The following is a 72,089-nucleotide window of genomic DNA, read 5'->3' as shown; positions in this document are numbered from 1 at the left end:
TGGAGATTATAGGACCAGAACATTGCTGCTTTTCTATTTTTTCTTGTGTTGTTCCATGTGGGACTAAGGAAAGCGAATCATTATCGGGAAACCAAGAACATTACGTTTCTAAAGATTCAAGTGCAGGAATCCAATCAGTTAATTGTTCTGAGATGTACAAAAAAAGGAGGATCACGAAACCCGAGTGTTAGTGAATTCGAGCTTCAGACTACCATTACTGAAATAGTAATTGTCCTCTATCAGTGTGACTTTATCAAAATAAAGGCTGCCACATTCATTGTAAACGGTCTGACCACAGACACTGCAGACACACCCAAGTCACAGAAACCACCCCTGTGTGGGGATACAAACAGAGTGGTATGGCAGCCTGTCTGCAATTTCGTTCGTTTCACTTGCATTGTCACTTTTCTCTCGCTTTAGAAACACGAACTGACTGAGCGAAATACAGTCTTTCTCAGCCGTAATCATACGGTGCTTTTATAGCACTATCACCTCTTAAGTATTGGTCGAGTAATTCGGGAACGAGGTTTAGAAGCCGATGGCTCTCACCGTGTTCAAACTTTACCAAATGTCTGCAGAAATCATTAGCCAACATCGGGAAAAAGTGCTTCCAGACATACCTGTGGAATTTCGGGGTTTGATAGGTCTTGAACTTCAGTGGAAGGAAGGGAAGCCCCGATGCAGGGCTGCCTGACCCTCTTTAAAAAACTGTCACCAGAAATTCCAGGCGCAACACGACGTCATAGGACATGCGCAGTGATGGCCTGCAGATACTGTGACGCAATAATGATACTGGCCCCAGGAACATGAATATGTATTCGGCATGGGTCACGTGGTATTGAATAAAAAAAAATTAGTTTCAGAACATCTGCTTCTCATTCTGTCTCCCAGGACCCGGGCGGGTATTCACTGGCGGATAATTACACCATTCCGTTTTTAAATTTGGCTCGAACACCCGAGTGGCCAGGGACAAGCATTACCCTCCTCAACAAAGAGGACAGAGAACAGAAGAACACCACCCTGAACTCCACAAGTGTGTAACCTCAACTTTCTACATTGGGCCAGTATATCACTGTGATGATATTTAGTTCACATTTACAAATATTTGTAGGGGTAGTGGATGAGGAGGAAAAGCTGCAAAAGATGACACTGAGTGGATAACTTCGATCCATTAATTTCCGTGTTAAGGGCTGACAATGCGCCCGCTGCACCACTCTGCTATGCCAAGCGGCAGCCTTTCCAGACAAGTTTTCAGCTTTTCATCTGGCGTGTGACATACACGTTCGAGATTGATATCAAAAGATCTTCACTACTCTCGTGAAATATGCTGTTGCGAAGATGTATCGCTGTTGTGCAAATATTAACGTTGTCTACATTCGAACTGTGATTTCGCTCAGAATTACACACTTTCAAAAATCACCATGTTGAAACGTAAACACAGTGCCCACAGAAAGAATTAGCCATCCCAATGCTTCCCGATGCAGGGCTGCCTGACCCTCAGGGAGGTTTCTTTGATAAACTGTGTCCAAGCGTTCCAGCCGCACGTCATTGGGCATGCACGATGATGGCCTGCAGCTATTGTGACACAATAATGATGCAGGCCCGCGGAACATGAATATGAATTAGCCGTGGGTCACGTGGTAGTGAATCATTCAAACGAATGTTATTCCATGTCCAGGGATTTATTTGAGGGATGAGGGAAATGGGCAAGAGTTACACTTGGGGTTCACTCTTCCTTCACTCCCATCACCCGCCCATAGCCCCATGGCACTTTGTCCTGCAACGGCCGAAATTGGAACACCTGCCCGTTTCCCCCACCCTCCTCAGGGTTCAAGGGCCCGAACATACCTTCGAGGTGAAGCAGCACTTTCCCTGCACTTTCCACAGCCAATACTGCATTCGCTGGTCACAATGTGGTCTCGTCAACATTGGAGAAACGAAGCGGAGACTGGGTGACTGCTTCGCAGAGCATCTAGAATCTGCCCGCAAAAAGGCCCTGAGCTTCCAGTTGCCTGCTACTGCAGCACACCACCCTGTTCGCTGTCCAGCATCTCTGTCTCAGGCTTGTTGCAGTGTTCCAGCAGAACAATTTTACACTTGGGGACACTACAGTCGTCCTCAATATTGAATTCAATAATTTTAGAGCCTGAACTTCCCCACATCTTAGCTCCCGACCACGCACACCAGGCCTTGTTATCACGGAGTCTGCCAGTACACACCACCTATTCTTAGCCACTAACAGTTTCATTTAACAGGTATGCACCCTCCCAGTTAGATCGCTATCAACTCCTTTGTCTGTCCAATCATTCTTGTCTCACTTTGGGCTCTATCCCTATCTATCATTGACTCCGTCCGCCTTCCTCCCACCCTCCTATCTGCATATTAACCGACATTTTCCTAATCATCATATGCTCTGTGGAAGGGTCACCGGATTCTTCTTCACAGAAGCTGCCAGACCTGCTGAGCTTTTCCAGCAACTACTGTTTTTGATTCTGAAATACAGCATCCGCAGTTTTTATTCAGAAAGAGTTGCAAATTGGTTCGAGAGACAGAGTGAGAGAGTGAGTGAGACAGAACAGCCATGAACCGTTGGCCTCCGTTCTCAATCATAATGTAAAATCATTGCAGTACGATCACTTCCCTCAACCCCGCGTCGTGTGGGCTTGTGACGCAACGGGAGCGCGTCGACCTGCTGCTTACAAGATTGCGCGTTCAAATCACATCAGGCTCAGTGGGGCGCAATTTCTGCTGCTTCAAATCAAGAAGTTAGATCTCAAGCTGCTGGTGTGAAGGCTGTGTAAACATAACCTTTGACTAAATTGCCACCTTATGTTGGTCCAACTGTCAGTTCACTCAGAATCACAGAATGTGTCACAGCCCACCTTTGCTCTGCTGCTTCTCCAAAATGAGCAATGTCCCTTTATTCGTATCGTAATCTTGCCTTCTCCCTGTAAATCTCTGCATTGTTACTTTGACCATGACCACCCCGAAATCCCTTTTGTGTCCATTGAATCTGCCTCTCTGTCACTGTCAGGCAGCCTTTCCTGATCCCAACCACTCCCTCTGCGAAAACGTTCTACTTCATATCCGTTCTCCCCGTGTCTGCGTGGGTTTCCTCCGGGTGCTCCGGTTTCCTCCCACAGTCCAAAGATGTGCAGGACAGATGAATTGGCCATGCTAAATTGCCTGTAGTGTTAGCTAAGGGGTAAATGTAGGGGTATGGGTGGGTAGCGCTTTGGCGGGTCAGTCTGGACTTGTTGGGCCGAAGGGCCTGTTTCCACACTGTAATGTAATCTAATCTAATCTTAATATCACTTCTCCTACTCTTCCCAATGACTTTTAGTCTCTGCCTATTCACTTTCGATCCTTTCAGGCGTGAGAGCATTTTCACCAAAGCGGAAATCATATGCCGAGCCCACCATACCATACACGGTGGGCACTCTCACCTCCCGAAGCAGCTGGGACTTGCTCACTGTGGAATACATTCTACATTCCTCCAAGAATTGCATGCAGCAATAGTTTCTAAAACATCTGCTTCTCATTCTGTCTCCCAGGACCCGGGCTATCTCCATTGGTGGATAATTACACCATTCTCTTTCTGAATTGTTCTCTCACACCCGAGCGGACAGGTACAAGCATTATCCTCCACAACAAAGGGAACAGAGAACAGGAGAGCACCACATGTGCGTCACCTCTACTTCCTATGTTGGGCCAATATATCAGTGTGAGATATTTAGTTCGCATCTTCAAAGGCAAGATACAGAACATAGCACCAGTGTAGGGGAAAGCTGCTGAAGGAAACGTCGAGAGGAGAGTCGAGGATGGCTTCGACCCATCGACTCCAAGATTAGTTGTGAATTTCAGTGTTTGTTAATATTCCCAGATGCACTCCGATGTCCAGCGATACACGAATTCAAACAGCAAAGGCGGTAACTGTGCAGGTTCTCTCTCCCTCTCTCTGTCTCCTGCACTGTCCTCACCATGTGCTTCCTTTGTCTGCTCTTCTCCCCTTTAAAACAGCTGTTGTTTTGTCTTTTTTTTCCAAAGTTCCAAAACAATGAAACAGCATATAAAACAGCAATAGCTGCTTCTGGAATTCGAGGAAATTACCTCCAACACCTAAAATACCTAAAAAAAGAAACGGAGCAGCTCTTACAGCCAGAAATGTTTCCCATCCTCCATCTTGGATTACCCAGAATCCGGTTCCCCATGGGAGACTGATTAGCAAGGTTAGGTCTCATGGCAGACAGGGAGAACTAGCCATTTGGATACAGAACTGGCTCAAAGGTAGAAGACAGAGGGTGGTGGCGGAAGCATGTTTTTCAGAATGGAGGCCTGTGACCAGTGGAATGCCACAAGGATCGGTGCTGGGCCCTCTACTTTTTGTCATTTACATAAATGATTTGGATGCGAGCATAAGAGGTACAGTTAGTAAGCTTGCAGATGACACAAAAATTAGAGGTGTAGTGGACAGCAAAGAAGGTTACTTCATATTACAACAGGATCTGGACCAGATGGGCCAATGGGCTGAGAAGTGGCAGATGGAGTTTAATTTAGATAAATGCGAGGTGCTGCATTTTGGAAAGCAAATCTTAGCAGGACTTATACACTGAATGGTAAGGTCCTAGGGAGTGTTGTTGAACAAAGAGACCTTGGAGTGCAGGTTCGTAGCTCCTTCAAAGTGGAGTCACAGGGAGGTCGGATAGTGAAGAAGGCGTTTGGTATGCTTTCCTTTATTGGTCAGAGTACTGAGTACAGGAGTTGGGAGGTCATGTTGCGGCTGTATAGGACATTGGTTAGGCCACTGTTGGAATATTGTATGCAATTCTGGTCTCCTTCCTATCGGAAAGATGTTGTGACATTTGAAAGGGTTCGGAAAAGATTTATAAGGATGGTGCGAGGGTTGGAGGATCTAAGCTATAGGAAGAGGCTGAACAGGCTGGGGCTGTTTTCCCTGGAGCGTTGGAGGTTGAGGGGTGACCTTATAGTGGTTTACAAATTTATGAGGGGCATAGATAGGATAAATAGACAAAGTCTTTTCCCTGGGGTCGGAGAGTTCAGAATTAGAGGGCATAGGTTTAGGGTGAGAGGGGAAGACATAAAAAAGACCTTAGGGGCAACGTTTTCACGCAGAGGTTGGTATGTGTATAGAATGAGCTGCCAGAGGATGTGGTGGAGGCTGGCACAATTGCAACATGTAATAGGCATTTGGATGGCTATATGAATAAGAAGGGTTTAGAGGGATGTGGGCCGGGTGCTGGCAGGTGGGACTAGATTGGGTTGGGATATCTGGTCGGCATGGACAGGTTGGACTGAAGGGTCAGTTTCCATGCTGTACATATCTATGACTCTATTATTTCTGGGTTATGGGCCCAGCACGCTCCCGCTATGCCACTCTGCTGTGCTGCATGGCAGATCTTTCAGAGATGTATTCAGCTTTTCATCTGGACTGTGGCATGCACGTTCGAGATTGATGTCAAAAGATCTTCACTGTTGTCGTGTAATATGTTGTTGCGCAGATAAATCGACGTTTTGCAAATTTAACTTTGTCTAAATTTCCACATTCTGCTTTTCAAACTGTGATTTCGCTCAGAATCACACAATTTCAAAAATCACCGTTTTCAAACGTAAACACAGTGCTCATAGAAAGAATTAGCCAACATCTGGAAGAGATTCTTCCAAACCTACCTGGGGAAATTCGGTTTGATGAGTTTCGAAATTTACGTGAAGGACGGGAAGTTTGTCTCGAGGTTGTTTAATGTGGAGATGTGTCCCCCATGTAAACTGATAGTGGTTGGCCATCCCATGTTTCCCGATACAGGGCTGCCTGACCCACAGGGAGGTTTCTTTGATAGAAGAAAGGATTGCGAGGATGATTCAGGAGAAGAGCGTAAGGAATAGGGTGGTTGTTTTGGGGGACTTAACTTTCCTGATATTGATTGGGAAAGCTATAGCTCGAGTTCGTTAGATGGGTCGGTGTTTGTCCAATGTATGCAGGAGGGTTTCTTGACACACTACGTAGACAGGCCAACAAGAGATGAGGCCATACTGGATTTGGTTCTTGGTAACGAACCAGGCCAGGTGTTAGAATTAGAGGTAGGTGAGCACTTTGGGGACAGTGACCACAATTCGGTGACTTTTACTCTCGTGATGGACAGGGATAAGTGTGCACTGCAGGGCAAGAGTTATAGCTGGGGGCAGAGAAATTATGATGCGGTGAGGCATGACTTAGGATGCGTGGATTGGAAAAGTAGGCTTCAAGGCAAGGGCGTAATTGATATGTGGAGCTTGTTCAAGGAGCAACTACTGAGTGTCCTAGGTAAGTATATACCTGTCAGGCAGGAAGGAAAGGGTCGTGTTAGTGAGCCGTGTTTGAATAAAGAATTGGAATCCCTTGTTAAATGGAAGAGTGCGGCCTATGTAAAGATGAGGTGTGAAGGTTCAGTTGGGGCGATTGAGTGTTATAAGGTATCCAGGAAGGTTCTGAAGGGAGAGCTAAGAGCAGCAAGGAGGGGACATGAAAAGTCCTTGATTGGTAGGATTAGGGAAAACCCTAAGGCTTTCTATAGGTATGTCGGGAATAAAAGAATGACGAGGGTAGGAATAGTTCCAGTCAAGGATAGTAGTGGGAAGTTGTGTGTGGAGGCTGAAGACATTGGGGAGATACTGAATGAATACTTTTCGTCAGTATTCACTCAGGAACAGGACATTATTGCCGATGTGAATACTGAGTCACAATTAACTAGAATGGACTGCTTTGAGGTATATAGGGAAGAGGTGTTGGAAATTCTGGAAAGTGTGAAAATAGATAAGTCCCCTGGGCCTGATAGCATTTATCCCAGGATTCTCTGGGAAGCAAGGGAGGAGATTGCAGAGCCATTGGTCTTGATTTTTATGTCCTCGCTGTCTACAGGAATAGTGCCAGAAGACTGGAGGATAGCAAATGTGGTTCCCTTGTTCAAGAAGGGGAGTAGGGATAACCCTAGAAACTATAGGCTGGTGAGTCTCACTTCTGTTGTGGGCAAAGTCTTCGAGAGAATTGTCAGGGATAGGATTTATGAAAAATCTAGATTGGAATAATGTGATCAGAGATAGTCAGCATGGTTTTGTGAAGGGCAGGTCGTGCCTCACAAACCTTATTGAATTCTTCGATAAGGAGACTAAGAAGGTGGACGAGGGGAAAGCGGTAGATGTGGTGTATATGGATTTTAGTAAGGCGTTTGATAAGTTCCCCATGGTAGACTACTGCAAAAAATACGAAGGTATGGCATTGAGGGTGAGTTGGAGGTTTGGATTAGGAATTGGCTGGCTGGAAGAAGACAGCGGGAAGTAGTTGATGGTAAAGGTTCATCTTGGAGTAAAGTTACTAGCAGCGTTCCGCAAGGATCTGTTTTGGGACCATTGCTGTTTGTCACTTTTATGAATGACCTGGAGGAGGGGCTAGAAGGTTGGGTGAGCAAGTTTGCGGATGATACAAAAGTCGGTGGAGTTGTTGACAGTGAGGAAGGATGTGTCAGGTTGCAGTGGGATACAGATAAGCTGCAGAGCTGGGCAGAAAGGTGGCAAATGAAGTTCAATGTAGCTAAGTGTGAGGTGATTCACTTTGGTAAGAGTAACAAAAAGATGGGGTACTGGGCTAATAGTCGGATACTTGGTAGTGTGGATGAGTAGAGGGATCTTGGTGTCCATGTACACATATCTTTGAAAGGTGCCACCCAGGTAAATAGTGTGGTGAAGAAGGCATATGGCGTACTGGCTTTGATTGGTAGAGGAATTGAGTTCCGGAGTCCTGAGGTCATGTTACAGTTGTATCAGATTCTGGTGCGGCCGCATCTGGAGTATTGTGCAGTTTTGGTCGTCATACCATAGGAAGGATGTGGAGGCACTGGAACGGGTGCAGAGGAGGTTTACCAGGATGTTGCCTGGTATGGTAGGAAGATCGTATGAGGAAAGTCTGAGGCACTTGGGACTGTTTTCATTGGAGAAAAGAAGGTTTAGGGGTGACTTGATAGAGGTGTACAAGATGATTAGTTGTTCAGATAGGGTTGACCGTGAGAACCTTTTTCCACGTATGGAGTCAACTATTACGAGGGGGCATAGCTTTACATTAAGGGGTGCTAGGTATAGGACAGATGTTAGGGGTAGATTCCTTACTCAGCGAGTCGTGAGTTCATGGAATGCCCTGCCAGTAGCAGTGGTGGACTCTCCCTCTTTATGGGCATTTAAACGGGCATTGGATAGGCATATGGAGGGTAATATCCAATCCCTCTACACCTCCATCCGACATGACCAGGGCCTCCAAGTCCTCCGTTTTTTCCTCTCCAGACGTCCCCAACAGTACCCTTCCACTGACACTGTCATTCGTTTGGCCGAACTGGTCCTCACCCTTAACAATTTCACCTTTGAATCCTCCCACTTCCTCCAAACCAAAGGCGTAGCCATGGGCACACGTATGGGCCCCAGCTATGCCTGTCTCTTTGTTGGCTATATAGAACAGTTGATCATCCGTAATTACACCGGCACCAGTCCCCACCTCTTCCTCCGCTACATTGATGACTGCATTGGCGCCACCGCGAGGAGGTTGAGCAATTCATCAACTTCACCAACACATTCCACCCTGACCTTAAATTTACCTGGACCATCTCTGACACCTCGCTCCCTTTCCTGGACCTCTCCATGTCCATTAGTGACGACCGACTTGACACTGACATTTTTTACAAACCCACCGACTTCCAAAGCTACCTGGATTACACCTCTTCCCACCCGATCTCTTGCAAAAATACCATCCTGTATTCCCAATTTCTCCGCCTCTGCCGTATCTGCTCCCAGGAGGACCAGTTCCACAATAGAACACACCAGATGGCCTCCTTCTTTAAAGACCGCAATTTCCCTTCCCACGTGGTTAAAGATGCACTCCAACGCATCTCGTCCACATCCCGCACCTCTGCCCTCAAACCCCACCCCTCCAACCGTAACAAGGACAGAACGCCCCTGGTGCTCACCTTCCACCCTACAAACCTTCGCATAAACCAAATCATCCGCCGACATTTCCGCCACCTCCAAAAAGACCCCACCACCAGGGATATATTTCCCTCCCCACCCCTTTCCGCCTTCCACAAAGACCGTTCCCTCCGTAACTACCTGGTCAGGTCCACACCCCCCTACGACCCACCCTCCCATTCTGGCACTTTCCCATGCCACCGCAGGAACTGTAAAACCTGTGCCCACACCTCCTCCCTCACCTCTATCCAAGGCCCTAAAGGAGCCTTCCACATCCATCAAAGTTTTACCTTCACATCCACTAATATCATTTATTGTATCCGTTGCTCCCGATGTGGTCTCCTCTACATTGGTGAGACTGGACGCCTCTTAGCAGAGCGCTTTAGGGAAAATCTCCGAAACACCCGCACCAATCAACTAAACCGAACCCGTGGCCCAACATTTCAACTCCCCCTCCCACTCTGCCGAGGACATGGAGGTCCTGGGCCTCCTTCATCGCCGCTCCCTCACCACCAGACGCCTGGAGGAAGAACGCCTCATCTTCCGCCTCGGAACACTTCAACCCCAGGGCATCAATGTGGACTTCAACAGCTTCCTCATTTCCCCTTCCCCCACCCCATCCTCGTTTCAAACTTCCAGCTCAGCACATTCTCGTTGACTGGTCCGGACTTATCGAACCTGCCTATCTCCTTTTCCACCTATCCACTCCACCCTCTTCTCCTTGACCTATCACCTTCATCTCCTCCCCCAATCACCCATTACCTTATGCTACTCTCTCCCCACCCCCACCCTCCTCCAGCTTATCTCTCCATGCTTCAGGCTCACTGCCTTTATTCCTGATGAAGGGCTTTTGCCCGAAACGTCGATTTCGTTGCTCGTTGGATGCTGCCTGAACTGCTGTGCTCTTCCAGCACCACTAATCCAGTATATGGAGGATAGTGGGCTAGTGTAGGTTAGGTGGGTTAGGTTAGGTGGGCTTGGATCGGCACAACATCGAGGGCCAAAAAGCCTGTACTGCGCTGTATTCTTCTATGTTCTATGTTCTATAACTGTCCCGAAGACTTCCAGCCGCATCGTCACGTCATGGCACACGAGAGTGAGAAGGCAAAATTGCGGGAGATGGATCGGACCCGGTTGAAACGAAGTGCAGACTGGGTGACAGCTTCACAGAGCATCCATATTCTGTTCGCAAGAAAGATGCATTGTTATTCCCAATCGGTGATAACAAGTAGACAACAATTCCATCAGGCAGCACTTGCTTTGCAATATCGTGCTCATAGATCTCACTTCCAGTTGAGCAATTCCGGATCTCTTTATGTTCTTAGTACAAACATGGGGCAAACAGCGGAATTCCAGAGCTCTGAGCGATTATCCTCTGCATTTCCGTTCTATTTGACAGACTACTTTCTCAAGGAATCATAAACCTCGAGTCAATGGGCATCAGAAAATAGTTTTATCTCTGCGATAGTGGGTATTTACAAATATCAAGTCTTCTGACCTGAGTAGATCAGAACAAGGTGACTTTATTTAAGCTCTTCTAAAGTGTTTCTAAAGGTTCACAAAGCTGGAGACTGGGATTTCTGTTTTGCTTCATGAACATTTGAACATTTTTCCATTTCCTAACTGACAAAATTTTGCCAAAACCTCTTCCCAATTGTACGCCTTGCCTCATGTCCAGGGATGAGGAATTTCCATTTTGGGGAGACATTCCCAAGGTGGAGAATGTTCGCTTTGGAGCTAAGAAGGATAACTGGAGATTTCCTGGGGCTGTTGGTCATGATGGGAGAAGAAGCGGTGGGAATGGGCAGATTAATGATCAGAAGAACCAATTGCCACTGACCAGAGTCAGTTACCAGAGGACAGGGATTGAAGTTCTTGAATGAAAAGCAGCACTTGTGCCTAATAAACACAGAGAATACTGCAGAAAGCCAACAGGTCGAGCAGCATCTGTGGAAAGGGAAACAGAGCTGACGTTGTGAGTCTGGTACGTTGTTTGTTCAGAACCCGAGTTTCCTGCATGGCAATCAATTCCCAGACATGAGAAAACGGGTCTTTATTGAGACGGGTTTTGTGAAGTTTGAGCGATAATGCAACCAACAGGAAGTCATTTAAAATCGCCAGCGAAGAAAGCATAGCCAGCAGGTTAGCACCCTGGGCGGGGAGCCCCAAAGGATCTCTACGCCAACACCTTAAGTGTTCGACCACAACTACACGCCCAAAGTTGTGCTCTAAACTTTCTCATGGAATAGTCCTAACAGGAAAGGTGAGTATTGGGCTTGTCCTGTCCGCGCCATAGCCCCAACGTTTCCTGTTCCCCTGGATTTGACCAGGACAGAGGAGGCTGAGGGGAGATCGAATTGAACTACACACATTGATGAGAGATAGAGCGGGTGGGAAGGATCCATTCCCATGCGTAGAGAGATTAATAATCAGGACCGAAAATAAGGAGCCACTTCAAGAAATTTGGGGTTCATTCAGCAAAGCTAATGTAGAACTGTTCACAGAAACTTGTGATGAAAGTCTCTCGAGTTATTTTGATGAGAAGTGTTGATGATGCTAATACAATCGATAGGATGAACGTAGATTGGTAAATGTATTTGGTGACAGTTCTGTTCTAGCCCTGTGAGCGAAACCTGGATCTGAAGGAGTATAAGGGACATTAACAACATCGATCTGAAATTGGACACGTGACAAGAAACAGAGCCATCATTAGCAGTTGGCTTTTGAACTGCACAAGGTTTCTCGTGAAATTAGCTTGAGGCTTGAGGTATGCAAGGTCAAGATAATTTAGGTAAAACACGGAAACGCTATCCTCATTAGCAGACAGTGAAAGGATTATAAGACACAAATTAAACATTTTCGACAAGTGATACAGGGGACTGGGAAGATAAGTATTATAAACTGTGAACAGCAAAGTTCTGGAGCACAACACTTACATTCAAAGACGGAAAACATCCAGGTCCTGTTTAATCAGATTGCATTGTGGTGCTTTTTTTGCAAAACATCCACTTGCAATGTCCTAAAAAAGAGTGACAAAACCCATCCCTGTCAGCCCAGGATAGAAAATCCGAAGGGATGAACGTTTGCTGATTTTCTGAAGATTCACAGAGCTTAGACTGGGTTTTGGTGTTTGTTTCTTTTCCACTGCCAGGAGACACAGTGGTTGAGGCGTTGAGTTGGGGAGAATAAAATGTGCCCGTGAGCAGCATGTGGGGCTATTTCAGCTTCCCCTCATCTGACTGCGCTGTGAGTTGACTCAGATGTTCTCAGGGACATTTACTGACGCGAGACAGTGAAAGGATTCTCATTCCCGCAGATCGGGAATTCAAACCGTATGCCGGCTTCAGGACAATGAGAAAGATTAATTGGGGTGTGTGAAGAAGCTGTGAGCTGCATTTCAAACAGGTAGGTGGAGACAGATGCATCATCCATTGCGCCCCGGCCCTGTGCGTATCTCACACCACCATGCTGCAGAGTTCTGACGTTAACACGGACATGCGCAGCAATGTGTTCATTCACAAGGTGAACAACCAAAGATAATCACCGTCACTGATTCCCTTCCACAGGCCCAACTTTGTGAAGCAGTATCTTTCACTGGCAAAGGAAACACCCTTGTCCTCAGGTGCCTGCTTCATTTCGATCACGATTTCAAGCACCTCACTGTTCTAGTCTCATTTCCAAACACTTTGCTCATCGCCTCAAAAGACGCTCTGCGGGTAGCTGCTTGTTCCACCCGAACAGGCAGTGGGTTGCAGATTCCCACCAGTCCCAATTTGAGTGAAATATTATTCCCCCTCCACTGATTTGAATCTTAAAGAAGACGCCGGGGAGCAAGCTCCCTTTCTTTTCGATGACATTTCTCATTTTGTACTCGGAAGGGTTCACACCTGCGTGGGGAAACCGCAATGGATTTCAAGTCCATCGCATTCACCACTCGGCCCACGAATACAGAACCACACTGACAGCTTGACTTCCCAGGTCTGTCTGCCTGTGGAGCTCAGAAAGAGTGAATCATCGCAGAGTTTGTTTGAATCCAATCACTTCACAGTGATTCGAAAGGGTTAAGTATCGGCACATGTTGTTTGCAGATATTTAGGTGTTTCACCCGAAAAGATGAAATGAACTTTCAGTTAGAAATTGCAGGAGGAACTCAGCAGGTCAGGCAACATCTATGGAGAGAGACTCAGAGGCAACATTTCAAAATTCTGTTTTCTCCGACAGGTCCTGTCAAACCTGCCGAGTTTCTCTTTTGGTCTCGTCTTCTCAGCATCCGCAGTCCCTGACGTTAGACATTCATTCAATTCGGAAACCCCTTTGTGGAGAAGATTTCCGTTTGGGGAACATTTTTCTGACCCCATTAAAAGTGCACAGCGTCGAAGCCAAAGAAGGGCAGCGAACACTCCGCCCCTGGGTGGGCTCGAACCACCAACCTTTCGATTAACAGCCGAATGCGCTGACCAATTGCGCCACAGAGACAGGCGCTGACAAGGGCTGCACCATCGCTTAATGATTTAACAATTCAGCCTCCCCGCCAGGAATTACAATTGTCGTCTATCAGTTTTACTTTTCCATAATCAATCCTGGGAGAACTGTTGTGGAGATACCGGGGACAGTCTGCAGACACATCCATGTCACGAGGAACTAGCTTTCTTACTGCGGGCCGTCGCCCTTCCAGCCTTTCAGTGTTTTGCCTATTCCCGAGTTCTCTCATTGGCTCGCAGGGGAGAAGGGGTTTGAATTCCTGATGTGCAGGAACGACAATTCTTTCAATGTCTCAGATCAGTTCCTGTGCCGAGAACATCAGAGTCAACCTCCCGGCCTCTTCAACAAGGGGACGGTGTCTGGACTGTCTCTGCTCAATCGGACCGGTGATCTTTCATTCTCCTCTAAATCCGCTTCCCAAAGTGTTTCTAAAGGTTCACAAAGCTGGAGACTGGGATTTCTGTTTTGCTTCATGAACATTTGCACATTTTTTCCATTTCCGAACTGACAATATTTTGCCAAATTCTCTTCCCTTGCCTCATGTCCAGGGATGAGGAATTTCCATTCTGGGGAGACATTCCCAAGGTTGAGAATGTTCGCTTTGGAGCAAAGAAGGATAACTGGAGATTTCCTGGGGCTGTTGGTCATGATGGGAGAAGAAGCGGTGGGAATGGTCAGGTTAATGATCAAAAGAATCAATTGCCACTGACCAGAGTCAGTTACCTGAGGACAGGGATTGAAGTTCTTGAATGAAAAGCAGCACTTGTGCCTAATAAACACAGAGAATACTGCAGAAAGCCAACAGGTCGAGCAGCATCTGTGGAAAGGGAAAGAGAGCTGACGTTGTGAGTCTGGTACGTTGTTTGTTCAGAACCCGAGTTTCCTGCATGGCAATCAATTCCCAGACATGAGAAAACGGGTCTTTATTGAGACGGGTTTTGTGAAGTTTGAGCGATAATGCAACCAACAGGAAGTCATTTAAAATCGCCAGCGAAGAAAGCATAGCCAGCAGGTTACCACCCTGGGCGGGGAGCCCCAAAGCATCTCTACGCCAACACATTAAGTGTTCGGCCACAACTACACGCCCAAAATTGTGCTCTAAACTTTCTCATGGAATAGTTCTAACAGGAAAGGTGAGTATTGGGCTTGTCCTGTCCGCGCCATAGCCCCAACGTTTCCTGTTCCCCTGGATTTGATCAGGACAGAGGAGGCTGATGGGAGATCGAATTGAACTAAACACATTGATGAGAGATAGAGCGGGTGGGAAGGATCCATTCCCATGAGTAGAGAGATTAATAATCAGGGCCGAAAATAAGGAGCCACTTCAAGAAATGTGGGGTTCATTCAGCAAAGCTAATGTCGAACTGTTCACAGAAAATTGTGATGAAAGTCTCTTGAGTTATTTTGATGAGAAGTGTAGGTGATGTTAATACAATCGATAGGATGAACGTAGACTGGTAAATGTATTTGGTAACAGTCCTCGTTATCGCATCGCCCTCTTGTTTTATTGATTCGACCCTCCTCATCTCTATGTACAGGAATTGCTCCCCAGCCTATGTCGCAACTCTGTAACAAAATGCATCAAAATCACTTCGCAAAGCCTGAGTACCAGATCAGGTCACAATCCAGTGGTTCCATGAGCTTTGAAAGTAACATAAAACGTACCATAGCCAACGATTTCTTTGAGATAATCTGGGCGTCGAAGTTTCTTAATTTCTTTCCTCGAAATGAATCCCATCTTACTCATTTCAGTGTCCTTTAATATGGACAGGTATTAATTCCCATCGCACTTGACCGTTCTAATTCTGTGATTGAGCCATTTATTGGCCTCGAGACATGAGTAGAATCTGTCAATTTTCAAGTGCCACCGTTAAGCCACACCTACAAACGTCTCTCCCGTTCACTCTCAGGTTTCCCTCATAACCGAGCATCGGGGAAATAAGAAATCGAATGGGAGTAAAACTCAGTTTGACTATGATTAGATTGCCAGTTGAAGAAAGAGCGAATGTTCCGCTCAAAAAGCAAAGTTTCACGGGAATATTGCACAATATGGATGTCAAACTCACGACGTCAGAATAAAAATCTCTTGTTCTACTACTGAGGTGTTCGAACATATAGTCAGGGTGAGACCAGTTCTTTTATCAAGGCAAAATAAATTTTTAAAATTTACGAAAATAAATACATTTATCAGCAGAAGTCCACAGTTTCAATGCTTTCTGCTCAAAACTCAGCAAAATCATTAAGATTCCACTTCCTTTTTGCTTCTTTCTCAACGCTAACATCCAGTTTCTTCAGTTTCTCTTCTTGAATGTAAAGTTGTTTGTCTTTTTTTTGCCATTTTTTGAAAGCAAATTCGCTTCAATATCAACAAAACTGACAGGCAAACCTGACACACAAACAGCCACTCGCTGCCACATATCCCCAATTCTCAATTTTAGATTTGCAAAGGTCTATAAAATAAAGTAAGCAGTTGAGCCCGTTTAGAAAGTAGATGACTGACTTTTATGGGTGACTCGCTTGGGCCTTTGCCAACGCTGCTCGCAGGTTTCGTGATCAGGACATAATCTCCCTCAGTTTGGCTGAGCCTGTGCTCGGTTCATTGGGAGATTAGGACCGGGTTGCAGTCGACCCCGACTTCAGTTGCATTGTTGTTTTTCACTGGCAGCAGAAGATTGGAGATTATAGGACCAGAACATTGCTGCTTTTCTACTTTTTCTTGTGTCGTTCCATCTGGGACTGAGGAAAGCGAATCATTATCAGGAAACCAAGAACATTACGTTTCTAAAGATTCAAGTGCAGGAATTCAATCCGATTTTTGTTCTGTGACTGTGTTTGTCCGAATATTGGTATAAGATGCCTGGGTGTGTCTGTATTCGATATTTCAAGAACAAATAACTGGAGAATAGTTTCTTGCAGATTGTATCCCCAATAACAGGCCGGAAATGTGCAACAAGGAAACGGTTAAGATTATAGGAACATAGGAATATGAGTAGGCCATTTAGCCCCTCAAGTGTGTTCTAACGTTCAAAGAAATCATGGCTGATCAGAGGCCTAACTCCATTTATCTGTCTTTGGCCCATGTCCCTTAATACCTTTCCTGAACAAAAAAAATCTGTTTCGGATTTAAAGCTGACAAATGATCCTGTACCCACTGCCGTTTATGTAGGATATTTCCAAACATCTGACAAACTCAATGTGTAGAAGTGCTTCTGAACATGTACCCTGAAAAGTCTGGCCCTAATTCTATAATTTTGCTCCATTTCGACTTACAACTATTTTGGTGAACAGCCGGACTTGCTGACTAAATGCACCAAAGAGTCTGAGATGTAAAAAGTCAGTAAGATCACGAAACCCGAGTGTTAGCGAATTCCAGCTTCAGACTACAATTACTGAAATAGCAATTGTCCTTTATCAGTGTGACTTTAACAAAATAAAGGCTGGGGCATTCATTGTAAACGGTCTGACCACAGACACTGCAGACACACCCAATTCACAGAAACCACCCTTGTGTGGGGATACAAACATAGTGGTATGGCAGCCTGTCTGCAATTTCGTTCGTTTCACTTGCATTGTCACTTTTGTCTCTCTTTAGAAACACGAACTGACTGAGCGGAATACAATCTTTCTCAGCCGTAATCATACGGTGCTTTTATAGCACTATCACTGCTTTAAGTATTGGTCGAGTAATTCGGGAACGAGGTTTAGAAGTCGATGGCTCTCACCGTGTTCAAACTTCACCAAATGTCTGCAGAAATCATTTGCCAACATCGGGAAAAAGTGCTTCCAGACATTCCTGAGGAATTTCGGTTTGATAGGCCTTGAACTTAAGTGGAAGGAAGGGAAGCCCCGATGCAGGGGCTGCCTGACCCTCTTTAAAAAACTGTCACCAGAAATTCCAGCCGCAACCCGACGTCATCGGACATGCCCAGTGATGGCCTGCAGATATTGTGACGCAATAATGATGCTGGCCCCAGGAACATGAATATGTATTCGGCATGGGTCACGTGGTACTGAATCCAAAAAATAGTTTTCAGAACATCTGCTTCTCATTCTGTCTCCCAGGACCCGGGCGGGTCTCCACTGGCGGATAATTACGCCATTCTGTTTTTAAGTTTGGCTCGAACACCCGAGTGGCCATGGACAAGCATTACCTTCCTCAACAAAGGGGACAGAGATCAGAAGAACACCACCCTAAACTCCACAACTGTGTAACCTCAACTTTCGACGTTGGGCCAGTGTATCATTGTGATGATATTTAGCTCACATCTTCAAACATTTGTTGGGGTAGCGGGTGAGGAGGGAAAGCTGCAAAAGATGATACTGAGCGGATAGCAGAGGATGGCTTCTATCCATCAACCTCCGGTTCTGGGCCCAACACGGTCCCGATGCACCACTCTGCTATGCTACGCTACAGCCTTTCCAGACAAATTTTCAGCTTTTCATCTGGCGTGTGACATGCGCGTTCGAGATTGATGCCAAAAGATCTTCACTCCTCTCGTGAAATATGCTGTTGCGAAGATGTATCGCTGTTGTGCAAATATTAACGTTGTCTAAATTCCAACATTCTGCTTTTCGAAGTGTGATTTCGCTCAGAACTACACACTTTCAAAAATCACCAAGTTCAAACGGAAACACAGTGCCCACAGAAAGAATTAGCCATCCGAATGCTTCCCGATGCAGGGCTGCCTGACCCTCAGGGAGGTTTCTTTGATAAACTGTGTCCAAGCATTCCGGCCGCGCGTCATTGGGCATGCACGATGATGGCATGCAGGTATTGTGACACAATAATGATGCAGGCCCCCGGAACATGAATATGAATTAGCCGTGGGTCACGTGGTAGTGAATCATTCAACGAATGTTATTCCATATCCAGGGATTTATTTGAGGGATGAGGTAAATGGGCAAGCGTTACACCCGGGGTTCACTCTTCCTTCACTCCCATCACCCGCCCATCGCCCCATTTCACTTTGTCCTGCAACGGCCGAAATTGGAACCCCTGCCCGTTTCCCCCACCCTCCTCAGTATTCAAGGGCCCGAACATACCTTCGACGTGAAGAAACACTTTACCTGCACTTACCACAGCCAATACTGCAGTCGATGCTCACAATGTGGTGTCGTCAACATTGGAGAAACGAAGCGGGTGACTGCTTCGCAGAACACCTAGGTTCTGCCCACACAAAGACCCTGAGCTTCCAGTTGCCTGCCACTTCAGCACATCACCCTGTTCCCTGTCCAGCATCTCTGTCTCAGGCTTGTTGCAGTGTTTCAGCAGAACAAATTTGCACTTGGGGACCCTACAGTCGTCCTCAATATTGAATTCAATAATTTTAGAGCCTGAACTTCCCCATATCGTAGCCCCCGACCACGCACACAAGGCCTTGTTATCACGTAGTCTGCCAGTACACACCACCTATTATTAGCCCTTAACAATTTCCTTTAACACCTATTCACCCTCCCAGACAGATCGCTATCAACTCCTTTGTCTGTCCAACCATTCTTGTCTCACTTTGGTCTCTATCCCTATCTACCATTTACTCCGCCGCCTTCCTCCCACCCTCCCATCTGCATAGTAACCGACATTTTCCTAATCATCACCAGCTCTGTGGAAGGGTCACCGGATTCTTCTTCACAGAAGCTGCCAGACCTGCTGAGCTTTTCCAGCAATTACTGTTTTTGTTTCTGAAATACAGCATCCGCAGTTTTTATTCAGAAAGAGTTGCAAATTGGTTCGAGAGACAGAGTGAGAGAGTGAGTGAGACAGAACAGCCATGAACCGTTGGCCTCCGTTCTCAATCATAACATAAAATCATTGCAGTACGATCACTTCCCTCAACCCCGCGTCGTGTGGGCTTATGACGCAACGGGAGCGCGTCTACCTGCTGCTTTCAAGATTGCGCATTCAAATCCCATCAGGCTCAGTGGGGTGCAATGTCTGCTGCTTCAAATCAAGTTAAATCTCAAGCTGCTGGTGTTGAGGCTGTGTAAGCATAACCTTTGGATAAATTGCCACCTTCTGTTGGTCCAACTGTCAGTTCACTCAGAATCACAGAATGTGTCACAGCCCACCTTTGCTCTGCTGATGCTCCAAAATGAGCAATGTACCTTTATTCGTATCGTAATCTTGCCTTCTCCCTGTAAATCTCTGCATTGTTACTTTGACCATGACCACCCCGAAATCCCTTTTGTGTCCATTGAATCTGCCTCTCTGTCACTGTCAGGCAGCCTTTCCTGATCCCAACCACTCCCTTGGCGAAAACGTTCTACTTCATATCCGTTCTCCCCGTGTCTGCGTGGGTTTCCTCCGGGCGCTCCGGTTTCCTCCCACAGTCCAAAGATGTGCAGGTCAGGTGAATTGGTCATGCTAAATTGCCTGTCGTGTTAGGTAAGTGGTAAATGTAGGTGTATGGGTTGGTTGCGCTTCGGCGGGTCGGTGTGGACTTGTTGGGCCGAAGGGCCTGTTTCCACGCTGTAATCTAATCTTAACATCACTTTTCCTACTCTTCCCAATGACTTTTAGTCTCTTCCTATTCGCTTTCGATCCTTTCAGGCGTGAGAGCATTTTCACCAAAGCGGGAATCATACGCCTAGACCACCATACCATACACGATGGGCCCTCTCACCTCCCGAAGCAGCTGGGACTTGCTCACTGTGGAATACATTCTAGATTCCTCGAGGAATTATATGCAGCGAGACTTTCCAGAACATCTGCTTCTCATTCCATCTCCCAGGACCCGAGCTATCTCCATTGGTGGATAATTACACCATTCTGTTTCTGAATTGTTCTCTCACACCCGAGCGGACAGGTACAAGCATTATCCTCTACAACAATGGGAACAGAGAACAGGAGAGCACCGCATGTGCATCACCTCAACTTCCTATGTTGGGCCAGTATATCAGTGTGAGACATTTAGTTCGCATCTTCAAAGGCAAGATACAGAACATTGCACCAGTGTAGGGGAAAGCTGCTAAAGGAAACATCGAGAGGAGAGTCGAGGATGGCTTCGACCCATCGACTTCAAGATTAGTTGTGAATTTCACTGTTTGTTAATATTCCCAGATGCACTCCGATGTCCAGTGATACACGAATTCAAACAGCAAAGGCGGTAACTGTGCAGGTTCTCTCTCCCTCTCTCTGTCTCCTGCACTGTCCTCACCATGTGCTTCCTTTGTCTGCTCTTCTCCCCTTTAAAACAGCTGTTGTTTTGTCTTTTTTTTTCCAAAGTTCCAAAACAATGCAACAGCATATAAAATAGGAATTGCTGCTTCTGGAATTCGAGGAAATCACCTCCAACACCTAAAATACCTCAAAAAAAAGAGCAGCTCTTACAGCCAGATATTTTTCCAATTCTCCATCTTGGATTACCCAGAATCCGGTTCCCCATGGGAGAATGATTAGCAAGGTTAGATCTCATGGAATACAGGGAGAACTAGCCATTTGGATACAGAACTGTTTCAAAGGTAGAAGACAGAGGGTGGTGGTGGAAGCTTATTTTTCAGACTGGAGGCCTGTGACCAGTGGAGTGCCACAAGGATCGGTGCTGGGCCCTCTACTTTTTGTCATTTAAATAAATGATTTGGATGCGAGCATAAGAGGTAGAGTTCGTAAGTTTGCAGATGACACCAAAATTAGAGGTGTAGTGGACAGCGAAGGGGGTAACCTCAGATTACAACAGGATCTGGACCAGATGCGTCAATGGGCTGAGGAGTGGCAGGTGGAGTTTAATTCAGATAAATGCGAGGTGCTGCATTTTGGGAAAGCAAATCTTAGCAGGACTTATACACTTAATGGTAAGGTCCTAGGGAGTGTTGCTGAACAAAGAGACCTTGGAGTGCAGGTTCATAGCTCCTTGAAAGTGGAGTCACAGGTAGATAGGATAGTGAAGAAGGCGTTTGATATGCTTTCCTTTATTGGTCAGAGTACTGAGTACAGCAGTTGGGAGGTCATGTTGCGGCTGTACAGGGCATTGGTTAAGCCACTGTTGGAATATTTTATGCAATTCTAGTCTTCTTCCTATCGGAAAGATGTTGTGAAACTTGAAAGGGTTCAGAAAAGATTTACAAGGATGTTGCCAGGGTTGGAGAATCTAAGCTATAGGGAGAAGATGAACAGGCTGGGGCTGTTTTCCCTGGAGCGTCGGAGGCTGAGGGGTGACCTTATAGAGGTTTACAAAATTATGAGGGGCATAGATAGGATAAATAGACAGTCTTTTCCCTGGGGTCGGGGAGTCCAGAACTAGAGGGCAAAGGTTGAGGGTGAGAGGGGAAGGACATAAAAGAAACCTAAGGGGCAACATTTTCACACAGGGGGTGGTACGTGTATGGAATGAGCTGCCACAGGATGTGGTGGAGGCTGGTACAATTGCAACATTTAAGAGGCATTTGGATTGGTATGTGAATAGGAAGGGTTTGGAGGGATTTGGACCGGGTGCTGGCAGGTGGGACTAGATTGAGTTGGGATATCTGGTCGGCATGGACGGTTTGGACCAAAAGGTCTGTTTCCATGCTGTACATCACTATGACTCTATGACTTCTGCGTTATGGGCCCAGCACGCTCCCGCTATGCCACTCTGTTATGCTACATGGCAGTTTTTCCAGAGAAGTATTCAGCTTTTCATCTGGACTGTAGCATGCACGTTCGAGATTGATGTCAAAAGATCTTCGCTGTTGTCGTGTAATATGTTGTTGCGTAGACATATCGACGTTGTGAAAATTTAACTTTGTTTAAATTCCCACATTCTGCTTTTCGAACTGTGATTTCGCTCAGAATCACACAATTTCAAAAATCACCATGTTCAATCGTAAACACAGTGCCCACAGAAAGAATTAGCCAACATCCGGAAGAAATTCTTCCAAACGTACCAGGGGAATTTCGGTTTGATGAGTTTCGAAAGTTAAGTAGAAGGACGGGAAGTTTGCCTCGAGGTTGTTTAATGTGGAGATGTGTCCCACATGTAAACTGATAGGGGTTGGTCATCCCATGTTTCCCGATGCAGGGCTGCCTGACCCACAGGGAGGTTTCTTTGATAAACTGTCCCTAAGACTTCCAGCCGCTTCATGACTTCATGGCATACGAGATTGGGAAGGCAGAATTGCGGGAGAAGGATCGGACCCGGTTGAAACAAAGTGCAGACTGGGTGACTGCTTCACGGAGCATCCATATTGTGTTCGCCAGAAAGATGGATTGTTATTCCCAATCGGTGATAACAAGTAGACAACAATTACATCAGGCAGCACTTGCTTTGCAATATCGTGCTCATAGACCTCACTTCCAGTTGAGCAAAGATCACTCAACTCCGGATCTCTTTATGTTGCTGGTACAAACATGGGGCAACCAGCTGAATTCCAGAGCTCTGAGCGATTATCCTCTGCATTTACGTCCTATTTGACAGACTACTTTCTCAAGGAATCATAAACCTCGAGTCAATGGGCATCATAAAATATTTTTATCTCTGCCATGGTGGGTATTTACAAATATCAAGCCTTCTGACCTGAGTAGATCATAACAAGGTGACTTTATTTAAGCTTGTACCACATATGTGTGGAACAATTCCGTCAGTCTAGCTTGGAGACGCTCTGCCATTTTCAGTGCAGACTGCATATTAGTGCACATTCTGTCTCAATAGTTACATGCAATATTGGTGTAAAATAAAGTTTTCGTTCAAAGTTTGTGAGAAGATTTGTAGCTCGGGTACTCGTTGTTGTGGTTCTGTTCGCCGACCTGGGAACTTGTGTTGCAGACGTTTCGTCCCCTGTCTAGGTGACATCCTCAGCGCTTGGGAGCCTCCTGGGAAGCGCTTCTGTGATGTTTCCTCCGGCATTTATAGTGGTTTGTCTCTGCCACTTCTGGTTGTCAGTTCCAGCTGTCCGCTACAGTGGCCAATATATAGGGTCCAGGTCGATGTGTTTGTTGACTGAATCTGTGGATGAATGCCATGCCTCGAGGCATTCCCTGACTGTTCTCTGTTTGGCTTGTCCTATAATAGTAGTGTTGTCCCAGTCGAACAATGTTGCTTTTCATCTGCGTGTGTGGCGACTAAGGATAGCTGGTCGTGTCGTGTCGTGACTAGTTGGCGTTCATGGATACGGATCGTTAGTTGTCTTCCTGTTTGTTCTATGTAGTGATTTGTGCAGTCCTTCCATGGGAATTTGTACACTACGTTGGTTTTGCTCATGCAGGATATCGGGTCCTTTGTCCTGGTGAGATGTTGTCTGAGAATGGCTGTTGGTTTGTGTGCTGTTATGAGTCCGAGTGGTCGCAGTAGTCTGGCTGTCAGTTCAGAAATGTTCTTGATGTATGGTAGTGTGGCTAGTCCTTTGGGTTGTGGCATGTCCCTCATTCCATTATCTTTCCCTTAGGCATCTGTTGATGAACTTGTGGGGGTATACCGTTTTTGGCGAATACATTGTAGAGGTGTTCTTCTTCCTCTTTTTGCAGTTCTGGGGTCCTGCAGTGTGTTGTGGCCCTTTTGAACAGGGTCTTGATGCAACTTCTTTGTGTGCGTTGGGGTGGTTGCTTTCGTAGTTCAGGACTTGGTCTGTGTGTATGGTTTTCCTGTATGCCTTTGTGGTGAATTCTCCGTTCGGTGTTCTCTGTACCATCACGTCTAGGAATGGGAAATGGTTGGATGACACCTTTGTAATAATTAAAAACACAGAAATAGAAAACACACACCGGATCATCAACGCCACACTCACAGGAATCAGATTCACTGGAGAGGAAGAAAAGGACAACATACATTTATGCATTTCAAGACCTCCTCCTCTGTAATGTGGACCTTTTCCAACATGTCACCATCTATTTCCCCACATTCTATCTCTTCCATGCCCTTCTCCACGGTAAAAACTGATGCATCTCCTCCATTTACTGCAGCTCCACACAAAAGCCGCCTTGCTGATCTTTGAGGGGCCCTATTTTCTCCCTTTTTACCTTTTGTCCTTAATGTATTTATAAAAAACCTTTGGATTCTCCTTAACACTATTTGCCAAAGCTATCTCACGTCAGCTTTTTTCCCTCATGATTTCTCTCTTAAGTATGCTCGTACTGCTTTCATACTCTAAGGATTCATTTGATCTCTCTGTCTATACCTGACATATGCTTCATTGTTTTTCTTAACCAAAATCTCATTTTCTCAAGTCATCCAGCATTCCCTGCACCTACTAGCCTTTCTTTTCACCCTAACTGGAATATACTGTGTCTGGACTCTTGTTATCTCATATTTGAAGGCTTCCCATTTTCCAGCAACCTGTGAACATCTGCTGCCAATCAGCTTTTGAAAGATCTTGCCGAATACCTGATTCTTCCACCAATTTAGAACAACTTTTAGATCTGATATATTATTTTCAATCACTATTTTAATGTTAATAGAATTGGGGTTGTTGGCCCTTAGGTTTTGCACCCTCTCCAGTAGGTACATTCACATTGTGAATTAGAAAATTTCCTTAACACACTTAACAAATTCCTCTATTTGGCAGATAGGTAAATGGGCAGAAGTTATGCCTTGGGTCCACTCTTCCTTCATTCTCATCAACCCTAACCCCATTCCTACCCCAATAGTCCAACGGCACTTTCCCCTGCAACTACCGAATGTGTGACACCAGCCCATTTACTTAATCCCTCCTCACTATCTAAGGGACCAAACATACCTTCCAGGTGAAGCAGCACTTTACCTGCATGACCAACAACCCAGTCTACTGCATTTGCTGCTCACAATGTGGGCTCATCTACAATGGGGAAAACGAAGCATAAACTGGGTGACTGCTGCACAGAACATCTACGTTCTGCCCGCAAGAAAGACCCTGAGCTTCCAGTTGCCTGCCAATTCCATACCCCACCCTGTTCCCTGGCCAACATCTCTGTCTCAGGTTTGCTGTAGTGTTCCAGCGAAGCTCAGCACCAGCAGAACGAAGAGCACAGAATGTTTCATTTGGGGACCGTACACCCCTCCGCTCCCCATATCGAATTCAATAATTCTAGGGCCTGAACCCCATGGTATTCTCGTCCCTGTCACACACACCAAGCCTTGTAATCGCATAGTCTGTCATTCCACGAACCACTACTTAGCCACGAACGGTCTCCATTAACAGTAATTCACCCTCCCACGCAGGTCGTTCTCAACTCCCTTTTCTATCCAGCAGTATTTCCCTCGCTTTGGGCTCTGTCCTGATCTATCATTTACTGCATGCACCTTCCTCCCACAATATCTTTCCCATATAAACCGACAATTTCCCAATCACCATCAGTTCTGTAGAAGGGTCACCGGCAACTCCTGTCTTTTTGTTTCTGATGTACAGCATCCGCAATTCTTTCAGATTTTTATTGAGGTCGAGTTGGAAATTACTTCGAGAGACCGAATGAGACAGAACAGACATGAACTGTTGATCTCCGTTGTTACTCATAATGTAAAATAATTGTAGTGCGATCACTTCCTTTAATCATGAATGGAGAAACTTAACTCACTCCGAGCTCGTGGCGTAATGGTAGCGCGTCTAACTCCAGATCTGACGGTTCGGCGTTTAAATCACGTCAGGCTCACGGCAGGTTTCTTCTTATGTTTCAAATCAAGAAATCTGTTGAGCCAAATCTTCGTTCCGGAAACTTTTGATCACACGTGAAGCTTTGCTGTCAGTTTGATTTGTGAACACTGTGTCAGGGAGGTGGTGTGCCCATTGTTTGGGTAAATGCTAAGCTCCCCGCAATGTGAGAAGTAAAACACAAGTTGTTCATCACGGGATTTAAACACACAGCCGCTTCGTTCAGTTGGTGACAGCGCGGTGTGAATAACATTATACCGATATTTTTACAACATAATCTAGAGATTACCAGCTTTGTGTTTCAATCTATCAGGAGGTCCCAGCTCCTTCTGTCATAGCAGAGTGACAGCGAGTTCAGATAGAAATGTTTCTCACCAACAGCAAATCCTTTCCTCTCAGTCGACACAGTTAAATTTATCTTTATTCAACAGAAATTAAAGTCTGACGGCCCATCTCCACATTAACTGTGAGCCTGAATTTTATAAACGGTGTCAGTAAAATCCAATGGTGGACACTGATTTGGTTCAATCGTTTTTTTTTTGCCGAGCGTAATTCACCGAGAGGATGCTGCTGTGTGAAACAGCGTGGGGAATTACTGCAGGGCCTCCTGCACATGGGACACACCGTAACTGATGTTTTTCACCTTCACCAGTTTATTCCTATCTCGGAGAAGAGAGGTTTGATGATTCGGATCATAGCAGCCAGACAGAGAACAGGAGAAGAGCACTCAGACCTTCACAAGCTTGTCACCACAGCTGGGTCATCGTGGGCCGTGTATCAGTATGGGATAGTAATCTGCATCTACTGACTGCAAGCACAGCAAATTGGAGTGCTGGTGGGACTATCACACAGGAGAAAACGGCTTCGACCTATCAACTGGAGTGGTTCCCAATGCGCAACTCCGCTCACCTCAACTGAATAACTGTAAACAAATTACTCAGTGATTCAAAGGAATACTCCGTTTTGAATCTGCATTGTGTCATGTACCTTCGAGAATGATGTCAAAACACCTTCATTGCTGTGATGGAGTATCCTGTTGGGCAGAATAAAGCCGTTGTCAAATTTCCCACGTTCTGTTGGTCCAACTCCGATTTCACTCAGAATCACGAAATGTGTGACAGCGCAGACTGAGGCCATGCAGCCCACCTAAGCTCTGCTGGCTCAACACAATATGAAAATAAGTGTCTCATTCTGTCGCCTTCTCCCTGTAAATCTGCACATTGTTACATTGAACATGCCCACCGAATTCCCTTTTGTGTCCATTGAATCTGCCTCTTTGTCACTGTCAGACAGCGACTTACTGACCCCACTCCCTGTGCGAAAACGGTCTTCCTAATGTCACTTTTACTTATTTTCCTGATGACTTTCAATCTCTGCCAAATCGTTCTCGATCCTTTCAGGCCTGGGAGCATTTTCACTGCATTATTTCCTCTGTCTAAAACTCTCATGACGTGGAAACCTTCAGTCAGACCAGCTTTAAGCCCTCTTTTCACCAAAGAGAGCTGCCTCAAACTTTCCAATCTCCCTTCATTGCTGACATTCCTCAGGACGGTACCATTCACGTTAACCTGTTCAGCGCCGTCTGCAATCACTTCACTTCCCCGCTTCCTGAAGTATCACCCTCAGAATTGAGCGTAATACAGGTGGAGGATTCATTCAGACTCGGATTGCGCGGGCGAAAAATCTGCAATACTTGTTCTCACTTTGAACAAGTGTTTCCCTTCGCCGTGTTCACTGCAATGGCAGCTCTGCACCGTCCCTAATTCAGGCAGTCCGATCTTATTTAACAAAGCGGCTTTTTGAGAAAGTTGATCGGGCATTTTTGCTCAGTTCAATTTAAGGAATGATGGTTCGCCTGGGATTGGAACTCGTGAACTCTCACATGGCTGCATATGCTCGAAGACCCAAAGCTAGAATCATATCCCAGACTAACGAGCCACCAGCCATGGGAGCAGCCACCTCCTGAAGCAGCTGAGACTTGCTCAGTACAAAATTCATTGTGCATTTCTCCCAGAAACACAAGCAGCGAAGAGTTTCCAGAACAGCTGCTTCTCATTCTGTCTCCCTGCTGCTGTTTGTCCAGGCCCCAGGAACCGAGCCCTCTCGACTGGCAGAAAGTTGAACCGTTTTGTTTCTAAACTTGTCTCTGACACCGGAGTGACCAGTGACAAGCATTACCCTCCTCAACATAGGGTACAGAGAACAACAGAAGACCACTTAGACCTCCACGAGGGTGTCATCTCAACTGTGCACATTGGGCCAGTATATCAATATGAAATATTTATGTCGAAGTTTTTTTGGGAAAGAGATGAGAAGGCGAGGTGCAGAACAGTGCGCCGTCGTGCGGGAAAGCTGCAAAAACGACATTGACTGAATAGGAGAGATGGTTTCCCCTCTGGATGATGCTCCCATCACGCACTAGCAGACATATCGCCGTCGTGCACATATAAACTCTGTCTAAATTCCCACATTCTGGTTTTTCGAACTGTGATTTCTCCAAAAGCACAAAATTTCAACACTCGCAAAATTCAAACTTTAACAAAGTGCTCATAGATATATTTAGCGAACACCTGGAAGAAATTTGAGAGCTCTTGAACTTGAAGTGGAACGAAGGGAAGCTTGCCTCGATGCTGAGTAATGTGGAGATGTGTTCCCCATGTCAACTGGTATTGGTTGACCATCTCAGTGCTTCCCGATGCAGGGTTGCCCTGACCCACAGGACAGTTTGATAAACTGTCCCGGGGGATTCCAGCCGTACCGTGACGTCATAGGGCGAGCCCCCGGTGATGGCCTGCAGCTGCTGTGACACAATAATGATGCTGGCCCCGGAACATGATTACAAATTACTTCGTGAGTCACGTGGTACTGAATCATTGCATGGAAAGTTCGTTGAACTTTACGGATTTATATATGAGAGGAGGTAAATGGGCAGGGCTTACACCTCGGGTCCACTCTTCCTTCACTCGCAACACCCCACACCCACCTCCCATTGTCCCAAGGCACTTTCCCCTGCAATCACCGAATGTGTAACACCTGCCCATTTACCTGCTCCCTCCTGAATATCCAAGGGCTCGAACATACCTTCCAGGTAAAGCAGCACTTTACCTGCACATTTGCAACAATCGAGTCTACTGCAGTCGTTGCTCACAGTGTGGTTTCCCCAACGTAGCATGAAGCATAAACTGGGTGACTGCTTCGCAGAACATCTCGGTTCTGCCCGCAAAAAAAGGCCTTGCGCTTCTGGTTGCCTGTCACTTTAACACTCCACCCTGTTCCCTGGCCAACATCTCTGTCTCAGGCATGCAGCAGTGTTCCAGCAAAGCTCAGCTCCAGATGGAAGACCAACGCCTCATTTTCCACTTGGAGATCCTATAGCTCTCCGTCTTCAACATCGAGTTCAATATTGTTTGGACCCGAACTGCACCATGCACTTGAACCTTACCTCACCCACACGAGGCCTTGTTATCACATAGTCTGCTGTTGCACACGACTTATTGTTCGCCAGGAATAGTCTCCATTAACAGTTAGTCACCCTCCGACACAGATTGTTATTCACTCCTTTGTCCCTCCAATGTTCTCCCTCTGAACTTGCAGCAAAGAGAGCAATGTGGACTGATATCCCTGAGCCAGCTGTTTGTCCCATCTCCAGGAACAGGGCTCTCTCCACTGGTGGATAATTAAACTAATTTGCTGTTGCGCTGACGTGAGGAGACTGTGTAAATATAAACTTTTTCTCAACACCCACCCTCCGTTGGTCGAACTGTGAGTTCACTCTGAATCACAACACGTGTCACAGCGCATTTGGAGGCCCACCTTAGCTCTGCTGGTTCTACACAGCAAGTTAATGAGAGTCTCTATTCGCATCATTCCCTTGCCTTCTCCCTGTAAATCTCCACATTGATACTTTGAACATGTCCACCGAATTCCCTTTTGTGTTCTTGAATCTGCCTCCTTGTCACGGTCAGACAGGGATTTACGGATCCGAAGCACTCCCTGTGCGAAAATGTTCTTCCTAATGTTACTTCTTTTCCAAATTCCGTGAAATCTCTGCTAATGTTTTGGGAAATTGAAAGGATTCTCATTCCTGCACATGAGGCTGAATTGATTTAATTTCTAACGTAAAGGACTGCGGATGCTGAGAATCTGAGACAGAAAGAGGAACTGCTGGAGAAATTCAGCAGGTGTGGCAGTACCTGTGGGAGAAAACAGAGTTCTGAAATATTGTCTCTGATTCTCTTTCCACCGATGGCGCCTGACCTGCTGAGTTGCTCCTGCAATTTCTGTTTTTGCTTTTAACTGAAAGTTCATTCCATCTTTCGGGATGAAACACCCAGACTCGCCATTTGCAGATATTTAACCCTTTCGAAACCTGTGAAGTGATTGGATTCAAACAAACCCAGAAATAATTCACTCTTTCTCAGCTCCACAGGCAGAGGGACCTGGGAAATGAAGCTGTCAGTGTGGTTCTTTATTCGTGGGCCGAGTGGTTTATGCGATGGATTTGACATCGATTGTGGTTACCCCACGCAGGTGTGAACCTTGCCGACTCGAGTTGAGAAATGTCGTCAAAACGAAAGGGAGACTGTTCCCCGGTTTCGTATTTAAGATTCAAATCAGTGTAGGGGTCAGAAATCTGCAACCCACTGCCTGTTCGGGTGGAACAAGCAGATACCCGCAGAGCTTCTTTTGAGGCTATGAGCAAAGTGTTTGGAAATGAGACTAGAACAGTGAGGGGCTTGAAGTCGTGATCGAAATGAAGCAGGTACCTGAGGACAAAGGTGTTTCCTTTGCCAGTGAAAGATACTGCTTCACAAAGTTGGGCCTGTGGAAGGGAATCAGTGACGGTGATTATCTTTGGTTGTTCACATTGTGAATGTTCCTATTGCTGCACATGTCCGTGTTAACGTCAAAACTCTGACCAATGGCGGCGTCAGGTCCGCACAGGGCCGGGGGCGCAATGGATGACGCATCTGACTCCAGCGACCTGTTTGAACTACACGTCACAGCTTCTTCACACATCCCAATTAATCTTTCTCATTGTCCTGAAGCCGGCATACGGTTTGAATTCCTGATCTGCAGGAACGAGACTCTTTTCACTGTCTCGCGTCAGTAAGTGTCGCTGAGAACATCAGAGTCCCGTCACAGCGCTGTCAGAGGAGGGGAAGCTGAAATAGCCCCACACACTGCTCACGGGCACATTTCACTTTCCCCAACACACCGCCCCAACCACTGCGGCTACTGGGAGTGGAAAGGGAACAAACTCCAAAACCCAGTCTCAGCTTTGTAAATCTTTAGGAAATAAGAAATCAGTTCATCCCTTCGGGTCTTCCATCCTGGACAGACAGCGTTGATTTTAAATGGCTGTGCAGTCAGTGCCGATTCGTTTTGGCTGAAAAAATCTTCCTTATCTCATCCCAGCATTTCTTGCCACAGAGAACTGTGCGGCAGAGTTCATGCATATATTTCCTTGTATGGTATTTTGTAAATAACATTCTTTGCTGGTTGGTTGTATCGGGTATTTTAGGTTCATTAGCCGCTGTTAAAGTCAGTTGGTCGGTTTGTGGGCGACCAGGATGCTGAGAGGGTTGAGTTGCCCGGACATCATTTCCCAGATGTCTTAAATGTAAAGTAATGTGGCTAGGGTTTCTGCAGACGTTGTGTCTGCTTGTGTCAGTTTGGTGATGTGAAATTGGCACATTGGGTTTATTGGTAAGGCAAAAGTGGGGACTGCAGATGCTGGAAACCAGAGGTTAGATCAGAGTGGTGCTGGAAAAGGACCTGCATGTCCTCGGCAGAGTGGCGCGGGGTTGGGGTGGGGGGGGGGGGTTTGAAATTTTGGGCCATAGGTTGATTGGTGCGGGTGTCCTGGAGATGTTCCCTCAAGCGCTGTGACTTGACTTTGCGAGGAGTCTCCAGTCTCCCCAATGTAGAGGAGACCGCATCGGGAGCAATGGATGCATGAAATGACAATGTTGGATGCAGAGGTGAAAGTCTGCTCACGACCGCGGCCCAGGTTAAATTTCCGGCCAGGAACGTAATTTTCAGTAGAGCTGACAGCTTTTGACCGCGTCTCCCTGGTGGTCTAGTGGTTAGCGTTCGGCGCTTTCACCGCCGCGGCCCGGGTTCGATTCCCGGTCAGGGAAGCCGTTTTCTAAGAGTTCATAGGAAACCTGTTCTTCTTAAATGCGCTTTTCAGTTTTTTATTGATCTTCGTCGTTCCTGGGTGCTGCAGTGTGTCGTGGCCCGTTGAAATAGTGTCCTGATTCAGATTTGTTTGTGTGTGAAGTGGTGATTGCTTCTGTAGTTATGTTCTTGGTTCGGGTGCGTTGTTTTCCTGTAGACGCTGTTTTGAATTTACCATTGACTGTTCGCTCTACTGTGACATCTAGAAATGGCACTTTGTTGTTGTTCTCCTCTTTTGTGACTTTTATGCCAGAAAGGATATTGTCGATGGTGTTGTAGGTTTCCTCTAATTTGTTTCATTTTCTGATGACAAAAGTGTCATCGTTGTAGCGGAACCAAAGTTTGGGTTGGATCGTTGGAAGGGCTGTTGATTCGAGTCGCTGCATTATTGCTTCTGCGAGGAATCCTGATATTGGTGGTTTCATGGGTGTTCCTATGATTTGTTTGTAGGGCTTGTTACTGAATATGAAGTGGATGGTAAGGCACAGTTCCACGAGCTTGACAGCGCTATCTTTGCTGATGAAGTTGTCGCTGTGTTTTTGTCTTTGTTTCTTCCAGTAGTGTCTTCAGTTTTCTTTGGCCATGTTGATGCTAATGGATGTGAACAAGGCTGTTATTTCAAAGGATAGCATTATTCCATCCTCTTCTATCTTAGTGTCTTTGACGTTCAGGAATTCTTGGATGGAGTAAATGGAGTGGCGTGAATCTTCGACTTGGTGTTTTAGTCTTCAGTGGAGGCCTTTGACTAGTCTGTATATTGGTGTTCCAAGTAGTGAGACGATGGCCTGGGGGCGGGGGTGGGGGGGGCACCTGGTTTGAAGAGGAGGAGAACAACAACAAAACGCCATTCCTAGATGTCACAGTAGAGCGAACAGTCAATGGGGAATTTCAAACTAGCGTCGACAGAGAAACAACACCCACAAACCAAATACTTAACCACAGAAGCAATCATCCCAACACCCACAAACGAAGCTGCATCAGGACATTATTTCAACGAGCCACGACACACTGCAGCACAGAGAAACTACGAAGAGCACAAGAGAAATACGTATATAGTGGATTTAAGGAGAACAGGTACCCAATAAACGCAGTTGGCCGATTTCACATTGATGCTTCCAAGCTGACTGTCAAAAATTCGGTTTGTCTCTCCATTCTTTCCTGTTTGTTTTTTGTGGGTTTTGAAAGCTTTCGCAATCCTCTGACTGAGTATTGGAGTTGGGAAGTTATGTTGTGGCTGTGCAGGACATTGGTTTTTGGAATACACTTTTGGAATATTGTGTGCAATTCTGGTCTCCATCCTATCAGAAGGATATTGTGAAATGTGAAAGGGTTCTGAAGCACCAATGGGTCCACAGAGGGTAAGAGACCCTTCTGCTGTCCTGAGTGCAGCAAGGGCTTTGCTCTTTCCTCCGAACTGATGGCCCACTTTTGTGTCCACATGGGGGAGAGGTCGTTCATTGCCCGAAGTGTAGGAAGGCCTTCAGCAGTTACTCAGCCCTGCTGAGGCACCAGTCCATTCACACCAGGGAGAAGCCATTCTCCTGCCACGAGTGCGGGAAGGCCTTCAGCAATTCGTCCGCCCTGCTGAAGCACCAGTGTGTCCACACTGGGGAGAGGCCCTTCAGCTGGCCCGAGGGTGGGAAGAGGTTTATGTTTTCTTGCAACTTGCGGAAGCACTAGCGCGGCACTGCTACTCATTCAGCCAGGGACTGCACATTGTCAATGAAATTATCCAAAAAAACCTAAGACTGCAAGACCATCGGAGCAGAAGTTAGGCCATTCGGCCCGTCGAGTCTACTCTGCCATTCGTTAGTGACAAAAGTAGTGCAGATGAGATTAGCTACAGTGTGGAAACAGGACATTTGTCCCAACAAGTCTACACCAACCCTCCGAAGAGTAACCTACCCAGTCCCGTTTCCCTCTGACTAATGTACCTAACTCTATGGGCAGTTATGCATGGCCAATCCACATGACCTGAACATCTTTGGACTATGGAAGAAAACAGGACCACCCAGAGAAAACCCACGCAGACACTGGGAGAATGTGCAAACTCCTCACAGACAGCCACACAAGGCTGGAATCAAATCTGGGTCCCTGGCGCTGTGCGGCTGTTATGGTAACCACTGAGCCACGACATATTGCAACCCGAAGCTGCAAGCAGGAGTTTGGGAGAATACAGCAAGCCAGGCAGCACCAGGATGTGGAGTCGTCAGCGTTTTGGGTATTAACCTTTCTTCAGGACTGAAACGGTGACTTCTCCTTGATAAAAGATTTACAGGAATGTTGCTGGGGGTTGGAGGGCTTGAGCTCCAGGGAGAGGCTGAATAGGCTGGAGCTGTTTTCACTGGAGCATCGGAGGCAGAGGAGTGACCTAATAGAGGTTACAAAATCATGAGGGGCATGGACAGGGTAATAGACAAGGTATTTTCCCTGGGCTGGGGGTGTCCAGAACTAGAGGGCATAGGTTTAGGGTGAGAAATATATTAAAAGGACAACTCCTTCATGCAGAGGGTGGCACATATATGAAATGAGCTGCCAGAGTATATTGGTCAGGTGCTGTCAAATGGGGCTAGATTAATTTAGGATATCAGGTCAGCATGGACAAGTTGGACTGAAGGGTCTGTTTCCATGTTGTACGTGTCTCTTATTTACTGGTCCTGATGTAACTTTAAAATAGTGTCCAAGTAACTTTGAATAGTTCAATCTTGTGGCGCTCACCTCCTGAAAAGTTTCAGATGAATCCCTCTGAGAGATACTGTTTAAACATGCTGAGTTGGACAAAGTATCCCATCAAGTTCAACACAAACCCAGAGTTGAAGAAGTCAGAAGTCAGAACACCAAAGGGACCAAAACTGATATCAATATTCCAGGTGCAACCTCATCAACGTCCTGTATAACTACAACATAACTTGCCAACATCTATACTCAATTCCCTAATTGATGAAGGCCTGAGTGCTGAAACCTTGCTTCACTGCCTTGTGTACCGATGTTGTCATAGATATAACACCTTCTCTAAACTGATCCACAATCCAGCTGCTGGGAGCCCAAAAGCAGAGTTGTGCTGCCTGAGTGTGCTGGGTAGATAACCCAGACGTCGATGGGTCAAAACCATGCGATGTTATTGCTCAATGTCTCCTCATTTCCTCTCCCCAACCTTGACCCAAATCAAACCTTCCAATTCGACACCAACCTCTTGACCTGTCATACCTGTCCACCTTGCTTCTCACCTATTTGCTCCATCCTCATCTCTGACCTATCACCATCAATCCCTACCTCCATCTACCTATTGACTCCCAGCTGCCTTCCCTCCAGCCCCACTTCCTTCCCATTTATCTCTCAGCCCCCTTGGGCCACCCTTTATTCCTGATGAAGAGCTTATGCTCGAAACCAAGACTGTGATGAAGCAACATCCTCAACAAATAGAAAATAGCTCCCAAGTCAGATTTCATTCCTTCTTCTGTTTCCCAGTTCCTTCAGAAATAAGAAATGTCTTTTTCTTCCACTACAAAGTGGTCTTCACTTTGCGCTTTCCGAAGTGTTATGCCACACCACTACTTCAGCCACTTTTAAGAATTCTTTCAACCTGTTTTTCTAACAATTGTGGAGGTGACCAAAACATTTCACTCCTCCTCAATGCCCCATTTCTCTTCCTATGAGTTATTTTACCATGTCTTTGTTACAAGCAACCGAGTGCACTTGGTTTCTCAATTGAAATTTCGCCATTGAAGTGAACAGGATTAATAATTATCGATGTCTAGCTGTGATTGCACTAACTGTAATTATCCACCAATACAACGCCTTTTATTCCACCAAGTCTGGAAATAGTGTTCTGTGTTTATATTGCAGTCGGATGTAGAATATCATCCCAGCGATCTTCACGTTATTCTCGTTTACTGAGGCCATAACAGCATTGCGTGGCAGTTTGATGTGACTAAAACTTGGATGGAAATAATATAGATTGATGAGAAGTCAAAATGGCAGCGTGTCTGGCCACAATCGATCTGTCTGGCTTGATTAAATGAGTGGCGGCTCTTCAAGAGCAACTTCCACTCCATCACTTCAACCAGGAAGAGGAGATCAGTGTGAACACAACATTCCAACTGTGACATATACGCATTGCTTCGATGTAATTGATCAAAATCCTGGAACTCCTGAGTCTTTATTATAGACCACATCATATTTGTGAAGCACTTTAAGAGGCAGCTCACCACCACTTTTTTAAGGACAGTTTGGGAGGACTTGCTGGCAGTGCCAATGATATTCACATGATATTGGAGACGCTCTGGTCATATGGATAGATGATTGGCTAACCAATGATATAGGAGGAGTAAGGGTTATGTTCAGGATTGCAAATTGTAACTAGAAATGTACCACAGGGATCAGTGCTGGGGCCAAAATTATTTACAATATGGATATGAATTACTTGGATAAGTGACGTGAATGTACTATTGCCAAGACTGCAGTAGAGACAGTTGATTGGAATGCAGGTGGTGAGAATGACATGGAGATGGGTACCGACAGGTTAAGGAAATGAGCAAAGCCTTGGCCGATGGAATAGAATGTGGGAAAATGAGGTTGTGCACTTTGCCAGGAGGAAAAGTGCTGAATGTTAAATGGAGAAAGCTGCTGAATCGGAGGATTTGCAAGCTCACATCCATGAACACTTCATCCAAGTTCAGTGAGTAATAGGGAAGACAAATGGGAGGTTGGATTTTAAATGGAGTATCAAAGTGGGGAGTTTATAGTGAACCGAAATCAGACACCAATTAGGCCACAACTGAACACTGGGAACAATTTTGGGCCTTTTAGCGAAGGAAAGATATACTGGCATTGGAGGCAGTCCGGAGAAGGTTGACCAGGATGATATCAGGGATGGAAATAATGTCTTATGTGGAGAAATGAGTAGGTTGGGCCTGTGGTTAATAGAAGTTAGAAGATTTCGAGGTAACATTATTGTCACAAACAAGATTCTGAGGAGACGTGACAGGCTAGATGTGGGAAAGTTTATCATTGTGGGTGAGTTTAGAACCAGAGGGAATAACCTGCAAATAAGGGATTGGATGTTTAGGACAGCTGTTGAGCCTGGATTGCTAAGTGCATTCAAAACTAAGATATATATTTTTTAAAATCAGAAAGGGAATTGAGGATTATGGGGAAACAGCGGGAAAGTGAGGTTTATATTTACCAGAACAACAGTGTGAGGCAAAGTGCGATATCCCATGAATGAATAAAGGAAAATAGTCAGGAGAAAATTGTCATTGAAGGGAAAATTGGGATCCAGTGATCATGGTTGAGCAACCCACAGATCTTCTGAGAACACAAATTCAAATCTCATCATGGCTGCTGGTGGACTTTATGTTCAACTCATAAAAAAACCTGGAAGTGAAAGTTTCTCTCGGTCCTGGAAACCAGGAAACAGTTATTCACTAAAATAATGAATTGCAGATGTTGGAGATCAGCATCAAAAGGCAAAATTGCTGGGGAAACGCAGCAGGTCTGGCAGCATCTGTGGAGAGAAACCAGTTAATCTTTTGAATCCAACCAAGTTTTGAAGGACCACTGGACTCAAAGCAGTAACACTGTTGTCTCTTTATAGATGCTCCCAGAATTGTAGTGTTTCTGAAGAAACTGTCCTTTTAAGGGCAGGAAATCTCCCATTCATGAACCCTGCATGATTGTATGCACGTGCGTGCGCGCCCACACACACACACACACACACGCACACGCACACACACCCCTTGTGACTTCAGACCTACTATAATGTGGTTGACTCTCAACTGCCTTCTAGCATGTAGTCACAATTACTCTGTCCACGGGCCATGAGGGACAATGAGCAAATGTTGGATGTGCTCGCAATCATCACATCCCACAAAATATTTTCTCATAACTGAAAAAAAAAATAGATTAATGAAAGACAGCCAAAACAAACTGCTATGGGAAAGTCATGCCCAAGTAACCTGATTTGCTTGTAGTTATATTTTTTAAAGTCCTCTTCAGAGAGGACATTGATTACACCACTGTTGGAATACTGCAGGCAATTCTGGGCTCGCTGCTACAGGAAGGAGGTTATGAAACTTAAAGGTGTTCAGAAAACATTTACAAGGATGCTGCCAGGGTTGGAGGGTTTGAGCTACAGGAAGACGCTGAATCGACTAGATTGTTAAGTGCATTTCAAAACTAATTTTTTTTATAATCAGAAAGGGAATTTAGGATTATGGGAAAACAGCGGGAAAGTAGAGTTGATGTTTACCAGAACAATAGTGAGAGACAAAATGCGACATCCCGTGAATGAATAAAGGAAAATAGTTAGGAGAAAGTTGTCATTGAAGGGAAGATTGGTTGAGCAACCTAGAGAACTAGGTCTTCTGAGAACGCAAATTCAAATCCCATCATGGCTGCTGGTGGAATTTATGTTCAACTATTAAAAAGATCTGGAAGTGAAAGTTTCTCTCTGTCCTGGCAACCAGGAAACAGTTATTCACTAAAATAATGAATTGCAGATGTTGGAGATCAGCACCAAAAGGCAAAATTGCTGGGGAAACGCAGCAGGTCTGGCAGCATCTGTGGGGAGAAACCAGTTAATGTTTTGAATCCAGCCAAGTTTTGAAGGTTCACTGGACTCAAAGCAGTAACACTTGTCTCTTCATAGATGCTACCAGAACTGTTGTGTTTCTCCAGAAACTGTCCTTTTTAGGTCAGGAAATCTACCATTCATGAACCCTGCATGCATGTATGCACGTGCGTGCGCATCCAGACACACACACACACACACACACACACACACACACACACACACACACACACACACACACACACACACACACACACACACACACACATCTTGTGAAGGGCTCGGGAACCATAAGAAATAGGAATTGGAAAATGCTATTCAACACCTTGAGCCTGCTTTTCCATTGAATAGAATTGTATCCGATCTGACATTCCCCACATTCACTTTCCTGCCTTTTTCCTGTGAATTCCCCACATTCATCCCCCGACTCTTCACGAATCTATTGATCCTCGTTTTAAATGTGACATGAAGGCTGTCAACAGAGTTACTGGGATGGGGGAGGGGGTGCTCAGGTCGAACTTGGGGACGAAAACAATGGCTTCACACTTCACAATATTTAACTAAGGGAATGTTTATAGCTTATAGATAAAAATTCATGAAGAAGGGCTCATGCCCGAAACGTCGATTCTCCTGCTCCTTGGATGCTGCCTGACCTGCTGCGCTTTTCCAGCAACACATTTTCAGCTCTGATCTCCAGCATCTTCAGTCCTCACTTTCTCCTAGAGAGGCCCATGGAGTCTCACAGAGTGACACAGATGTACAGCACGGAAGCAGACCCTTCGGTCCAACTCGTCCATGCAGCCCAGATATTCTAACCGAATCTCGTCCCATTTGCCAGCACTTGACCCAAATCCCCATAAAACCTTCCTATTCATATACACATCCAGATGCATTTTAAATGCTGTAATTATACAGCCTCCATCACTTACTCCAGCAGCTCATGCCGTACATGCATCACCCTCTGCGGGAAAAGTTTGCCTCTTAAGTTCCTTCTACATCTTTCCCCTCCCTTCCCTAAAACTATGCCCTGTAGTTCTGGACTCCCCCATCCCAGGGAAACTAACTTGTCTATTTGCTCTATCCATATCCCTCATGATTTTATAAACCTCTATAAGGTCACCCCTTAGCCTCCGACACTCCAGAGAAAACAGTCTATTCAGCCTCGCCCTATAGTTCAACCCTCCAACATTGGCAAAATCCTTGTAAATCTTTTCTGCACCTTTTCTAGTTTCACAACATTTTTCCGATAGGAAGCAGATCAAAATTACATGCAATAGTCCAAACGTGGTCTGACCAATGTTCTGTACAGTGGCAACATGAGCTCCCAACATCTATCCTCGATGGTCTGACCAACAAAGGAAAGCATACCAAACGCCTTCTTTACTATCCAATCTGCCTGCGTCTCTACTTATAAGGAACTATCAACCTGAACTCCAAGGTCTCTTTGCTCAGCAACAATTCCAAGGAACTTACCATTAATTGTAAAAGTCCTGCTCTGATTTGTTTTTTCCAAAATGCAGCACCTCATATTTATCTACATTAACCTCCATCTGCCACTCCTCAACCCTTTGGCCCATCTGATTAAGGTCCCTTTGTAATCTGAGGTAACTTTCTTTACTGTCCACTACACCTCCAATTTTGGTGTCATCTACAAACGTACTAACTATACCTCCTCCGTTTACATGCAAATCATTTATATAAATGACAAAAAGTAGAGGTCCCAGCATCGATCCTTGTGGTACACCATTGGTCAAAGGCCTTCAGTCTGAAAAGCAACCCTCCATCACCACCGTCTTTCTTCTGCCTTCTAGCCAGTTCTGTATCCAAATGGCTAGTTGTCCCTGCATGCCATGAGATTAAACCTTGCTCACCAGTCTCCCATGAGGAACCTTGATGAACGCCTTCCTGAATTCCATGTCGATCACGTCCATCGCTCTGCCCTCATCAATCCACTTTGTACTTCGTCAAAAAACTCAATCAAATTCGTGAGACATGATTTCCCAAGCATAAAGCCATGCTGACAATCCCTAATCAATTCTTGCCTTTCCAAATACATGCAAATCCTATCTCTCAGGATTCTCTCCAAAAACTTGCCCATCACGGATGTCAGGCTCACAGGTCTCGAGTTGCCTGGCTTTTCCTTACCACCTTTCTTAAATAGTGGCAGCACATTAGCCACCCTCGAGTTTTCCGGCACCTCACCTGTGACTATTGATGATAGAAATATCTCAGTGAAAGGCCCACCAATCACTTGCCCAGTTTCCCTCAGAGTTCTAGTGTACTCCTGATCAGGTCCCCTGGATTTATCCACTTTTATGCATTTCAAAATACCCAGAAATTTCTCACCTGTAATATGGACATTTTTTAAACATGTCACCATCTACTTTCTCATATTCTATGTTTTCCATGCCCTTCTCCACAGTAAACACTGATGCACAATATCCGTTCAGAATCACACACCCCACCACCGCCCCCCATCTACTGCAGCTCCACTCAAAGGCCGCCTTGCTGATCTTTGAGGGGCCCTATTCTCTCCCTTGTTATCCTTTTGTCCTTAATGTATTTATAAAAACCCTTTGGGTTATCCTTAACTCTGTTTGCCAAAGCTATCTCATTTCCCCTTTCTGACCTCATGATTTCCCTCTTAAGTATGCTCGTACTGCCTTTATACTCTAAGGATTCATTCGATCTCTCTGTCGACACCTGATATATGCATCCTTCTTTATCTTCACCAAAATCTCAATTTCTCTAGCCATCCAGCATTGCCTACACCTACCAGCCTTTCCTTTCACCCCAACAGGAATATACTGTGTGTGGACTCTTGTTATCTCATATTTGAAGGCTTCCCATTTTCCAGCAGACCTTTAACCTGCGAACAACTGCCCCCAATCAGCTTTTGAAAGATCTTGCCTAATACCTGAGTCTTCCTCAATTTTAGAACTTCAACTTTTAGATCTGATATATTATTTCCAATCTCTATTCTAATGTTAATTGAATTATGGTTCCTGGCCCTTAGGTTTTGCACCCTCGCCAGTATGTACATCCTCATTGTGAATTAGAAAATTTCCTTGTACACTCTATACAAATTCCTCTATTTGGCGGATAGGTAAATGGGCAGGAGTATACCTTGGGTCCACTCTTCCTTCATTTCCATCAACCCTACCCCCATTCCCACCCCAACAGTCCAACGACACTTTCTCCTGCAACTGCCGAATGTGTGACACCAGCCCATTTACCTGCTCCCTCCTCACTACCCAAGGACCCAAACTTACCTTCCAGGTGAAGGGGCACTTTACCTGCACTTCCCACAACCCAGTCTACTGCATTTGCTGCTCACAATGTGGTCTCATCCACATTGGGGAAAACGAAGTGTAAACTGGGTGACTGCTGCACAGAACATCTACGTTCTGCCCGCAAAAAAGACCCTGAGTTTCCAGTTGCCTGCCAATTCCACAGCCCACCCTGTTCCCTGGCCAATATCTCTGTCTCAGGTTTGCTATGGTGTTCCAGCGAAGCTCAGCACCAGCAGAACGAAGAGCACCGAATATTACACTTGGGGACCATACATCCTCCGGTCCCAATTTCGAATTCAATAATTCTAGGGTCTGTAATTCTAGGGTCTGCCCAGATCATCACGGGATTTAAACACAGCCGCTTCGTTCAGTTGGTGACAGGGCGGTGTGAGTAACATAATACCGATGTGTTTACAACATAATCCAAAGACTCCCAGCTTTATGTTTCAATCTATGAGGAGAGTGAATGCGAGTTCAGATAGAAATGTTTCCCACCAACAGCATATCCTTTCCTCTCACTGGACTCAGTTAAAATTATCTTTATTCAACAGAAGGAGCGGAAACTACAGTCTGACGGCCCCTCTCCACCTTACCGGTGAGTCTGAATTTTATAAACGGTGTCAGTAAAATCCAGTGGCGGACACTGATTTGGTTCAATCGATTTTTTTGCCAAGTGTAATTCACCGAGAGGATACTGCTGTCTGAAACAGCGTGGGGAATTACTGCAGGGCCTCCTGCGCATGGAACACACCGCAACTGATGTGTTTCACCTTCACCAGTTTATTCCTATCTCGGAGAAGAGAGGTTTGATGATTCCGATCATAGCAGCCAGACACAGAACAGGAGAAGAGCACTCAGACCTTCACAAGCTTGTCACCACAGCTGGGTCATCGTGGCGCGTGTATGAGTATGGGATAGTAATCTGCATCTACTGACTGGAAGCACAGCAAATTGGAGTGCTGGTGGGACTATCACACAGGAGAAAACGGCTTCTACCTATCAACTGGAGTGGTTCCCAATGCGTAACTCCGCTCACCTCAACTGAATAACTGTCAACAAATTACTCAGTGATTCAAAGGAATACTCCGTTTTGAATCTGCATTGTGTCATGTACCTTCGAGAATGATGTCGAAACACCTTCATTGCTGTGATGGAGTATCCTGTTGAGCAGAATATATCCGTTGTCAAATTTCCTACGTTTTTTTGGTCCAACTCCGATATCACTCAGAATCACGAAATGTGTGACAGCGCAGGCTGAGGCCATGCAGCCCACCTTAGCTCTGCTGGCTCAACACAATATGTAAATAAGTGTCTCATTCTGTCGCCTTCTCCCTGTAAATCTGCACTTTGATACATTGAACATGCCCACCGAATTCCCTTTTGTGTCCATAGAATCTGCCTCTTTGTCACTGTCAGACAGTGACTTACTGACCCCACTCCCTGTGTGAAAACGGTCTTCCTAATGTCACTTTTACTTATTTTCCTGATGATTTTCAATCTCTGCCAAACCGTTCTCGATCCTTTCAGGCCTGGGAGCATTTTCACTGCATTATTTCCTCTGTCTAAAACCCTCAAGACGTGGAAAACTTCAATCAGACCAGCTTTCAGCCCTCTGTTCTCCAAAGAGAGCTGCCCCAAACTTTCAAATCTCCCTTCAGGACTGACATTCCTCATACACGTTAACATTCACTTCAACCTGTTCAGCCCCGTCTGCAATCACTTCACTTCCTGAAGTATCACCCTCAGAATTGAGCGTAATACAGGTGGAGGATTCATTCAGACTCGGATTGCGCGGGCGAAACCCGGCACCTCCCACCCGTCTGTATAAGCTAGAAAACCCAAAACTAGCATCATACCCCGAGACCAACGAGCCAAAAACCATGTGCGCACCCACCTTCTGAAGCAACTGGGAGTTGCTCTGTACGAAATACATCGTACATTGCTCCCAGAATTACAAGCAGCAAAGAGTTTCAAAAACATCTCCTTCTCGATCTGTCTCCCTGCTCCCAGGGCGCTGCTGTTTGTCCCGTCCCAAAGGAGTGGGCTCTCTCCACTGGTGGATAATTGAACCATTTTGTTTCTACTTACAAACTGTGCTGGTGGAAGGCAGAGCCCATTCACTCTTCTGCTCTCTCTCACTGTTACGTGAGGCAGGTTAAGTCAGTTACAGTCATGTGTAGGAAATGGGCAACTTTGAACTTGATCCAAAGGTCCTGTTAACGGAGAGACAGAAAGATGATGTGCTGTCGGGACAGAGAGAAATGAACACCGGAGACTCTTCCATCAGGTAAATTGATATGAGTGCATTTTTGTGCACCGTGTTTGGTGTTCAGAATTTGTCTTGACACAGCAATCCTGCAGAAAGTCTTTTGTTACACGGGCGTTGGTTTCTTTACTGCAGGAATGGACCAAACCAGCAAGTCATGTGTTCCAACTTCACCGGTTCATTGCCATCTGAAAGGAGAGGTTTAACACTTGAAATCAGGACACAGACAGAGAACAGGACAAGACAACTCAGAGCTCCACAAGTGTGTCACCGCAACTGTATACATTTGACTTGTGTATCGATGTGACATATTTAACTCAGATACCCGAAGTTTTGGGAAGCAGATGACAAGGCAAGAAACAGAACAGAGCGCAGTTTTACGGGAAAACTGCTAAAGACGACATTGAGTGAATCGGAGCTTCTGGGTTATGATCCCAGCATGCACCCGCTGTGCCATTCTCCTGCATTGCACGGCAGCTTTTCGAGGGAAGTATTCAGCTTTTCGTTTGGCGTGTGACTTGCATGTTCGAGAATGATGTCAAAAGATCTTCACTGCTGTCGTGTCATGTGCTGTTGTGCAGACATGTCGCCGATGTGCAAATATAAACTCAGAGAGTAATGTACATTGGAGACTCTGAGCCAGTTGAAACTTGCTCAGTGTGAAATACATTCCACATTGCTCCAAGAATTGCAAGCAGCAAAGAGTTTCCAGAACATCAGTTGTCATTCTGTCCCCGGGGCGCTGATATTTGTCTCAACCCCAGGAACTGGACTCTCTCCATTGGCGGATAATTAAACCAATTTGTTCCTACTTGCAAGCTATCGTGGGGGGGGGGAGGGGGGCGGGGCGAGAAGGGGTGAGTCCATTCGCTCTTCTGATCCCTCAATCCCTTGGGGTGAGAGGTGTCAGTTACACTAATGCGTGGGAAGTGAGCTTGGATTGTGAACTTGCTCCAAAGGTCTGTTATCGGAGAGATAGAAAAATGCTGTGCTGGCGGATCAGAGAGAAATGGACATCGACTACTCTTCCCTCAGGTAAATTCGTAAGAATACATTGTTGTGCAGCCTGCTTGGTGTTCAGAATTCCTCACACGCAGCAATCTTACGGAAAGTCTATTGCAAAGTGGGCATCACTTTCTTTGCTGCGACCGCGCAGCAGTTAACATCTGAGCCCCAAGTGTCCCAGATGAAGAGAATCCGAGTGAAACCTTCACTCACTGAGAGTCATCCCCACCTGAGCTGAGGAACTGCAGGCGGTCCAACACGAAATGGACGGTTAAAAATGAACGTTGTTGCTCCCTCAGTCTGTCTGTCCCAGAGACAGGCATTGGGACGGCATAAACGGTTAGGATCATTCTCCCGCTGACACAGGCGGTTCAGCCCATCGAGTCACGGCGACTGTCTGTCACTTGTCTCTCTCTCTGAGGTTATTCACAATCGGTGGTATCCGTCCTAATAGTGGGGGACGATGTCTGAGTCGTGATGCGGTTTCTGACATGCTTGTCATTCACGTCTGAACCATGGTGGCGATTTACTGCAGGGAATGGCCGAAATCCCAATGCATGGGTTTCAACTTTACCAGCTCATTGGCATCTCAGAGAAGTGGTTTTGCTAATTAGTTCATAGGAAACCGACGAACAACAAGAGAAGACCACTCGGACCTCCAAAAACCATGTTATTGAACCGTGTGAGGTTCGCGAGTGTTTCGGTATGATCCAGGACATTCAGACACTCAGGAAGTAGGTGCAAAGGCAAGATACAGAACAGAGCACAGCACCATTACAAAAGGAAGCTGCTCAATGAGACTTCGAGCAACAGCAGAGGATGGTTTCAATCCATCGATGGCTGCGTTATGGGCCCATCACGCTCCCTTTTTCCACAGGTCCCCTCAGCCTTTCGTCTGGTGTGTGGCATGCACGTTCGAGACTGATGTCAAAGACCTCCACTGCTGGCGTGTGATATGCTGTTTCGCAGACGTATGGAGGCTGTGTAAATGTAAACTTTTTTCTCACTTCCCACATTCTGTTGGTTGGACTGTGCTTTCATTCTGAATCACAGCATGTGTCACAGCGCAGACGGACGCCATGCGGCCCACCTTCGCTCTGCTGGTTCGACACAGTAAGTAAACGTGGGTCTCTATTTGTATCATTCAATTGCCTTTTCTGTGTATTTCTGCATATTGTTACTTGAAACATTACCACCGAAGTCCCTTATGCGTCTATTGAATCTGCCTTATGTCAATGTCAGGAGAATTGCTGACCCTAACCAGACCCTTCCTCATGTCACCTTTAGTTCTTTTCCTCATTAATTTAAAACTCTGCCGAATCATTGCCGATCCTTTCAGGCGTGAGAGCATTTTAACTGCATTACTTTCTCTGTCTGGTCCCCTCATGACTTGGAAAGCTTCAATCAGGCCAGATTTCAAACTTCTGTTCTCCGAGGAAAGCTGTCCTAATTTTCCAATCTACTTTCATCGCTGACATTCCTTAAACACGGCACCACTGACGTCAACGTTATATTCCATCATTTCAATTCCTTGCTTTCTGCTCAATTTGTACTCGAAGCAGCCCAACCTAATTTAGCGAATGTGCTTTTTGAGAAAATTAAGCGGGCGCTCCTGCACAAACCAGGAAACGCAGGCTCATCCGTGATTTGAACCCTGGATTTCTTGCAAATCTGCGCAGTAGAAGACCAAAAGTGAGAATCATACCCAGAAACCAACCAGAAACACAAGCCGCACGCAAGCACCCCCGCTCTACCTCTTCAACCAGCTGAGTCTTGCTCAGTGTGAAATACATTTGACATTGCTCTGAGAATTGCAAACGGCAAAGAGTTTGCAGAATAGCTGCTTCTCATTCTGTCTCCCTGCTGCTGTTTGTCCCGGGCCCTCTCTACTGGCAGAAAGTTAAACCATTTTGTTTCTAAACTTTTCTCTAACACCGGAGTGACCAGTGACAAGCATTGCCCTCCTCAACATAGGATACAGAGAACAACAGAAGACCACTCAGACTTCCACGTGGGTGTCATATCAACTGTGCACATTGGGCCAGTATATCAATGTGAAATATTTATGTCGATGTTTTTTGGGAAAGAAATGAGAAGGCGAGGTGCAGAACAGAGCGCCGTTATGCGGGAAAGCTGCTAAAGACGACATTGAGTGAATAGGAGAGATGGTTCCCCTTCTGGGTGATGCTCCCATCACGCACCCGCAGACATATCGCCGACGTGCAAATATGTACTCTGTCTAAATTCCCACATTCTGTTTTTTCGAACTGTGATTTCTCCAAAAGCACAAACTTTCAACACTCGCATTGTTCAAACTTTAACAAAGTGCTCATAGATATATTTAACGAACACCTGGAAGAAATTCTTCCAAACTTACTTGGGGAATTTCGGTTTGAGTGCTCTTGAACTTTAAGTAAAAGGAATGGAAATTTGCCTCGAGGCTACGTAATGTGGAGATGTGTTCCCCATGTTAACTGGTAGTGGTTGACCATCCCAATGCTTCCCAGTGCAGGGTTGCCCTGACCCACATGGACGTTTCTTTGATAAACTCTCCCGGAGGCTTCCAGTCTCACCATGACGTCATAGGGCGAGCCCCCAGTGATGGCCTGCAGCGGCTGTGACACAATAATGATGCTGGCCCCGGAACATGAATACGAATTAGTTCATGAGTCAAGTGGTACTGAATCATTCGATGGAATGTTCTTTCAACTTCACGGATTTATATATGAGAGGAGGAAATTGGCAGGGCCTACACCTCGGGTCCACTCTTCCTTCACTCGCAACACCCCGCACTCACCTCCCATTGTCCCAAGGCACTTTAACCTGCAACCACCGAATGTGTAACACCTGCCCATTTACCTGCTCCATCCGAAATATCCAAGGACTCGAACATACCTTCCAGGTAAAGCAGCACTTTACCTGCACATTTGCCACAAACTAGTCTACTGCATTCGTTGATCACAGTGTGGTTTCCCCAACGTAGCATGAAGCATAAACTGGGTGACTGCTTCGCAGAACATCTCGGTTCTGCCCGCAAAAAAAGGTCTGAGCTTCTGGTTGCCTGTCACTTTAACACGCCACCCTGACCCCTGGCCAACCTCTCTGTCTCAGGCATGCAGCAGTGTTCCCTCAAAGCTCAGCTCCAGATGGAAGACCAACGCCTCATTTTCCACTTGGAGATCCTACAGTCCTCCAGTCTTCAACATCGAGTTCAATATTGTTTGGACCCGAACTCCCCCATGCCCTTGACCCCTACCTCACCCACACGAGGCCTTGTTATGACATCGTCTGCTGTTACACACGACTTATTGTTCGCCAGGTACAGTCTCCATTAGCAGGTAATCACCCTCCAACACAGATCGTTATTCACTCCTTTGTCTCTCCAATGTTTTCCCTCTGAACTCGCGGCAAAGAGAGCAATGTGGCCTGATATCCCTGAGCCAGCTGTTTGTCCCACCTCCAGGAACAGGGCTCGCTCCACTGGTGGATAATTAAACGATTTTGCTGTTGCGTTGACGTGAGGAGACTGTGTAAATATAAACTTTTCCTAAATTCCCACCTTCCGTTGGTCGAACTGTGAGTTCACTCAGAATCACAACACGTGTCACAGCGCATTTAGAGGCCCACCTTAGCTCTGCTGGTTCTTCACAGCAAGTAAATGAGAGTCTCTATTCGCATCATTCCCTTACCTTCTCCCTGTAAATCTCCACATTGTTACTTTGAACATGACCACCGAATTCCCTTTTGTGTTCTTGAATCTGCCTCTTTGTCACGGTCAGACAGAGATTTACAGATCTGAACCACTCCCTGTATGAAAATGTTCTTCCTAATGTCACTTTTACTTTTTTTCCAAATGCCTTGAAATCTCTGCCGATATTTTGGGAAATTGAAAGGGTTCTCATTCCTGCATATGAGGCTGAATTGATTGAATTTCTAACATAAAGGACTGCGGATGCTGAGAATCCGAGACAGAAAGAGGAACTGCTGGAGAAACTCAACAGGTTTGGCAGTGCCTGTGGGAGAAAACAATGTTCTGAAATGTTGTCTCTGATTCTCTTTCCACCGATGGTGCCTGACCTGCTGAGTTGGTCGTGTAATTTCTGTTTTTGCTTTCACTGAAAGTTCATTTCATCTTTCAGGATGAAACAACCAGACTCTCCATTTGCAGATATTTAACCCGTTCGAAACCTGTGAAGTGATTGGATTCAAACAAACTCTGCAATGATTCACTCTTTCTCTGCTCCACAGGCAGAGAGACCTGGGAAATGAAGCTGTCAGTGTGGTTCTGTATTGGTGGGCCGAGTGGTTAATGCGACGGACCTGAGATCTATTGCGATTTCCCCACGCAGGTGTGAACCTTGCCGACTACAAAATGAGAAATGTCGTCAAAAAGAAAGGGAGACTGTTCCCCGGTTTCTTCTTTAAGATTAAAATCAGTGGATGGTGACAGATATTTCACTCACATTGGTACTGGTCGGGAATCTGCAACCTACTGGCTGTCAGGGTGGAACAAGCAGATATCCACAGAGCTCCTTTTGAGGCAATGAGTCAAGTGTTTGGAAATGAGACTAGAACAGTGAGGTGCTTGAAATCGTGATCGAAATGAAGCAGGCACCTGAGGACAAAGGTGTTCTATTTGCCAGTGAAAGATACTGCTTCACAAAGTTGGGCCTGTGGAAGGGAAGCAGTGACGGTGATTATCTTTGGCTGTTCACCTTGTGAATGTTCCCATTGCTGCGCATGTCCGTGTTAACGTCAGAACTCTGGCGCATGGCGATGTCAGGTCCTCACAGTGCCGGGGGCGAAATGGATGACGCATCTGACTCCACCTACCGATTTGAAATGCAGCTCTCAGCTTCTTCACACACCCCAATTAATCTTTCTCATTGTCCTGAAGTGGGCATCAGGTTTCAATTCCCGATCTGCAGGAACGAGACTCTTTTCACTGTCTCGCGTCAGGAAGTGTCCCTGAGAACATCAGAGTTCCATCACAGCGCTGTCAGAGGAGGGGAAGCTGAAATAGCCCCACACACTGCTCACGGGCACATTTCACTTTTCTCAACTCATCGCTCCAACCACTGCGGCTCCTGGGAATGTAAAGCGAACAAACACCAAAACCCAGTCTCATATTTGTGAATCTTTTGAAAATAGGAAAACTGTTCATCCCTTCGGATCTTCCATCCTGGGCTGACAGGGGTGATTTTAAATGGCTGTCCAGTCAGTGTCGATTCTTTTTGGCTGAAAATATCTTCCTTATCTCATCCCAGCATTTCTTGCCACAGAGAACTGTGGGGCAGATTTCATGTATATATTTCCTTGTATGGTATTTTGTAAATAACATTCGTTTGCTGCTTGTTTGTATCGTGTATTTCAGGTTCGCTCGCCGGTGTTCAAGTGTGTTGGTAGGTTTGTGGGACACCATGCTGCTGTAGGGTTTGAGTTGTCTGGACATCATTTCACAGATGTATTTAATGTAAGGTAATACGGCTTGGGTTTCTGCACACGTTGTGTCTGCTTGTGTCAATTTGTTGAGAAATTGTCACACTGGGTTTATTGGGTCGGCAAAAGTGAGGACTGGATATGCTGGAAGCCAGAGTTTAGATCAGAGTGGTGCTGGAAAAGCACAACAGATCAAGCAGCTTCCGAGGAGCAGGGAAATCAAAGTTTCGGGCAAAGGCCTTTCATCAGGAATAGAGGCAGGAAACCTCCAGGGTGGAGAGATAAATTGAGGGTGGGGGGTGTGCTGGGGCGAAGGTAGCAAAGAGTAAAATAGGTAAATGGTGGTGGGGATGGAGGTGACAGGTCAGAGAGGAGTGTGGAGCGGAAAGGTGAGAAGGGATCTTGGCAAGTAGGACAGGTCATGAGATCAGTGCTGAGCTGGAAGTCTGGAACTGAAGTAAAGCGGGGGGAGGGGAAATGAGGAAACTGGTGAAGTCCACATTGATGCCATGGGGTTGAAGTGTTCCGAGGCGGAAGATAAGGTGCTCTTCCTTCAGGCGTCGGCCGGGGAGGGAGTGGCTTTTAAGCAGGCCCAGGACGTGCATTTCCTTGGCAGAGTGGGGGGGGGGGGGGGGTTGAAATTTTGGGCCACAGGCCGATGGGGTTGATTGGTGCGGGTGTCCCGGAGATATGACTTGACTCTCCAGTCTCCCCAGTGTTGTAGAGATCGCATCAGGAGCAATGGATACAAAAAATTACATTGGTGGATATCCAGGTGAAAGTCTTCTTACGACCACGGCCCGGGTTCGATTCCCGGGCAGCGAAGCAATTTTCAGTAGAGCTACCAATGAGCTTGCTTATCTCCCTGGTGGTCTAGTGGTTAGGATTCCGCGTTTTCACCGCTGCGGCCCAGGTTCGATTCCCGGTCAGGGAAGCAACCTTTAGCGGGTCTGTTGGCTGCTGATTGTTCTTTCATGCGCTGTACAGTTATTTATTGATCTTCATAGTTCCTGGGTGCTGCAGTGTGTAGTGGCTCGTTGAAATAGCATCCTGATGCAGATTTGTTTTTATGTGTAGGGATGATTGCTTCTGCAGTTAAGTTCTTGGTTCGCGTGTGTTGTTTTCCTGAAGATGCTGTTTTGAATTTACCATTGACTGTTCGCTCTACTGTGACATCTAGAAATATCACTTTGTTGTTGTTCTCCTCTTTTGTGAATTTTATGCCAGTAAGGAGATTGTTGATGGTGTTGTATGTTTCCTCTAATTTGTTTCATTTTGTGATGACAAAAGTGTCATCACTGTTGCGGACCCAAAGTTTGGGTTGGATCGTTGGAAGGGCTGTTTGTTCGAGTCTCTGCATTATTGCTTCTGCTAGGAATCCTGATGCTGCTGGTGGCATCATGGGTATTTCGTTGATTTGTTTGTAGGGCTTGTTACTGAATATGAAGTGGGTGGTAAGGCACATTTCCACGAGCTTGACAGTGTTATCTTTGCTGATGAAGTTGGTGCTGTGTTTGTGTCTTTGGTTCTGCGAGTAGTGTCTTCACTTTTCTTTGTCCACGTTGATGTTAATGGATGTGAACATGGCTGTATGTCAAAGGACAACATTATTCCATCCTCTTCTACCTTGGTGTCTTTGGTGTTCAAGAGTTCTTGGATGGAGTAACTGGAGAGGTGTGAATCTTCGACTTGGTGTTTTCGTCTTCAGTGGAGGCCTTTGACTAGTCTGTATATTGGTGTTCCAAGTGGTGAGACAATGGCGTGACGGTGGGGGGGGGGGGGGGGGGGGGCTCCTGGTTTGAAGAGGAGGAGAAAAGCAACAAAGTGCCATTCCGAGATGTCACAGTAAAGCGAACAGTCAATTGGGAACTTCAAACTAGCGTCTACAGAAAAACAACACACACAAACCAAGTACTTAACCACAGAATCAATCATCCCAACACCCTCAAACGAAACTGCATCAGGACATTATTCCAACGAGCCACGACACACTGCAGCACAGAGAAACTACGAAGAGCAGAAGAGAAAGACGTATATAGTGTATTTAAGGAGAACGGGTACCCAATAAACCCAGTCCGCCGATTTCTCATTGATGCTTCCAAGCTGACTTTCAAAAATTCGGTTTGTCCTTCCATTCTTACCAATTTTATTTTGTGGGTTTTGAAAACTTTCTCACTCCTCTGACTGAATGTTGGAGTTGGGAAGTTATGTTGTGGCTGTACAGGACATTGGAATATTGTGGAATAATTTTGGAATATTGTGTGCAATTTCTGTCTCCCTCCTATCGGAAGGATATTGTGAAATATGAAAGGTTTCTGAAGCACCAGTGGGTCCACAGAGGGGGAGAGGCCTTTCTGTTGCCCTGAGTGTGGGAAGGCCTTCAGTGATTCCTCTGCCCTGCTGACGCACCAGTTGGTCCACGCCAGGGACCGCTGTTCTCCTGCCCTGAGTGCGAGATGGCCTTCAGCAGTTCTTCCCACCTGCTGAGAAACCAGTGCGTCCACACTGAGGAGAGGCTGTACTTCTGCCCCGAGTGGAGGAAGGGCTTTGCTCTTTCCTCTGACCTATTGGCCCACTGGTGGGTCCACATGAGGGAGAGGTCGTTCAGTTGTCCGAAGTGAAGGAAGGCCTTCAGCAATTCCTAAGCCGGGCTTAACCACCAATTCGTCCACACTGGGGGAAGCCATTTTCCTGCCCCGAGTGCAGGAAGGGCTTTACTCACTCCTCCGCCCTGTTGAAGCACCAGTGTGTCCACCCTGGGGAGAGGCCCTTCAGCTGGCACGAGCGTGGGAAGTGATTCATGTTTTCCTGCAACTTATGGAAGCACCAGCGGGGGCACCAACGCTCCCAGCAATCACATCCCACCGGTGTTCTGCCTTGGGTCACCCCATGGACTGAACCTCCTGCCACTTCTGACAGTGGGTGCAGTGGGAGAGTAGGTGAGCTGTTTTTGTTTTCTGCTGGACTGCAATTGCCTCTACAACCTCCCACAATCACAACCTCACGGTGGCTCAGGAGCGTCACGGTGACTCAGTACTTAGCACTGTTGCCTCATGGCACCAGGAAGTCAGTATGAATTCCACCCTTGGGTGTCTGTGTGCAATTTGTGGAGGACAGGAAAATGGATCTGACTGGGTTACTCTTCGGAGGATCAGTGCAGATGTGTTGGGCTGAAGGACCTGTTTCCACACTGGAGGAGTTCTACCATCCTATGAGTTTTGCTCTGAGAGGACATTGCTGCTCATTGAGCTCGGGACTGCACATTGGCAATGAAATGGTCCAGAGAAACCTAAGACCACAAGATAATCGGAGCAGAAGTTAGGCCATTCGGCCCTTCGAGTCGACTGTGCCATTCGTTCGAGTCAAAAAAAAAATCAGCTGAGATTCACTACTGTGTGGAAACAGGCCACTTGCTCCGATAAGTCCACACCGACCCTCCGAAGAGTTACCGCACCCAGACCAATTTCCTTCTGACTAATGCAACTAGCTCTATGGGCAATTCAGCATGGCCAATCCACATGACCTGTACATCTTTGGACAGCCACCCAGAGAAAACCCACGCAGACACTGGGAGAATGTGCAAACTCCTCACAGACAGCCACCCAAGGCTGAAATCAAACCTGGGTCCCTGGCGCTGTGAGGCTGAGCCACTACATGTTGCAACCCGAAGTCGGCAAGCAGGAGGTTGGGAGAATACAACAAGCCAGGCAGCACCAGGATGTGGCGTAGTCAGCGTTTTGGGTATTAACCCTTCTTCAGGACTGAAACGTTGACTTGTCTATGAGAGTCGACTTATGGAATGTTACTGGGGGTAAGAGGGTTTGAGCTACAGGGAGAGTCTGAATAGGCTGGGGCTGTTTTCACTGGAGCATCGGAGGCAGAGGAGTAATAGAGGTTACAAATTCATGAGAGGCATGGACAGGGTAATAGACAAGGTATGTCCCCTGGGATAGGGGGATTCTAGAACTAGAGGGCATAGGTTTAGGGTGAGAGGCGAAATATATTAAAGGGACAACTTCTTCATGCAGAGCGTGGTACATATATGAAATCAGCTGCCACAGGATATGGGTCAGGTGCTGTCAAATGTGACTAGATGAACTTAGGATTTCAGGTCAGCATTTACAAGTTGGACCAAAGGGTCTGTTTCCATGCTGTACGTGTCTCTGACTACTGGTCCTGATGTAAGTTTAAAATAAAGTCCAAGTAACTGAATAGTTCAATCTTGTGGCGCTCACCTCCTGAAAAGTTTCAGATGAATCCCTCTGAGAGATACTGTTTAAACATGCTGAGTTGGACAAAGTATCCCATCAAGTTCAACACAAACCCAGAGCTGAAGAGGTCAGAAGTCAGAACATCAAGGGGACCAAAACTGATCACAATATTCGAGGTGCAGCCTCATCAAAGTCCTGTATAGCTACAATATAACTTCCCAACATCTATCGCAATTCCCTAACTGATGAAGATCAGTGTGCTGAAACCTTTCTGCACTGCCTTGTGCAGCGGTTTATCAGAGATATAGGATCTACTTCAAACTGATCCACAATCCAGCTTCTGGGAGCACCGAAGCAGAGTAGTACAGCATGAGTGTGCTGGGTAGATAACCCAGAGGTCGATGTGTCAAAACCACATGATGCTATTGCTCAATGTCTCCATAAGCGGCTTTCCTTGGCAAAGGTGCTCTGTTCTGTATCTTGCCTTTGTATCTGCTTCCCAAAGCTTCTTCAGAAGAGGAGTGGTAGTGGCAGCTGGAGCCCAGGAGCTCAACAACCCCCCGGAGTTGGAGCAAGGTCCGAGCATCAAGAAGCGGGGTGTAAGGCTGCAGGATGGATTTGCTCAAGGCTTGTATCTATTAACTGATTTAAATGGTACCTGCTGTAAGGGGATATGGTTTACATTAAAACCAGAGGATCATGTCAGAGTGTTTGTTTATATTTAGCAGTTGTAGGTCGTAAAATACACTCCCTGGAGGAGCACCTTCTATGATGCTGCATTTCTTGTCTTCTGCTCTGCCCCCATTTCTTATCTCCCATCCTGATTTTATATTTCTTTGGTCAAATTTGATTTCATATTAATCAGACTTGGTATTCACTGTGTGCTATTAATTTGTTTGTTCGAATATTGTAAGTCAAAATGAATGGTGTAATTTCATTTCCGATGTCAGAGTTTGACATTGAATGTGCAGGTGTGAATACCAGTAAGTTGTGAAAATAAATCAATAACTTGTGATTTAATAGCAAAAAGAGCAGTTCAAAACAATCAATGGCATTGTCTCATTTGAAGGTGATGAGTTGAGCCTGACCAACAAACCGTTTCATGCAGTCACCCAATTTAATTAAAATTTTCTTTAACTTAATGTCAGATAATAACTCTGGCATGCTAAAATTTATACAATTTCTGTATAAGATTTATTTATATATCCATTGCTCTGCCACATTGGAGAGACTGGATGCCAACTTGCAGAACATTTCAGGGAACAGCTCTTGGACTCCAAAACTGAACGACTCCACTGCCCTGTGGCTGAATACTTTAACTCCCCCACCCAATCCGTCAAGGGCATGCAAGTACTTGGCCGCATCCCCCTCCAAGCTCTAGCTACCTGACGCTTGTAGGAAGAACACTTCATCTTCCGCCTTGGAACATGGGATCAATGTCGATTTCACCAGCTTCCATATTTCCCCTCACCCTCACCCCCACACCACGCGCCTTGTCCCAGATCCAACCTTCCAACTCGGCATTGGCCTCTTGAGCTGTCCTACCTTTTCATCTTGCTTCCCACCTATTCGCTCCACCCTCCTGTCTTACCTCTCATGATCTCTCCCCACCTCCATCGACCTAATTCATTCACAGCTACCTCCCCGCCATCCCTATCTCCTTCCCAATTACCTCTCGGCTCCCTTGGACCAACCTTCATACCTGATGAAGAACTTATGCTCTAAACCAAGACTGTGGTGAAGGAACAATCTGAATAAGAAAGAGCTCCCATTTCAGATTTATTCCCCATTTGTTTCCCCGTTCTTCTAGAAATAAGAAATGTATTTTTCTTCCACGAGAAAGTGGTCTTATACTTTGCGGTGTCTGAAGTGTTATACCACTCCATGTCTTTGCCCAGCTTTGAAGAATCCTTTCAACCTGTCTTTCAGACAATGGTGGTGGTGACCAAAAGCAATAATTGCCCTCCTCTTCAATGCCCCATTTCTCCTCCTATGAACCACTTTGGCATGTTGTCTGAGTGTACTTGGTTGTCAAAATGTAATTTAGCCATTGAAGTGAACTGGGTTAATCTTTATTGATCACTAGCTTTGTTTGCACTAATTGCAATTATCCACCAATTTGCTGTTTTTTTGTTCCACCAAAGCATGAAACAATGATCTGTATTTATGTTGCACTCAGGTGTGAAAAATCAACCCAAGAATCGTCGTATTATTATAGTTGACTCAAGTTATAACAGGAGGCATTCTGTGGCAGTTTAAGACTAAAAATGTGGCTGGAAAGAATGTAGATTCATGAGGAACGTCAAAAAACAGAATCTCTGGTTACAGTCTATCAGTCTGGCTTGATAAAGTGGTGGCTCTTCAAAAGCACCTTCCAAGCCATCACCTCAACCACCAAGAGCAGTAAAGTGTAAACACAGCATTCCAACTGTGAAATATATCTCATTGCTTCTTTGTTATTCATCAAAAGCCTAGAATTCGCTCCTGAACATTATTGCACACCAAATCATAATTGTGAAGCAATTTAAGAGGCATCTCAGCACCACGTATTCAAGGACAGTTTGGGAAGGGTTGTTGGCAGAGCCAATGATAGTCACATCTCATGAAATAATAAGCAAAGAGGCATGGACAGAGGATTGGCCAACCAATGATACAATTGGGATAAGGGGCATGTTCAGGATAGCAAATTATAACTAATAGCGTGCCACAGGGTTCAGTGCTGGGGCAAAATTATTTACAAAATCTATATGAATTCCTTGGATAAGTAAAGTGAATGCATTATTGCCAAGATTGCAGAAGAGACGGTTGATGGGAAGGCAGGTGGTAAGAATGACATGAAATAGCTGGAGAGGGATATAGACAGGTTAAGAAAATGAGCACATCTTTGGGAGACGGAATAGAATGTCATGACATTGTGCACTTTGCCAGGAGGAAAAGTGTTGAATGTTAAAGGGAGAAAGCTGTTGCATAGAGGGATTTGGAAGCCCATATCCATGCATCTCTTCAGCCAAATTCAGTGAATAATAGGGAAGGCAAATGGGAGGTTGGCCTTTAAATAGAGTATGAAAGTAGGGAGGTTATAGTGAACCTATGTCAGGCACCAGTCAAGCCTCAACTGAACACTGGCAGGGTCCTTCACCTAAGGAAAGATATACTGGCATTGGAGGCAGCTCAGACAAGGTTGACCAGGATGATATCAGGGATGGAAAAAATATAATATGAAGAGAAGTGAATAGGTTGGGCCTGTACTTATTCGAAGTTAGAAGATTTAGAGGTACCTTATTTTCACATAAAAGATTCTAAGCATACTTGATGGGCTTGATGTGGAAAAGTTTAGCTTTGTGGGTGAGTCTAGCACCAGAGGGAATAACCTGCAAATGAGGGATTGCATGTTGAAGACAGATAGGAATTGTTACTGAGGGTAGTAAATCTGTGGAACATATTATTACAGAGTGTTGTTGAGCTTGGGTCGATAAGTACATTCAAGCCTGTCAGATTTTTTTCACCAGTGAGGGAATTGAGGATTATGGGGAAATGGCAGGGAATTGGAGTTGATGTTTACCAGAGCAAACGTGATCTGAATAAACGGCAGAATTGATTCAATGCGCTGAATTGAACAGTCAGTAATAAAGGGGAAAATGATACAACTGGTAACTACAGGCCAGTCAGTGTTGGAAAATTAGAGATTGCACGGAGTTGGTGGCATTTTGGCATTGTTACTGGATTTAAAATCTGGAGTTTCAAATTGATGCTGTTATGTCTCCGATGCACTTTGAAATCAATTAATATATCTGGAATATAAAACTTATCGCTGCTTTGGTGATCTTAGCAATTCATATAAGGACCTATCTTATGAGGGAAGGAAATCTTTAGTCTTTACCCAGCTAGGCGATTGTGTCACTCTTGATCCACAGTAATGTGATTAACTCATAACTGCCCTCTGAAATGGCACTTGGTTTTTCTGGGAGATAAAGTGCCACATCCCATGAATGAATAAAGGAAAATATTCAGCAAAACATTGTCACTGAAGTGAAGATTGTGATCTCGTGATAATGGTTGAGTAACTCAGAGATCTCGTTCTTCTGAGAACAAAAATTCAAATCCCACCATGGCAGCCAGTGGAATTTATGTTCAAGTAATAAAAAGATCTGGAAGTGAGTTTGTCTCAGTACTGATCACCAGGAAACCATTATTGATGAAAACAATGAACTGCAGATGCTGGAGATCGGAAACAAAAGGCACCATTGCTGGGGCATCGCAGCAGGTCTGGCAGCATCTGTGGGGAGAAAACAGTTCGTGTTTTGAATCCAGTCACTTTTGAAGGGCCGCTGGACACAAACATTAACACTAATCTCTTTATAGATGCTGCCAGAACTGTTCTGTGTCTCCAACCATTATTGATTGATTGTTGTGAAATGATTCCTTTATTGAGGAAAATCTACCAATCATCAAACCTGTGTGTGCACAGGGACCATATTATTCCAGACCTACTACAGTGTGGGGTTGACTCTCTGCTGCCTTCTGGCATGTAGTCAATTACTCGGTCCAAGGGACATGAGGGACGGTGAGAAAATGTTGCACATGCTTGCAACAATCACTTGCCACAATTTTTTTTACAAGAAAAGCATCGATTAATGAAGGACAGCCAAAACAAATTGCTATTGGAATGTCATGCCCAACTGATTTGATTTCCTTGTAGTAATACCATAAAATTGTAAGTATTTTTAAAAATCGTCTTCAGAGGTTACATCACTGTCGGAATAGTGCATGCAATTCTGGCTGTCTGCTCGGCGAAGGATGTTGTGAAATTTGAAAGGGTTTAGATAAGATTTACAAGGACACTGCCAGGGTTGGAGAGTTTGAGTGCGATGAAAAGGCTGAACAAACTGGGGTTATTTTCCCTGGAGCTTTGGAGGTTGCGGGGTGACTTTATAGAAGTTCATAAAATTATGAGGGGCATGGAAAAGGACAAATAGGAAAGGCCTTTTCCCCGGGGTGGTGGTGGGGAGTCAAAAACTAGAGTGCATAGATTTAAGGTTAATAGAAAATGGAGTTTAATATAGATAACTGTGAGGTCTCACAGTTTGGATAGTCAAATCACGGTAGGAGTTTCATGGTGAATGTTTGGACCTGTAGTGGAACAGACGGATCTCGGAGTAGGTTCACAGTTCACTGAAAGTGGAATCATAGGTTAAAGTATTTCGGCACACCGGTCTTCATCAGATAGATCGTTCAGTATAGTAGCTGGGAATTTATGTTGCAGTTATACAGAATGTTGGTGAGGCTGTACTTGGAGTATAAAATAGATTGAGTGCTATATTGAAGGCAGGAAAGAATAACAAACATATACTGATGAGAGAGACATAAATTATGTATTTAAATAAGATAGTGAATTAGAGTAGAGATAAATACCAAATGATAATGTTCTTCTGACAAGCACCGAATTTGTTTCATTTGCAGTATTTCGAACCAAGAAATCTAGCGGTGCACGTTCAGAGTTACAAGAAAGTGGAGTTACAGGTTGACAGGGTGGTGAAGAAGCCTTTCAGCCTATTTCCATTCATCAGTCCAAGTATTGAGCATAGGAGTTGGGACATCTTGTTGCAGCTGTCACATATGCCACACAGCACAAGGGGTGACCCTGCCCTTCTCTGACTGACCATCCCTTTGAATATCAGGGGGAAGATACCCCTTTAATTGTGATGTTCAGGAAACATGCCTTACTTCAACAAAAATGTGCTGTACTTACAGATGTTTGGACAGAGAAAGGAAGTTGCAGTCTGGGGTGAAGCTCAATCTTCATTCAGAAAGAGAGGAAGGGCAGTAGCTTCAGAAGCTCATGGTCCAACTTGTACATTCAGAAAATAGAGGGGCTTTGATTGGCAAGAGGACCCGGCAAATTCTGGTCCTTCAGGGCTCCCCATTGGTCAATCCCCAATCACGTCACTGCCTGGACTGGGTGACGCGAGCGATGGGAGACAGTCAGCCTGGAAATGCAGGAATGTCACTGCCAACCACCGGGAATCCAATTGGCTACCTAAGGTTTGCGCGCGCACATATATATATATATATATATATATACACACACATATATATATATATATATATATATATACACACACACACCACGTGGGTATCACAATGCAAACGTTAGCCAACGAGCTTCAGAGGGAAACTGTCTGTTCTGGGCAAAATCCGGGAGCAAAGCAATGTTTCCTCTTTTCCATTCCTCATCGTGGGAGGGCGAGAGAAGGGGGGAGGCACTGTTCACTTGCAGCAAATGGAGGCAGAGAGTATGAATCCAAACAGGGAGCAGACTCTGCAAAGGTCGGTTTCAGTGGGCTTCTTCTGGAATATTGTGTGCAATTCTGGTCTCCCTCCAAAAGGAAGAATATTGTGAAACTTGAAAGGATTCAGAAAAGATTCATAAGGATGTTCCCAGGGCAAGCAGGTTTGAACCACAGGGAGAGGGTTTGAATCACAGGGCGAGGCTGAATAGGATCGGACTGTTTTCCCTGGAGCATCGCAGGCTGAGTGATGTTTTTTAAAAAAGAGGTTGAAAAAGCTTGAGGAGCGTGGATGGGGTGAATAGACAAGGTCTTGTCCCTGGGATAGGGGGAGTGCAGAACTAGAGGGCAAAGGTTGAGGGTAAGAGGGGAAAATTTTGAAAGGGACCTTGCAGTCAACGTTTTCATGCAGAGGGTTGTGCATGCATGGAATGAGCTGCCTGAAGAAATGGTGGAGGCTGGTGGCGGCATCTGGATGAGTATATGAATAGGAAGGATTTAGAGGGATATGGGCCAAGTGCTGGCAAATGGGACAAGACTAATTTTGGATATCTGGTCGGCTTCGACAATTTAGATTGAAGAGACTGTTTCTGTGCTTTACGTCTCTGACTCTGAATGGTGAAAAATATTGGCATTCGTTGAAACATTTATGCAACAGAAAATTATAAGAGGGTAAAGATAAGCCTCATGTCATTGATCCATGAATCCTGGTGCAGTATGGATGGATTTCCAGTAATAGAGTCAGTATGACATGGAAGGAGACCAAAACGACTGCTTCTTTTACAAAAATTCCCACGTAAATCCGAGAGTTCTGGGAATCTAAGACAACCGTGCGTTAATTTAAGACAGATAAGTCTGGGGTATATGGTACATATTCGATGGAATGTTTGTGGCTCTAAAAGCCTGGTTTGCAGTTGTTTCTGGGATCGTAATATTGTACTACAGCAAATTGTATATCTTCAATACGAACGTCAATAGCGAAATATATGTCCATTCAGCAACTTGAGTCCATGTGAACTCTTCATGGAGCATGCAATCCACCACATGACCCAGCTGGTATACATTTACATATAGATCAGCACAAAGATCTTGGGTATGAAGAGAAAAAAGAATGTTTAGGGTGGAGGTTTGCTCGCTGAGCTGTAGGTTTGATATCCAGGAAAGAATGTTCCACAGAAACTAGAATTATTTGTTCTGATTATCTAATGTGGACTGACAGCGATGACCTTTGCAATCTCTTTTCACAGGAATATTATTTGAAGGTAGAAATCTCAGACCAAACGTCACATCAAAGTCTGACAGTCACGTGACTCACCAGGACTTGGATATTAATGGCCTTGAAACAAGGATGAGGCGGTATGTCTGCTTAGTAAGGTTGGAAACGTCAGGGTGACTGGAAACTCAGAGTCTCACATACCCAAACACTAGAGTAGTGACTGGAACATGCTTTACAGACTGAATGAGAGTGTTCCAATTATCAGAGGATTCATCAGTAACATCATACACATGCTGTAAGTGTGAGCGAGTTTTCAACTGAACGTTGAACCTGGAGAAAAACGAGGACACCTGCACCATGGAGAAACCGTGGAAATGCAGGGAGTGTAAGGACGGTTTCCCTTCCCCCCCTGCACTGGACATTCATCAGCATTTGCACACTGGGCAGCGGCCGTGCACCTGCACTCAGCGCGGGAAAGGATTCACTCAGTCGCATCACCTCCTGGTCCACACCGGGGAGAAACCGTTCATTTGCCCCATATGCTGAAGCAGATGAAGGACATTTTTTGAAAAATCCTGGATGGAGCATACTGCAGGTATACCTGAAATAGATACATTTGTCTCTGTCCCACTGAGTCTCCAGCACAGGGCCAGGCCGGGCAGCTCAATTGGTCTCTGTCAGTGTTTATTCTCCACCTGAGCCTCCACCCACATACCCCTCTTCATTGCCTCCCATCTCCCCTCCATCAGCATAAAGGTATCCCCCACTTTTCGAAAATTAACTTTACACTACTTGACCTTTCCGAAAGACCTACATTAATAATTGTTTTCACAAACCAAAAGAAATCCGAAGAGGATTTTCGCTGTTACAAAGAAAGGCATAATCTAAATTTGTTCATGGTAATTGCTTCTTCGCTTTACTCCATGTCAGCTTACGAAAGGTTTCATAGGAATGCTCTACTTTCAGATAGTGGGGGGAACCTGTGGTGGGGCGGCACGGTGGGTCAGTGGTGAGCAATGCTGCCTCACAGCACCAGGGATCCAGGTTCGATTTCTGTGGGGTTTGCGCATTCTCCCCGTGTTTACGTGGGGTCCCTCCCACAATCCAAAGATGTGCAGATCAGGTGAATTGGTCATGCTAAATTGCCCATAGTATTAGGTGGATTAGTCAGGGGTAAATCTAGAATAGGGGAATGGGTCTGGCTGAGTTACTCTTCCAAGTGTTGGTGTAGATTTGCTGGGCCGAAGAGCTTGTTTCCATACTGTAGGGAATCTAATACACTGAACCTGCTGTTTATTGCCCAGGTGTGGTTTCTGTTCCTCTGTTCACCTCCCGTTCATGTGTCTATCAAGATATACCTTAAACGTTGTTAAGGTCCCTGCCTCCACTACCTTCACTGACAGTGCATTCCAGGAACCCCCACCACCCCTCTGTGTGATTCCCCACCCCCACCACCTCTCCCCAGACAGCCCCCTCTCGTCTCGAACCTGTGCCCTCTTTAATGTGACCTTTCCACCCTGGAAGGAAAAAAAACCCTCTGACTATCATAGAGTCCCTCCAGGGTGGAAACAGACGATTCAGCCCAACACGTCAACAGCGACCCACCAAAGATTAACCTACAGGGACTCATTCCCCTACCCCATTACTCTATATTTACCCCTGACTAATGCACCTGACATACACATCCCTAAAACACTGAGGCAATTTACACACAGACAATACAACTTAACCTGCCTATTAGTGGACACTATGGGTAATTTAGCATGGCTAATCCATCCTAACCGACACATTTTTGGAATGTAGGAGGAAGCCCATCCAGTCATGAGGTGTAGGGAGAATGTGCAATCTGCACACAGACAGTCACCTAAGACTGAAATCGAACTCGGGTCTCTGGCACTGTGAGGCGTCAATGCAAACCACTGAGCTACCCTGCCACCCCTATCCAGCCAATCTGTCTCTCATCATTTTGTTGAGGTCTCCCCTCAGCCTTTGTCTTTCCAGAGAAACAATCCAGGTTTATGCCACATCTTCTCATAATAAGAGCCCTTCAGACCTGGCAATGTCCTGGTGAACCTTGTCTGTACCCTCTGCCAGAGCACCCACATCCTTCCGGTAGTTTAGCGATCAGAACTGCACGTAGTATTCCGAATGTGGCCAGAATAAATAGCTGTAACATAACTCGCCAACTCTTACACTTAAGGAAGCATGCTGTGTTTCTTCTTGACCACCGTACCCACCTGCATTACCACTTCCACGGATGTTTCTGCCCAAATCCTTCTGTATGCTAGTGCTGCTATGTGTTCTGCCATTTATCATACAATTCTTATATTTCCTTCGTCTCTATCCAGCTTCACCTTAATTGTCTTTCTCTTCATCTCCCCCCACCCCCTATCCCCCAACCCTCCACACATCAGCATATCATAAGACCATAGGATGTTCTTTATATGTTTGATCTTTCATTCCTGGGCCATTCTCAAGAACCTTCTCTGAACATGTTCCAGGGCTATCCTTCCTGAGATATGTACGCCAAAACTGCATTCAGTACTCCAATTGTAGCCTGATCGGAGCCTTACAGAGCGTCAGAAGTACATCCCTGCTTTTATATTCAAGTCTAATAAAAATAAATGTCATCATTGCATTTGCCTCCCCAACTAGTGACACTACCTTCAAGTTTACCTTGAGAGAATCCTGGAGTAGAACTCCATAGTTCCTTTGCACATCAGATTTCTGAATTTTCTCCCAATAATCCTTCTCTTCCAGAGCAGCAGCAGAGATTTCCAGACACATTGATTGTTTTCAGGGATACCAAGGGATCTTGGGAATTACCAATATCCCAGGAGGAGGCAGAGAGAAATGTGGTGTGGTCCTGTAAACACCAGAACTTCCCAAACTGCCTGAGTCAGCAATAACTCTTTCTGGACCAAGAAACAAAAGGGCCACTGGGAAACTGTTACATCATAAGACCTCAGAAGCAGCAATTCGACCATTCAGCCCATTGAGTCTGCTCCACCATACAATCATTCTAAAGTATCAAGGGTTATGGGGAGTTTGGGTTTAGAAACTTATCAGCCCTGATTGAATAGTGGAACAGACTCAATGGGCTAAATGGCCTAATTTCTGCTAGTTAACCATCCCTGGGAAGAAGGACGCAAAACAACGAGCTGAGATCAGTGTTTAATAACCTCAATGAAAAAGGACAATTAAGTCTGTCTGTGCAAGGAAGACCCTAACATAATGGAGTTTACTGCAGGACAGGCTGTTTCAAACAAACCGCTAAACCTCGAGGATAAGAAGGTAAGGTACAGACCTGAGATATCCAGAAGTGTGGGGAGGTGGTATTAGAATCTGAAGAATTGTCACACCACAGATTTGAAAGTGAGGAATCTCCACCAGAATTCACCCACAACCACAGCCAGAGGCTGGGATTAATATTGACTCCATTGCATTCAGCAGGACATCACGTCAATACTCTTATAAAGCAAACGCTGACACCACTACTCTAGATCTCAAACCGAAACACCCAGAGGAGCGCATCGCCCTATAATCTGTAAAATTAGCATGATAAGTAGTGTAGCCTGCTCTAGTGATAAAAATAAATCCCAAACACGTTAAAATCAACAATCAGCAATTTATTTATCCAAGTCTCACGGTGAACAAATGAACAAAACTATTGACAAACTGGATATAGGCCAGGAGCAGATGGGTGGCACTAGTTTAGTTGGTGATCATAGACTGGTTGGTCTGAAGGGTCTGTTTCCAGGCTGCATGACTCCATAGCAGTGAATTAATGGGGATCCTTCCCAAAGATGACAAAGGTTTCAAGCACCACCTTAGGCAAATGTGTGGACTCAATCCAGATTTGTGGGCGGCACGGTGGCACAGTGGTTAGCACTGCTGCCTCGCAGCGCCGGAGACCCGGGTTCAATTCCCGCCTCAGGCGACTGACTGTGTGGAGTTTGCACGTTCTCCCCGTGTCTGCGTGGGTTTCCTCCGGGTGCTCCGGTTTCCTCCCACAGTCCAAAGATGTGCAGGCCAGGTGAATTGGCCATGCTAAGTTGTCCGTAGTGTTAGGTAAGGGGTAGATGTAGATGTAGGGGTATGGGTGGGTTACGCTTCGGCGGGGCGGTGTGGACTTGTTGGGCCGAAGGGCCTGTTTCCACGCTGTAAGTAATCTAATCTAATCTATTTGTAATCTAATAACTGAGGGCAGTGGGGCACTGTAAGGGTCAGTAGATCAGACAGCCAGTCAGCAAGTTCTCTCTGAGAGACTTGTCTCAAGAAAGTAAGTGGTTTCCTGTCCTCCCAGCCAGATTATCCAGTTTTGGATTAGGTCCTATATTTCCAACAAAACAGGTAGACAGGGCAGTGAAAAAGGGTTTAAGCATGCTGGCCTTCATCAGTCAGGGCATTGAGTATAGAAGTTGGCAAGTTATGTTGCAGTTAATCAGGACATTGATGAGGCTGCATTTGGAGGATTGTCGTCAATTTTAATCACCTTCCTATGACAAAAATGTTATTAAACTTGGAAAAGTGCTGAAGACATATACAAAGATACATACTCAGGACTCAAGGGTCTGAGTAAAAGGGAGAGATTGGACAAGCTAAGACGTTTTCATTTGGAGCATTAGAGACTGAGGGGGGACGGGGCCTTATCGAAGTGAAGAGATCATGAGAGACATGGAGAGGGTGAACGCACTCAATCTTCCCGGGGTTGGGGAATAGAGGGCTCGAGGGCTTCAGTTTAAGATGAGAGGAGAAAGAATAAAAGGGAATGTGAGGGGCAACTTTTTTTACGCAGATGGTGGTACACATATGGAATGAACTGCCAGCGGAAGTGGTTGAGGTGGGTACATTAACAACATTTAAAAGGCTTTTGGACAAATACGTGGATAGGAAAGGTATGGAAGGAAATGGGCCAAGTGCAGGGAAATGGGCTTATTGTTGATGGACAGTTTGGTCAGAATGGACCATGTCGGGACGAAGGGCCTGTCTCCTGCTGTAGGACTCTATGATTCACGTCTCTTTGTCGGTCCGACAGTTTTGAGTTTGCAAATGAACATCTCACTAAATCAGGCCGAATAAAAAGCAATCTCATTCGTCAACTCTGATATAGAGGTGCTGGTGTTGAATTGGGGTGGATAAGGTCAGAAGTCATACGGCACCAGATGAAGTGATGAAGGAGCAGCACTCATGAAAGAGCAACGCTCCTAAAGCTTGTGATTTCAAATAAACTTGTTGCACTGTAACATGGTGTCATGTGACTTACGACTTCTTCAATCCTGGGTTTGTCTCAAACTTGATGGGATACTTTGTCCAACTCGGCATATTTCAACTGTATCGCTACGAGGAATTTTGTTTCGATTAGATTAGATTCCCTACAGCATGAAAACAGGTCCTTTGGCCCAACAAGTCCACACTACCCCTCCGCAGAGTAACCCAGCAAGACCCATTCCCCTATCCCTATTCCTCTACATTTATCCCTGACTAATGCACCACACCTACACATCCCTGAACACTATAGGACAGTATGGATGGGCCAATCCATCCTAAACTGCACATCCTTAGACTGTGGGAGGAAACCAGAGCCCTCGGAGGTAATCCATACAGACGTGGGTGTGTATCGTGCAAGCTACACGCAGACTGTCAATAACATGGTAGAATTGAACCAGGTTAGCATCGTGAGGTAGTGGTGCTAACCACTGTGACACCGTGCCATCCCTGAGCCACCATAGGGTGGGCTGGGGGTGGGGTGGGTGGGGAGTGGTTGAATCCAGCACAAAATTTAAAAAGCCCACTAACTCTCAGTCAGAATGGGCAGGAGGTTCAGCCCTGGGGGTGACCCACTGCAGCGTCACTGGTGGAATCTGATTGTTGGATGCACTGGTGCCCCCGCTGATGACTCCACAAATTGCAGGACAATGTGAACCTCTGCCCGCAGTCGGGGCAGGCAAACGGCTTCTCCCCGGTGTGGACCCATTGGTGGGCCAGCAGGTTGGAGAAGAGAGTGAACCCCTTCCCGCACTCGGGGCAGTTGAATGGCCTTTCCCTGGTGTGGACCCGCCGGTGCGACAACAGGTCAGGGGAATTGCTGAAAGCTTTCCCGCATTATGGGCAGCTGTAGGGCTTCTCCCCCGTGTGGAACTGTTGATGGGCCAGCAGCTTGGAGGAATCGCTGAATGCCTTCCCACACTCTGGGCGGCTGAAGGGCCTCTCTCCCGTGTGGACCCACTGGTGCCTCAGCAGGTTGGAGGAGTCGCTGAAGGCCTTCCCGCACTCTGGGCAGCTGAATGGCCTCTTCCCCTGTGTGGACTCGCTGGTGCTTCAGCAGGTCTGAGGAATTGCTGAAGGCTTTCCCGCACTCGTGGCAACTGAAGAACCTCTCTCCTGTGTAGGATCGCTGGTGGGTCTGGAGGTTGTCCACCCAAGTGAACCCTTTCCCGCACATGGAGCAGTAAAACGTCCTCTCACCATTCTGTATATGCTGGTGGGCTAGCAGGACACAGGAGCAAGTAAAGCCCTTTGCCCGCTCGGGGCAGGAGAATGGCCTCTCCCCAGTGTGATTGCACTGATCAGCCTCCAGGACAGATGGGACATGGAAGCCCTTCCCACAGTCGCCACAATTCCATGGTTTCTCAACGGGGCGGGATTCCTCGGGTTTCTCCATGGACGAAGCTTCAGCTGCACACACACGTGTGTACAGCCCCTCCCCGCTGTGAATTCCTCTTTCCAGTCCGTATCACTTTTTCAGGCTCCACACTCTGTGCTCTGCAACAGTAGGGTCTCTCAACCAGTCCCACTGATGCTGAAACTCATGCTCAAACAGGAACCAACAAGAAAGCTTTGCTCCTTCCAGAGAATCATAGTTGAAAATTGTGTGGAATCTTCTTGATTTGAAGGAGCAGAAATTGCGCCCCACTGAGCTTGATGCGATTTGAACGCGCAGCAGGTAGACGCGCTCCCGTTGCGTCACAAGCCCACACGACGCGGGGTTGAGGGAAGTGATCGTACTGCAATGATTTTACGTTATGATTGAGAACGGAGGCCAACGGTTCATGGCTGTTCTGTCTCACTCATTCTCTCACTCTGTCTCTCGAACAAATTTGCAACTCTTTCTGAATAAAAACTGCGGATGCTGTATTTCAGAAACAAAAACAGTAGTTGCTGGAAAAGCTCAGCAGGTCTGGCAGCTTCTGTGAAGAAGAATCCGGTGACCCTTCCACAGAGCTGGTGATGATTAGGAAAATGTCGGTTACTATGCAGATGGGAGGGTGGGAGGAAGGCGGGCGGAGTAAATGATAGATAGGGATAGAGCCCTAAGTGAGACAAAATTGGTTGGACAGATAAAGGAGTTGATAGCGATCTGTCTGGGAGGGTGAATAGCTGTGAAAGGAAACTGTTAGTGGCTAATAATAGGTGGTGTGTACTGGCAGACGACGTGATAACAAGGGCTTATGTGCGTGGTAGGGGGCTAAGATGTGGGGACGTTCAGGCTCTAAAATTATTGAATTCAATATTGAGGACGACTGTAGGGTCCCAAGTGCAAAATTGTTCTGCTGGAACACTGCAACAAGCCTGAGACAGAGATGCTGGGCAGGGAACTTGGTGGTGTGCTGCAGTAGCAGGCAACTGGAAGCTCAGGGCCTTTTTGCAGGCAGAACCTAAATGTTCTGCGAAGCAGTCACCCAGTCTCTGCTTCGTTTCTCCAATGTTGACGAGACAACATTGTGAGGAGCGAATGCAGTAGTCTTGGCTGTGGAATGTGCAGGTAAACTGTTGCTTCACGTCGAAGGTATGTTCGGGCCCTTGAAGACTGAGGAGGGTGGGGGGAACGGGCAGGGGTTCCAATTTCGGCTGTTGCAGGACAAAATGCCATGGGGCTATGGGCGGGTGATGGGAGTGAAGAAAGAGTGAACCCCAAGTGTAACTTTTGCCCATTTACCTCATCCCTCAAATAAATCCCTGGACATGGAATAACATTCGTTTGAATGATTTACTACCACGTGATCCACGGCTAATTCATATTCATGTTCCCGGGGCCTGCATCATTATTGTGTTACAATAGCTGCAGGCCATCATCGTGCATGCCCAATGACGTGTGGCTGGAATGCTTGGATACAGTTTATCAAAGAAACCTCCCTGAGGGTCAGGCAGCCCTGCATCGGGAGGCATTGGGATGGCTAATTCTTTCAGTGTGCACTGTGTTTACGTTTCAACATGGTGATTTTTGTCATAGAACATAGAACATAGAAGAATACAGCGCAGTACAGGCCCTTCGGCCCTCGATGTTGCGCCGATCAAAGCCCACCTAACCTACACTAACCCACTATCCTCCATATACCTATCCAATGCCCGCTTAAATCCCCATAAAGAGGGAGAGTCCACTACTGCTACTGGCAGGGCATTCCATGAACTTACGACTCGCTGAGTGAAGAACCTACCCCTAACATCAGTCCTATATCTACCCCCCCTTAATTTAAAGCTATGCCCCCTTGTAATAGCTGACTCCATACGTGGAAAAAGGTTCTCAGTGTCAACCCTATCTAACCTCCTAATCATCTTGTACACCTCTATCAAATCACCCCTAAACCTCCTTTTCTCCAATGAAAACAACCCCAAGTGCCTCAGCCTTTCCACATAGGATCTTCCTACCATACCAGGCAACATCCTGGTAAACTTCCTCTGCACCCGTTCCAGTGCCTCCACATCCTTCCTATAGTATGGCGACCAAAACTGCACACAATATTCCAGATGCGGCCGCACCAGAGTCTTATACAACTGCAGCATGACTTCAGGACTCCGGAACTCAATTCCTCTACCAATAAAAGCCAGTACGCCATATGCCTTCTTCACTGCACTATTTACCTGGGTGGCAACTTTCAGAGATCTGTGTACATGGACACCAAGATCCCTCTGCTCTTCCACACTACCAAGTAGTCTACCATTAGCCCAGTAATCCATCATTTTATTACTCTTACCAAAGTGAATCACTTCACACTTAGCTACATTGAACTCCATTTGCCACCTTTCTGCCCAGCTCTGCAGCTTCTCTATATCCCGCTGTAACCTGCCATATCCTTCCGCACTGTCTACAACTCCTCCGACTTTCGTATCATCCGCAAACTTGCTCACCCAACCTTCTAACCCTTCCTCCAGGTCATTTATAAAAATGACAAACAGCAATGGTCCCAAAACAGATCCTTGCGGAACACCGCTAGTGACGGCACTCCAAGATGAACCTTTGCCATCAACTACTACCCTCTGTCTTCTTCCAGAGAGCCAATTCCTAATCCAAACCTCCAACTCACCCTCAATGCCATATCTCTGTATTTTCTGCAGTAGCCTACCATGGGGGACCTTATCAAACGCCTTACTAAAATCCATATATACCACATCTACCGCTTTCCCCTCATCTACCTCCTTAGTCACCTTCTCAAAGAATTCAATAAGGTTTGTGAGGCACGACCTGCCCTTCACAAAACCATGCTGACTATCCTTGATCACATTATTCCTATCCAAATGTTCATAAATCCTATCCCTTACAATTCTCTCTAAGACTTTGCCCACAACAGAAGTGAGACTCACTGGCCTATAGTTCCTCGGATTAT

The 72,089-nt window shown here is 45.9% G+C and overlaps 3 non-coding genes across 3 annotated transcripts; 2 read left to right on the top strand and 1 right to left on the bottom strand.

Annotated features, from left to right (window-relative positions):
• Window positions 1–13,402: 13,402 nt before the first annotated feature.
• On the bottom strand, window positions 13,403–13,476 carry trnan-guu (transfer RNA asparagine (anticodon GUU)). Its single transcript has one exon. It is a non-coding gene; the product is annotated as a tRNA-Asn (tRNA).
• Window positions 13,477–32,084: 18,608 nt separating this feature from the next.
• trnae-uuc (transfer RNA glutamic acid (anticodon UUC)) lies at window positions 32,085–32,156 on the top strand. Its single transcript has one exon. It is a non-coding gene; the product is annotated as a tRNA-Glu (tRNA).
• Window positions 32,157–51,632: 19,476 nt separating this feature from the next.
• On the top strand, window positions 51,633–51,704 carry trnae-uuc (transfer RNA glutamic acid (anticodon UUC)). Its single transcript has one exon. It is a non-coding gene; the product is annotated as a tRNA-Glu (tRNA).
• The last annotated feature ends 20,385 nt before the right edge of the window (window positions 51,705–72,089 follow it).

Source organism: Chiloscyllium punctatum, chromosome 36 (genome assembly GCF_047496795.1).
Source record: "Chiloscyllium punctatum isolate Juve2018m chromosome 36, sChiPun1.3, whole genome shotgun sequence".
Classification (NCBI taxonomy): domain Eukaryota; kingdom Metazoa; phylum Chordata; class Chondrichthyes; order Orectolobiformes; family Hemiscylliidae; genus Chiloscyllium; species Chiloscyllium punctatum.
Note: the sequence above shows the minus strand (reverse complement) of the source record. Positions and strands in the feature narration are given on the sequence as shown.